The 72,089-nt window shown below is 39.4% G+C and overlaps 1 protein-coding gene across 1 annotated transcript; it reads left to right on the top strand.

Moving 5' to 3' along the window:
* Window positions 1–14,819: 14,819 nt before the first annotated feature.
* LOC134538999 (transcription factor SOX-21) lies at window positions 14,820–67,225 on the top strand. The gene is made up of 4 exons (XM_063380662.1): window positions 14,820–14,940; window positions 32,585–32,779; window positions 59,100–59,239; window positions 66,686–67,225. The coding sequence occupies exons 1-4, from the start codon at window positions 14,847–14,849 to the stop codon at window positions 67,223–67,225; spliced, it is 969 nt and encodes a 322-aa protein (XP_063236732.1). The 5' UTR covers window positions 14,820–14,846.
* The last annotated feature ends 4,864 nt before the right edge of the window (window positions 67,226–72,089 follow it).

Genomic DNA, 72,089 nt, shown 5'->3' with positions numbered 1-72,089 from the left:
TTCTCCGTCATATTATATTATGGTTATTACTAGAGACCTGCAAAATTCGCGGATTCATTTCGTGATAGGCTAGAATCAAAATACGTTTGCCTTTTTACTACATCAGTGATTGGGCCACAGTTTATCTGAATGACACTCGGCCAATGAATAACCTTCAACAAAAGAAGTATCGAATCACGAGCGGCCCAGTTAACATGTGACGTGAGTCAATACCAATGAGCAAAAGTAATTTTCCCGCGTGCATCGAGGATCATGGAGTCTATCCTACAGGTCCTTGAAATCGCTAATTTTTTCGGTCTCTAGTTATCACTCAAATCTCATACGAGTAGTTGTCCACAGCCTTGGCTTAGAGGCGGTACCGCGCTAGAAGCACCAATGAGCGTGGCCTTTATCATCCCTCCTCAATAACACAAAGGCACCTCTGACTAGGCGCGCCCCTTAAAAAATTTTAACAAATTCTAAGAAAGAAAAAAAAATCACATTAGATATAGTTGTACAGGCCAAATTTAGGAAAACGCAACCCATACGAACTGTTCTTATACCTCTGCTATAGCAGAGGACATAATTAAGGACCGGAAAAATTCGCGGATGCATTTCGTGATATGCTAGAATCCAAAAACTTTTGCCTTTTTACCGCATCAGTGGTTGGGCCACAGTTTATCTGAATGATACTCGGCCAGTGAAAAACCTTTAACAAAAGAAGTATCGAATCATTAGCGTCCCAGTTAAATAGGTGTCACGAGTCAGTAAGCCAATGAGCAAATGTTATTTCCCCGCGTTCATATAGAATCGTGGAGTCTATCCTAGTGGTCATTGAAACCGCGAATTTTTCCAGTCCCTATCTATAATATCAAATAGGTTAAGGCGGGCTTTTTAAAAGCAGCAATTAAAAAAAATTGATTTATTTGTCCAATTTCACTTCGAATTAACAATTTATTGACACCGATTTGATTTCAGTTTATTTCTATAACTAATTGTTCGTGTTTATATTTTAAACAAATTAATTAAATTAAAATTTGCAAAAACTGTAAATAATATTTGAAAATTAAAAAGTATGCAATTTATCGTCAATGTTTTCTTATGACGTTATCACGTAAAATTATCGTCCGTATACCGACTTTACAGACAAACACCCACCCCCCCTTTTTTTTCTTTGGAGCTCGGTCCTGATCGGTTCAGCTACCGAGATAATTTAAAAAACAGTTTAATTCAGAAGATTTGTTAGGTATATCTTCCCAGGAGCGCCTCTTTGACTGCATGCGGTTTCCAGTTTTTTTTTTTTTTTTTTTTTGCGAACGCAAACGCAAAACGGGACGATTTGCGGAACGATGCCGTTCCTCGACTCCGAGCGAGCAGAGGAGGAACAAACACTGTCGGTCCACGTCTGTTCTCGCGAGTGGAAATAAAAAAAAAAAATTAACGCGAATGAAAGTCGAGTTGCATGCCTTGTTTCGAGAGTTCTATGCCGCTCTGCCTTGGAGCATTCACGAATATACAGCTAAATAAAAAATCCCCTGAAAGAACGGGGTTTTTGACGGAAGAAGGAAAAAAAAAGGGTTGGGGGGGGGGGGGGGGGAGGGGAACAGAAATTCCGCCTGCTAAGCTTTTGAAACGTCGCTTGGAGACCTGTTATGCGCGGGCGAAGCTCTGCCTCCCCTTTTAACAGGATTATTCAGACAGAAAATGAAGTAGCGAGACGCGAGGAAAACCCCTGCTCAGGATAAATATGCAAAATGGTTTCTTTGATGCCGAACGTAATGTTATTAAAACACCACTCGCTCGCACAAAAACGCTTAACCCCCCCCCCCCCCCCCCCAATTTTTTTTGGCTACGCACTGACGAGTGTAGCTCTCAAGATTGTTAAAAAAAAAATCGAGAGAAAAGCGCATTTCACCTGAATACAGTTAAGAATACATACCGTTCTTTTTTTCCCCCCCTTTTTGGAGCCTGCAAGTAAACGTTTTGGAGTTATAGTACTCAAACCTCATGGCTAACAGCGTGAGTCAGTAGTCAGCAGGTTCTTCATTAAAGACTTGAAAACCCATTTGCTGAATTTCAGCTTCCAGAACGGATGAATGCATATAAGCATAACATGCCACAAAGAAAAATTAAGTGTCCTCTAGCCATAATTTTTCATTTATATTTGTTCGTCAGATTTTAAAAGAAAAATTATATTAAATAACGTCAAATTAACGCACTTAAAATAATTTTCTGCTATGTACCACATAATTACCTACTTTTGTGGTTACTTTTGTGGTCATTATACAGTAAAATTAGCTGGGCGTTTATTTTAGATCAGAGTATAACTGAATATTCTATTGACAAGTTGTGTCTGACTGGTGACTTAAAGGATTGAAGGGTATGCCTACTTTAATTTACCGATAACCAGATAACAGTTAGTTTTCGCGAACAAATATTAACACTCACTGTATTGCAATATGATTCTCACTTATAATAAGCAAGAGAATTCATTGCCTAATTTGGCCTGGTAATTCTGGATGCATTTTATTTCACACTTAATCGCTCTGATTCGTGTTTTTGTAGTAGTAAGGAACGAAAATAAATTTATTCAATCACGAAACAGACGATGCTATAGTGTTTTAACACATCGCTAGTCTCTAAATATTTTTGTGTAAAATAAATGTTGCTACTGATAGATTAAAGCAGAGGGAAACACAACTGAGTAAACTTCTGGCAAACGAAATAAACTAATGCAGTTTCTGGGATTGTGGGCTTGGGCCGCATCGAATGCGAAAGTTCGATTGATGTTTCTGTCGACGCAGCAGTAGCCATCATCAGGTTAACATACTACTGGGTCTTAGATGTCCTCTTGCCTCTATATAATAGTAGGGACCGGAAAAATCCGCGATTTCAATGACCTGCAGGATAGACTTCATTATCTCCTACGCACTCAGGGAAAATTACATCTGCTCATTGGCTACTGACTCGTGACACCTGTTAACTGGGATGCTCGTGATACGGTACTTATTTTGTTGAAGGTTTTTCACCGGCCCAGAGTCCTTCAGAAAAAACTGTGGCCCAATCACTGAACCAGTAAAAAAGGCAAACTTATTTGGAACCCAGCCTATAGGTCTCTATAGGTATGTGAGGTGTGATCATACGGCTATAGCGACGCGCACTAATCCCGATGTTGATTGCATGATTGGAAGCATTTATGGAAGATTTTTCGAGACAACCTTCAGCTGCCTCCATCTCGAAAGGAACCAAATCGGCAACAGTTTTGATAAACGGTGCTATGCGCGAGGCTAGAAACTGGTTTCAGCGCATTCTAGCGTACCTTTCGCAATTATCGATACAATTGTTACGGTAGAAAATACTAGAGATAGCAGCACCATCGCACAAAAATATGTTGGCCTTTCTCATTTCTCATGTTAAAATAAAGTTACAATTATTTCTTGTAATGGCCATTAAAGTGTACGAAATTCATTCCAGGATAGTTTGCTCTTATAAAGTTTAATTTGGTCCACCAACACGTGGTACGTCCGCCGAAAATCACAAAAATGTCTACATATGAGTAGAGACATGAAAAATTCGCGTTTCAATTGCCTGTAGGATATACTCCATGATCCTCTATGCACGCGGGAAAATTACATCTGCTCATTGGCTACTGACTCGTGACACCGGTTGATTGGGACGCTAGTGATTCGATACTTCTTTTGTTAAAGGTTTTTCATTGGCCGAATTTCATTCAGAAAAACTGTGGCCCAATCACTGATGCTGATGCAGTAAAAAGGCACACGTATTTTGATTCCAGCCCATCGCAAAATGAATCCGCGAATTTTTCAGGTCTCTACATATGATTTAATGGCGTCAGACACGGGGACTGTCATCTGGACGAAATCAACGAAAAGTAAGATCTGCGCGTAAATACGTTCCCTAAAAATAAGGGACTAGCCGTGTCCTATGGTGCACTGAGGAAAAAAAATGTTAGGGTGCGGGTGTAGCAAATTCAAAACCTTAAACCTTCTTTTTTTTGTGTCTTATGTCCTACAAACTACTGTCTACGTCATGATTTATTCGTAGACACCGGAACAATTCGCGATTTCAATGAGCTGTAGGATATACTCCATGATCTTTTTATGCACTCGGGAAATTTACATCTGCTCATTGGCTACTGACTCGTGACACCTGTTAACTGGGCCGCTAGTGCTTCGATACTTCTTTTGTTAAAGGTTTTTCATTGGCCGAATGTCATTCAGAAAAACTGTGGCCCAATCACTGATGCTGATGCAGTAAAAAGGAAAACGTTTTTTGGATTCTAGACTATCACGAAATTAATACACGAATTTTTCAGGTCTCTATTTTTTACGCAACAAATCGCAGATCTTAAAAAATACGAATCGACCACTTCGAGTGCAGTCCAAAGTCATTGCGACCAGCGTGGCGGAAGAACATCGAACGGCAATATTCGGAGCCGGGCTTCATAAAGTGTTAATTTAAACGCTAACCAACCACGTGCGCGTGTGTGTGCGTGTGTGTGTGTGTCACGTGAGGCACGGGCACAGAGCCCGTAAATAACTGACTCTCCTTTCCCCCACCACCACGTCAAGTTACTTCCCCCACCACCGCTATACTATTCTGCGGCATAATCCCAGTATTTATGGACCGCAGGGTCGCGTGTTGTGGAGGCTATATTTCCACCGACCTCTCCGAAGAATGAAGTGTTTTTTTTTTTTTTTACTTCTGTGGACGGCAAAAGAGAGGGAGGAGGGGTATCACGGTGACGGAGGGAGGGAGGGAAGGGGAAAAAAAGAGAAGAGGACTCGTGATACTCTCCACGATCTACGCTCCACGATCTACGCTCCGTGATAATCTGCGCGAAAGAGCGACATCAGAGAGCGTGCGGGCAATTTCGGGACCTCATAGACACGAGCACGACATCATAAAGTACCTAATTTCGGCCTGTTACGTAAATTTTTTATGAGAGTGGAAATTTCACGGCGATGTTTTACCCCCTTTTTCTATGCTCATGCGAATGATAAATATATTTTCTCATGCATTTACGTTGTCTTGCCCAATTCGTTTAGGAAAAATTTAAATAAATATTTACCATATTTGTATGGAAATCTACCCGTACAAAGCACACGTTAATAAGTTCAATTTAATCTTTAGAAACATTACCGAAAAAATTAGTTACAGGAAATGATAGTTAATGTTACCAAGCAAGCAAAATTAAAATGTATGCAATAATATTAAAATTAATATTAGTTGCACTATAGGCTATATATTTAGACACTAGTTGCGAAACAAATACCAACTTGTCCAGGATTGTGATTTTTTTTTACTACACTAGAGGTTCTACATCTCTCTATGCTATAGGTAGAGACCTGAAAAATTCGCGGATTCATTTCGTGATAGGCTAGAATCAAAATACGTTTGCCTTTTTACTGCATCATTGATTGGGCCACAGATTATCTGAATGACACTCGGCCAATGAAAAACTTTCAACAAAAGAAGTATCGAATCACGAGCGTCCCAGTTAACAGGTGTCACGAGTCAGTAGCCAATGAGCAACTGTAATTTTCCCGCGTGCATAGAGGTTCATGGAGTCTCTCCTATAGGTAATTGATATCGCGAATTTTCCCGGTCTCTAGCTATAGGTGTCTACTTCAAATATTATTGCGTAATTATAATTACCACCAAATATATTTGATTGGAGCCAAAAGAAAAAAAGCTTTTAAAATTACAGGAAAACATTCTGAACATTACAAATTAGTGATTTATATCCTATGTACTGGTAATCTACCTATACAATTTTTTTTGTAAGATACAAAATTTGTTTGCTAACTTTGGCTTGGAAAGCATTTAATTTTGTTTGGCAGCTAGTGAAAAAAAAAACAAAAAAACATTTCAATAAACGTTTTTTTTAATTTTTAATTTCCTAGATTATAATAAAAAAGGTAAAATATATAAAGTATATATCGGCTGATGCAATATGTTTTTTTACAAGGAGAGTATACAGTTTTAATTTATAAGGAGAGTATAACCTAAGTGCAGGATAGAATGACACGTAGTGTGACTCAGTACACTGATGATTAGAGACCGGAAAAATTCGCGATTTCAATGACCTGTAGGATAGACTCCATGATCCTCTATGCACGCGGGGAAGTTACATTTGCTCATTGGTTACTAACTCGTGACACCTTTTTACTGGAACGCTAGTGATTCGATACTTCTTTTGTTAAAGGTTTTTCATTGGCCGAGTAACATTCAGATAAACTGTGGCCCAATCACTGATGCCGTATAAAGGCAAACGTTTTTGGATTCTAGACTATCACGAAATGAATCCGCGAATTTTTCCGGTCTCTACTGATGATACACTGATGACTTCAACCAGTGTGGTAGTGAAACAATAAATTATTTTTGTAGGCTACCTACTGATTTAAGTTTACATTTTTTACAAGCATGTATGCTATATCAATTTATGTTTACAAATTCAGGCGTACGTTGTAAAGGTTATGTAATTTTATAAAAAAATTCTTTGTAAACAAGATGCCAAAATATTTTCTTATAATCTCACGATTGAAACAGTACTGTGCATTCATGTGTAACACAGTCTTCCAAATATAGTTAACACGACTGTCGAGCCTAGCTCCACCGAGGAGTGTGAACTGCGGAACTCGACCGATATTGAGTCACTTGAGAATAAACATTTTTAAGTGCCAATGAACTAATTTAATGAAATAATTTTGCTACAGCGACAAAATCTGTGTTGGTTGTAGAACTTCGTTCAATTAAACACTGTACAGAACCTCAGCATTCAATCTTAAATACTTTCCCAATTATTTACAATTAAAAAAATCTTGTTTGCCTCCACATATCAGAGACGTATTCTACCATCCGGAAGCGCTTCACACCACAAGTCTTACATATGCCTATGTTTTCAACTTATTTTTGTCCCGTCGAACATTCGAGTTCAGACTCACTCTGTATATGGTGATGCTCTCCGTTTGTTTGTAATCGGGGGTTTACGTATGCCGGATGACGGTCGTGGAAATAACTGCGGCCCGATGATTATTATTAGAGTCCCGGAAATTTCGCGGATTCCTCTGGCCTCGGGATAGAATTCAAAGTTATAGGTGTGCTCGACCCATGTTTACTTTCCCATTGGTTGATTTATTAGCGAGAACATTTTTATTCTTGTTATTTGGCACTGCCCGATTCGCTTACTTCTCTCCTGGCTGGACATCGTTGGCTCACGGTCGTAGAGGGGCGTGTCCAAGTAACTGCGGGTCCAATCATGAACACAGTGCGACAGTGTGGAGGTTTGCATTCTAGCTTGCGACTAAATGAACAGAGACCCGGAAAATTCGCGGTTTCAATGACCTCCAGGATAGACTCCAATATCCTCTACACACTCGGGCAAATGCCAACTGTTCATTGGCTGCTGACTTGTCGACTGGGTGGCCTGTGATTCGACACTTCTATGAGTGAGGGTCTCTAATTGGCCCAGCAGTCCTCCAGATTAACAGTGGACCAATGACAGAAGCAACACTAAGGTATAATTATTTGAATTTTAGCATAACACGAAATGAACCCGCGAATTTTCACGGGTCTCTATAAATGAATACGCGAAAAATTCCGTGGCTCTAATTATCATTTGTATTGTTTCCTGACCTCGTGTCACGTGACGCTTCACTGAAGCTCCGCCGTCGCGGGCCGGAGAGTCTGTCTGGAGTGTCTCGGCCGTCGACTCGAACGCGACATTGTCCGCGGCCCAACTAGCCACGTCCGCCACTCGTCCGGCGAGGCAGGGGATTTCACGCCGATGGCCACGGACCATTTCCTCCGCGACGTCTTCCCAGCGGGAGCCATTGGGGGAAGGGGGGGGGGGGGGGGTGTGTTTCCGTCGAATCACGAGATGGGATTTCTCAAAGCGTCGGCATGGCCCCAAACAAGGGTGGGGGCTGGGTGGACCCTCCAGGCCCGGGCCCAGTCGTTTTATTTTTAAATGTTTAACTAATAAAGTATTTTACAAACTAGAAAAACCTATTAGTAGAGACCTGAAAAATTCGCGGATTCATTTTGCGACAGGCTGGAATCAAAATACGTATGTGCCTTTTTTACTGCATCGGTGATTGGGCCACAGTTTATCTGAATGACACTCGGCCAATGAAAAACCTTCAACAAAAGAAGTATCGAATCACGAGCGTCCCAGTCAACAGGTGTCGCGAGTCAGTAGGTAGCCAATGAGCAACTGTAATTTTACCGATTGCATAGAGGATCACGGAGTATATCCTACAGGTCCTTGAAATCGCGAATTCTTCTGGTCTCTATATATTATACATTTAGCTTATTTTGGACTTGTAACCATAATTATACCATTAGATATTCTAAAAAGAGTATAGGTAAGAAATAACCATGCAATAATAATGTTGCACGTGACTGTAAAATAAGGGGCGGGGGGGTTGGCGTCTTCGATCCTGGGTCCAGGGCTCGTAATCGAATTGTGGGGGTCATGAGCGTCGGAGATTTTCCGTCCGTCGCGCGCCGGACTGAGTTTCCAGAGTCCAGCTCCGTGCCGGGCGGAGAACAGGCGGCGCCTGATTGGCCGCTGACAAACACGACTGCAGGAGGAGGGAGAGGGGAGGAAGTAGTGAGAGTGGCCAGTAAGGGCCTCCACACGTCCGTGCCGATTGAACACGCATCATGACGATAATTATTGTAATGTTGACGAATGATAACAATGATGATGTTGATGAATGACAATAATGATGATGATATTGATTAATGATCACAAATTTGATAGTAATAATGGTTACAATGTTGATGCTTAATATGTTTATAATGTTGATGAATGATAATAGTGATGATAATGGCGTTGATGTTTATGATGATGTTGCTGATATTAGGCTAAATATCTAGCTTATGATGATGTTGCTGATATTAGGCTAAATGTCTGTATATTCAATGATTATATTTATTGGTATAAATTCCTGATGAACCTTATACATTTTTTATAATCTATATAAACTCCGACACCGTTTGACCAGAACGGGATAACTCAAATATATCCGAAAAGAAAATATCGATATCCTAGAAAACCATAAGGCAAGACGTGAGAGACGCCCCATAGCTCTTGAAGATGTTCAAAACTAAACTGTTATTGGTCCGTTTGTTCGCTAGCCGCCGCGAAGCTCCAATAAGTGGACGGGTCTCACCAAGGAGAAGGATTGTAAGTTGCCAAACCTTACTACATGACCGTGTGACTCACACTCATTGTTTGTATGTCTACTATCTATGATTTTCTGTTATAAAAATTAATTTACCCATGGCGATAGGTTGAACGGTAGAGAAGTTGATGCTCTGCAGTGTCATCTAGTGGATAGTTAGGCCTACAAAAAATGGATACCATAAGAACCCTCTTCATGAAACTCTTCGATGTGTCAAATTTTAAATATGACCAGTCAAACGGTGTCGGAGTATATAAATCTCATCTCATATATAGGTATACACGCATAAAGCTCTAAAACCGTTATGAGTCTTCTCTTAAGCAGTGTTTATCTTGAAGCAAGTTACAGTTTCAGCACGCGAAGCATTTTATCAAAATTATAATTAACTACGTATACTAATAATAACAAATTTATTTAGGCTTTCAGTTTTTTTTTCTTATACGCATGCATTCTAAATGGTCCCGATTAATAAAATAACTGCATAGACGAGGCCAATGCGAATCTGTGTTTCGTGATTGGTCGAGTTTCATTCAAGTGCATGAACTCTTGTCTGCACACAACCAATCAGTAGAGACCGGAAAAATTCGCGGATTCATTTCGTGATAGACTAGAATCCAAAAACGTTTGCCTCTTTACTGCATCAGTGATTGGGCCACAGTTTATCTGAATGACACTTGGCCAATGAGAAACCTTTAATAACAAAATAAGTATCGAATCACTAGCGTCCCAGTTAACAGGTTACACGAGTCAGTAGCCAATGAGCAGATGTTATTTTCCCGCGTGCTTAGAGGATCATGGAGTCTATCCTACAGGTCATTGAAATCGCGAATTTTTCCATTCTCTACCAATCAGCAATTTTTGTGCGGAAGCAAACACGTTCTGAATGGCCCGGCCAAAAAAAAAGGCCATAGATTCATCTTGCATAAGAAACCGCTGGCGTGAGCGGCGTAATGACCTTTCAGATAAAAATTATGTTTTTTTCTCACGAAAGATAATACACGGGCCTACAAAATTTAAGGGTTGCTACGTACCTGAACTTCGTGGTGGAAAAGTTTTTTTTTAAATATATAATCAACTTCAGTTGAAAAATAATTTTCCATGCCAGCCAGCTTCGTTTGTAATGATTATCCTCAGGGGGGAAAAAAAAAGCAGGCAGAAGGGGGAAGGGGGGTGATTAATGGATCGTGTAATTCCAAAGTTGCGCCAATCAGTTATATTTTGTACACGGGGAGTTGGTTGTTCCCGTTAGTCACAAAGCCGCGGAGATGCTCCTCCAGATAATCGTAATTTATCGCCGCCATTATTTTATTTTATTTTTTGGTAGAAGTTCCAGGTTGTGGCTTCCACGGGAGAAGGGGTTGGGGGTGGTGTGGGGAAGGGGAGGGAGAGGGTTTGTCCACCCGACGACATCCCTAGGGGGCGGTCCCTGGGGCCTCCGTGTCCAAGGGCACTCGATAAGGGGCGGTTCGCTCGGCCGACGACCCATGACGTGCCGACGATCAACAACAATTCCCCTCCCCCGGCCGAGGGCAAACAGCACCCGGACACGCGCGCTGTAGGTGCACCTAACCCCTCACAAGGATACGCGAGTGGATCAAACTACCACACTGGGAGAAAGGTTTGTTCGCCTCAACAACATATGGCGAAATAAATTATATTTTTGTTAATTCAAACAAATTATTTTGTAGTAGGGAAAGATTCTGTTGACCCAACAAAATGATTTTGCCAACTCAAATGTATATTTGGTTAGGTGTAACAAATTATTTTTTGTTAAGATTACTTACCGAGTTTGGTTAAACTAACAAAATAATTTGTTCCATCAAGTAAATATTTGTTTCGCCATACGCTAAACAGATATTTGTTAATTCAAACAAATATTTTGTAGTAGGAAAGATTCTGTTGACCCAACAAAATGATTTTGTCAACTCAAATGTATATTTTTGGTTAGGTGTGACAAATTATTTTTTGTTACTTGCCGAGTTTGGTTATACTAACAAAATAATTTGTTCCACCGAGTAAATATTTGTTTCGCCATACATAAACAGATATTTGTTTGATTCAAACAAACCTTTTTCTCAGTGCAAGAAAAAAAGCAGTGCTCCTAGAATACCCTAACGGGTTCAGATCTAGGAGACGGAGGCAGTGAGGCTAAGCCGGGCTTCTTTTGCCCGGAATAGCTTGTAGGGGTTCAAAACTTTCAAAAGGATCGCTCATTCAAACGGGTCAGTGTGAATTTTTGCACCCTTATTTAAATTAAATTTGCAAAAACTTAAAATAATATTTGAAAATTAAAAAGTATGCAATTTTCAATAAATGGTTTATTATGACGTTGTCACGTAAAATTATCGTCCGTAAACCGACTTTACAGACAAAACCCCCCCCCCCCCTCCTTTTTTTTTACGGATTTTCTATTTGTCTGTAAAATGATTAAGTAAGGAATACGGTAGGCCTATAGAAGGGACCCCCTCCACTTGAAACACGAAGACTGTGGTTGTTTCTACAGCGGGCAGAGGAGACTCTTGCGTGTAGAGTGTTGACACAAGGCGACGGTAAACCCCTCCCCACCCCTCTCTCCAAAGAGACACACAGCCTGCCAGCTCTCCGTACAAAAGACCAGGTGCTGCCCTCCTTGAGTAAACAACCAAGCTGTAGAAGGCGCGTTCCTATACAGTCCCCACCAGAAGCTTGACACCGTTAGCTGGTTTAACACGAAATATCTCGGACAAATAAAGACAGGTTTTCGTCGTGGATAAAAAAAAAAGAAGTCAGTCATGGGGACTGTCGACAGAAGTGAAAACTTAAAATTTAGTTTTTCAATGTGTGATATGAAATAATTAAAAAGTCAAATGTACGCAAGAAAATGATTTTGGTGTTATGTCACTAGCATTTCGGTGACGCGAACCCATAAGTTTGGCCCCTACCAATAATAACTTTAAAACTAGAAGAAATTAAGTTTTTTTTTCATTGAAAGAATAAAAAATTATCAACTTAAATCTACAAATAATCAACATTGTCTCTAATAAATCAATAACCTGACGTTTGAAGAAATTCACATCGTAAATAAATAAACAAAAGAAAACACATAACCTCAACTTAACTACCTACTAAAAAATATCTAATACTCGCAATATGTACCACACAATAACGTTAAATAGTCCTTGGGAAATAAAGATAAAATTAAAAACTTGTATCTTTAAAAATAGAATAAATTAAGTTTTATCCTTGAAATATATATAATAAAATTAAAACGTCACGTGACCATGTCGATGACGACTTACATGAATGTACTCCCTATCCAAACCTTCCTATTATACATAAAATATATAGGTACCTTAAATACCTATATATAATATAGAAGATTTCACTTTAAAAAAAACTCTGCATTGTAACCGGATGAAACTTATTTCCCTTCAGATAATGGCCTGTGCAATGTTGATTAGACGCCCTAAAAGTTGGCTGGAAGTGTAATGTTTGCATTGTGGAAAAAGGCTTCAAATGACTACTTTCCCCGCAATGTTTTGAGCGTAACAGTATGGCGATGGCGAGGTAAAAGAAGTGGCTTCGCCTACATCACAGCATGCCGTGATCTGAAAATTTCTAACTCCAAGCGGCTTCTTCCTTGAAATTAGCGGACAAATATTGGCCGGGTCATTCAGGACGTATTTTCTTCCTCATTTATCGCACCGATAAACGACAATCTTCGGCTGCAGGTGTATCACGAAAAAAAAAAATGTTGTACATAAACATACACGATTGGTAGTCTAAAGTGTTACCCAAGGCTGGTGTTCACATTTGAAGCTGGAGTTGACCATTATTTTTATTTCAAATGACTGAGAACGCATTGACGATGAAACACTGAGCGACTGGGTAAAGTTTCAGTGAACAAATCACTTGCAACCAACGCAAAACTTGTAGTCGTCGTAATACAATTTTTCTTCGAAAAAAATATTATAATTAAATATACGTCTGAAGAAGTAATTAAATGAAATATTACCCCCGAAAGTATTTTAATTAAATCATACAGATCTTTCTCATAAACCAACAGTAGTTAAGCCAGAATTACAATAGTCCATCGCCTCCAATGCAATCTTATTCGCAGCCATGTTTTTTTTTTATGTTCTAAATGAGTTCACGATTGTTTCAAGTACAACCATAACTATAGTTCTATTAATACTTTGTATACTGCACATATGCTGGCTTATATGCATGGAATAAGTGGAAAACTTCGTAATATACAGAAAGTATTCCATAAGACATAGTTTTAGCATCAAACCCGTTTCACAGTCAAGTTGCTGCAAGTGCAGTGAGAGGCTTCTTAATTCCAAGGCGCCCCCCTCCCCTCTACCATGCGTTGTGTTAAACTATTGTACAGTTTTTGGCGTATTTTCTGGTGGGGTGTGAAATATATTCTGAGGTCTAGTATAGTTATTGTTAGAGCCCGGAAAAATTCGCGATTTCAATGACCTGTAGGATAGGTATACTCCACGATCCTCTATGCACGCGGGAAAATTACATTTGCTCATTGGCTTACTGACTCGTGACACCTGTTAACTGGGACGCTAGTGATTATATATTATACCTACTTCTTTATTTGTTAAAGATTTTTTTCATTGCTCGAGTATCATTCAGATAAAACTGTGGCCAAATCACCGATGTGGTAAAAAGGCAAACGTATTTGGATTCCAGACCATCACGAAATGAATCCGCGAATTTTTCCGGTCTCTAGTTATTGTTTTACACGGGTGCATTTCATTATCAGTTTTGTGGAGGAGAGTATTACGGGGTGGTTGTCTGTAAAGTCGGTTTACGGACGATAATTGTACGTGATAACGTCATAAGAAAACATTGATGAAAAATTGCATACTTTTAAATTTTCATATATTAGTTACAGTTTTTTCAAATTTAGTTTAAATAATTTGTTTAAATATATAATCACGAACAATTAGTTAAAAAGCCCGCCTTCACCTGTTTGATATTATAGAAGATTTTCTCGGACGGTGGTTGGCCGGTTCTTGCACGCTCGGCTCAGGCGGAACGTGAACAATGAGTCATGCTTTTTTTCGTGCATGCAGCCGGCGTTCATCGATTTATAAGTAGAGACAGGAAAAATTTGTGGATTCATTTCGCGATACGCTAGAATCAAAATACGTTTGCCTTTTTACCGCATCAGTGATTGGGCCACAGTTTATCTGAATGATAGGTACTCGGCCAATGAAAAACTTTCAACAAAAGAAGTATCGAACCACGAGCATCCCAGTTAACAGGTGTCACGAGTCAGTAAGCCAATGAGCAGGTGTAATTTTCTCGCGTGCATAGAGGACCGTGGAGTATATCCTACAGGTCATTGAAATCGCGAATTTTTCCGGTCTCTAGTTATCACGTAAAAATCAATAGTTAAATAAAAAAAAGGTTGAGTGTGCAGAGAAGCGGGTGCGGGAGTCTGGGTGGAGAACTACAGCCCGGGGGGTGGTGACGTCATTGCGCAGGTCGACCGGCGCCATGTGCGAGGGCGGCTTCGGGCACCACGCCGACGGCCTGGCGCGGCTGTCGTCGCTGGGGGGCGGCGTGTCCGTGGGGGCGGCGCCGCCCCAGCCCGCCGCCCCCGCCGCCGCCGCCGGCAGGAAGCTGCAGGACGACCACATCAAGCGGCCCATGAACGCCTTCATGGTGTGGTCGCGGCTGCAGCGGCGCAAGATCGCGCAGGAGAACCCCAAGATGCACAACTCGGAGATCTCCAAGCGGCTGGGTGAGCGACCCCTATAGTTAAGAGTCCCGGAAATTTCGCGGATTCCTCTGGCCTCAGGATAGAATTCAAAGTTATAGGTGTGCTCGACACATGTTTACTTTCCCATTGCTAGATTTCTTAGCGAGAGAACATTTTTATCCTTGTTATTTGGCACTTCCTGATTCGCTTACTTCTCTCCTAGCTGGACATCGTTGGCTCACGGTCGTGGAGGGGCGTGTCCAGATAACTGCGGGTCCAATCATGAACACAGTGCGACAGTGTGGAGGTTTGCATTCTAGTTTGCGACTAAATGAACCCGCGAAATTTCCGTGGCTCTACCTATAGTCCTCCTTCTAGAGGCCCTCGCCTGCACGGGAAGCCTTCTTTTCACAGACGTGAGAGCCAAACGCCCGATCCGTTAGAGACCGGAAAAATTCGCGATTTCGATTACCTGTAGGACAGACTCCATGATCCTCTACGCACGCCGGAAAATTACACCTGATCATTGGCTACTGACTCGCGACACTTGTTAACTGGGACGCTCGTGATTCGATACTTCTTTTGTTATTAAAGGTTTTTCCATTGGCGGAGTATCATTCAGATAAACTGTGGACCAATCACTGATGCAGTAAAAAGGCAAACGTATTTTGGATTCTAGACTATCACGAAATGAATCCGCGAATTTTTCCGGTCTCTACCGATCGTTAGGGACACCTGTACTTCGCGAATACATTTCGTGTCAAGGTATCTCAAAAAAAATGTAGCTTTTCTCCTGTGGTTATTGGCTGAGGTCGGTGAGAGGTGTCATCCCGCTCTTGACGGGGCCAATGAGAATGTGGTCACCGTACTGCTGCACCCTCACAATTTGCCATGACTAGAGACCCGTGAATTTCGCGGATTAATTTCTTGTTATGATAAAATTCAAATAATTATACCTTAGTGCTGCTTCTGCCATTGGTTCTCTGTTAATCTGGAGGACTGAGGGCCAATTAGAGACCCATCACTCGTAGAAGTGTCGAATCAATGGCCCACACAAGCGAGACGACTCGCAAGTCAGCAGCCATTAAACAGTTGGCATTTGTCCGAGTGTGTAGAAGATATTGGAGTCTATCCTGAAGGTCATTGAACCCGCGAATTTTTCCGGTCTCTACCGATCGTGCATCTTCGGGTTTTTTTTTTTTTTTGGTTCATTGTAAATAAATATGGCGGTGTTGATAAAAGGATACTAATGGTCAATTAGGTTAGGTTAGCTACATTATAAATACTTTTAAACATTATGGACGGTTGATTTGGTTAGGATAGCTACATTAAAGATACAGGAAAAAAAAACACGAACTTCAGGGAACTTCGGGTTTTTGGCTCTCTCGTCTGTGAAATGAAGGCTTTCCTTGCCTACACGGGCACACACTCGGGTGTGCAGAGCTTCAGGGGGAAAAACAACGCGATTTGAAAACTTCTCAGGATATCCGAGTGGCGTCTGCTTCCTAAGAAAAGCATTCAGGAGTTCGCTGAGGGCCGATAACTATATTTTGGTTTCCTGATTAAGTTTTTAAACTGTATTTTTTGAAGAGTTAAAATGGTTAAAATACGTGTTTTCGGAGTAATTTTTAGGTGTGAAACATCCAGTACAGATTCTTGAAAGCACTTAATGGACTTGCATTACAACCTTTATCTTAATTTCTTCACAATATAATGTTATGGTCGCCGCTCAATGCACGACGAGAAGACTGCGCGCCAGTCCAGAGGAGACACCGCGCTAGAAGCACCAGCGAGCGTCGCGCTTATCATCCCGCCTCACTAACACAGATACTCCCCTGACGAGGCGGGCCCCTTAAGGGGTTTAGGCCTCACCCTCTTGCAATATACTTAATAAAACTCTAACACTACCTGACAAATAACGCACAACTTAAACCCTTGTATCTATAAGCACTAAATTTTGCACAGGAGTTACTTATATAACGTATAGGCCTATGAACACTACTAAAGGATTTTTTTTAATATACCTTCCCTAAAAGGGTTAAATAGAGGATGAAAGTTAATATGAAGCGAAACAACACTGAATGACTCATTCATCACGAATTCTCATATAATATAAAACTTACAGACTTGGAATTTGGGACGTTTGATCCGTAGACACTGGCTAAGAAAGTATTTTACAAAACCAGCTTCCAAGGTGGGATGTTAAGAAGTTAAATATAAAAATCTCCAGTTTTTTTTAAGTATATGTCCTAAATATTTGAAATTCAACAGTTATGTTCCTCATATTACAAAGCCATCAACTGAGAACGTGGTTTTCCTAAAAATCAGCTCTCAAGAAAGGTTTTGGGGGCGTTAAAATTAAAAATTTCACGTATTTCAACAAAAAGATCTACAAAAAATTTTAGGGCATTAAAGCCATCAACTGAGAACGAGTTTTTCCGAAAATCAGCACCCAATGATGATTAAGTCCGGGTAAGTCAGCTGGTTTTTAAAATTTTGATACCGCTTGTAATAAAGCTAAATATTTTGTTTTGACATGGCATAGGACTTAATACTGGCTACTCATTGAAGTCAACACATGTGAACTGGTGTGATTATTATGACAGCGGTAGTCGCTCGCGTGAAATAATAAGTTCTTTCTTCGCGGCGCCTACAGACTACAGACTGTTAGTAAATGTATGGTTGCAACAATGTGTAGAAGGTCGGGGATATATTATTTATGCATTTAAATGCCAAAAATTGTGATAAATAGTTCAAACTAAAAATTATAGCAAAAATATGTAAAAATCCCAAGATGGTGGGTTATAATCCTCCTTAAACGCCAGATATTTGCCCTTGAAAAAGTTCGACTTTTGTCCTTGGACGCTCGTAGCACTCGTAGTTTGTATCGTTGTGACTGCGATTACCACTCAGCTTTTTTACACCTCTGCCCGATTTATTTTTGTCTCTAAATACCTTCCCTTCTTACAGCGAACGACAAACGCTGCTACGTCACCACAAAAGCAGGCAAAAAAAATTTAAAAACAATTGCACGGGTTTTTAACTAAAATGATTATTTTTATGTGTTTTAAAAAATTATAAAAGCTAAGATAAGTAATTCATTTGTTTTAATTCATCTCCTTTTTTTTTGCTTAAGGGGTTCGCCTCGTCACGGGTGTATGTGTGTTAGTGAGGCGGGATGATAAGTGCGACGCTCGCTGGTATTTTATAGCGCGGTATAGCTTCTAAGTGCAAGACTGAACTGGCGCGCAGTCTTCTTGTCGTCACTGGATAACTGTGAAATTTGAGCGGTGACCGCAACATCATATTGCGGAGAAATGAAGATAAAGGTGTAATGCAGGTCTCTCAAGTGCTTTCAAGAATCTGTACCGGTTGTTTTACGTCTAGAAATTACTCTGATAACACGCGTTTTAGCCATTTTCACTCTTCTAAAAATACAGTTTAAAAACTTAATACAAAGTCAAAAGTACTTTCCGGCCCTCAGCGAACTCTTAAATGCTTTTCGTAAGCAGACCCCACTCGGATATCTCGAGTAGTTTTGGAATCGCGTTGTTTTTCCTGAAGCTCTGCGCACCGTGTGTGTGCCCGGGTAGGCGGGGGCCTTAAGTGAGAGGTGTCATCTAGTCCTCTCATCTTATTGTACGAATGATTAGATATTAATTTTATGTATTTTTACTTATATCGTGGTTTAAATTACAATCCTTTATATTAACGAAATTCGAGTTTTAAAGCGTTTAGCACTCATGAAGTATATTCGTTGGTTTATAACATATTTTTTTTATATGTAGGTATATTTTACCGTGCATGCAGGAAGCAAGGCTTATGTATGACCTTTCATATTTTAAAACATTGTTCTTTTTCTGAAAATAAGCTCCTGTCAGTTTTATTAAAAAGTTTTTTTTATATTCAAATTTACATTTATACGGTTACTTTTAGCTCTATGTATACAAGTGTAACTTTGATATTGCATTTCTGCTTTGCAGGCAGTTTATACTTAAAATGCATACCTAAATACACATTTAATTTTAAAGTAAACACTACTTTATAGGTATATATACAAAAAAACATTTACTTTTATTGTAATTTACTCAATTTATGTCGTACATGTCACACAACATCTAAGTTAGATGGCTTATACTCTTACACAATTTATGCTAATTTAAATTATTTAATTGCGGTAAAGATGTGGAAGAAAATAAATACGTACTTGCAAACGTATGCATAGGCAGAAAATACTATCACCAGGCACACCAGCCAAATATGTTGGTTCATACCGCCAGCTGGTTACACATTGCCGTGCAACAGCGCATCATGCCACAGCAGCGGCCATGTTGTGACGAAACGTTTTGGCGGGCGTTTGAATCAGGGCCGGATTTAGGGGAGGGCAACCGGGGCGAAAGCCCCGGGGCCTCCACAAACGGAGGGCCCCCACAAATCCTTTGATATTCTTTTTCCGCTGTTTTACCTTTACCTACAGTACTTTGTACATACATGATTATATTATTGTTAAATATTAACAGAAATATTCATTAACACTAAAATTTAATTTCATATAATTCTTGTCTCCGATTATATTTATGTATGTTTTTTTTTTAATACTAAGAGAATCTACTTGATTTCACAATAAATTATTTATTGGAAAACTCGACTGAAAAAACTTGTTCATTTTATTTGGAAAATAATTTGGGGCCAGGGGGCCTCCGCTCCTCTGTTGCCCCGAGGCCTCCAGATCTCTAAATCCGACCCTGGTTTGAATTCCGCTATTTTCAAACGGACGTACAATTTCCTCAAATCGCCTATAAATTCAAATTTTTTTTTTAGCACCTCTTAAGTTTTTCTTGCAGTTACTATACGTTTTATGACCAGGGTTTCATGGCACTGCGAAAATCCAGAAAACAGGAAAGGCTCAGGGAATTGAAAAGGTGTTTTAAAAATCAGTTTGTAACAGTGGAATCGAAGAAATATTTGCAACGATTATCACATTAATTGCTTAGGCTTCGTGTGGCTTGCACTAATAATTGAAGTAAATCGTTTGGTACTTTTGCTAAACCACATAAAATAAGTATTATTTATTTAATACAGTAGGATGTGTTGTCTTTGTTATCTAACCTAAATGAACGTGTGCAGCCAGTAGGGTTCTCGGGAGGGGTTTGGGGAAGGAGCGGGTGGTCTCTGGACAAAGGGCGTAACGGGAGTTCACTCTGTCTCCCCAGCCGAGTCCTGGTCTAACAGCCCTTAGCGCAGTCTTAGTTGCTTAACTTTTATACTTATTAATAAAAATGTATATGTTCATTCGTTCAAAATCTTAAATCTCTGAAAGTTCTTCACCGATAGCTTTTGAAATTTTATTACAATGTTGCATTCGAATACGCGCATGTTTTTATAGACCTACGGCACACCTGTGACAGATAAAAATCAAGATAATATACAGATAGTTACATACATATATTTTTAATATTTTTATTGCTATAGTGACATAAATAGAGATATATAAATGTAGGTATTAAGAGAGAAATAGAGGGCGATATAGATGTATAGATATAGAATGATATATAGATAGAGATATATAGAATTAGAGATAGGGATAGAGAGATATACTTTGTGTATGTGTACCTACTTCAAACAAATCACCAAAAAAAATTAATTGAGGCATTGTAACTTATAGCTATTTAATATCTAGTAAAAAATATTGTAGTTCACTTTTAGTAATATAAATTAATAATTCCTATAAATGGCATTTTATGAGTACATGTATTTTGAATGTAATTTAATAGTGAATTACTTTTGTATTATTTTTTTTAGTATTAGTACTTTTCAATGTTTTGTGTATGATTGCTTGAAAATCCGCATCTATACACTTCATATTTGATTTTTTTATTATTATTATTAGTATTATTATATTTACTTTTGTTCGTATTTTTGTTTTAAACTTGTATAGCGCCAGCTTGTTTTGGACTATATCTGTTGGCTGGATCTTAATAAATGTATAAATAAATTTAAAAAAACATCAGTAATTTTTCATACTTTGCAGTTTCTTGATCTCTTAAAACTGGCATAAATGCAATAATAAATTCATGTGATCCTAATAATCCGTTACTAAATTTTATTAACATAATTAAACTTCAGGGATGCAAACAAGTGTGTATTCTTCTGGAGCGCCATCACGGCTAAACGACATCAATAATGAATCGTTTCAAAAATTGATCGAACGAGTACCTACTTTCATTCTTCTTCTTTCAGACTGCTGTTTGTTATACGTAATGTTTATGGAAAAGACATAAACTCAAACTGTATGTTGCGAAGGAAGACATTTCACAATCAATTCTGCATGGTAAATACCTTTGTTCGTTGAAACGTTTTTTTTCCCTCCTGATAATAATATGTTTATTTATATTTATTTTTTTTTTTTGTAATAATGAGTACATCGATGAGACAGGAACAAACATTGGGTGAGACAAGGAAAAGAGAGATAAACTCACAGGTAATTTGGTTGAAGAATGAAAGTGATGACTGTTAACTGGAAAACACTACCAATGCGAATACGTTCGTTAGGCACCATTGAAACTACCGTATTTTGAACACAACAGTTTGATGTTGCGAAATTATGGAAAAAGTGTACAAAAACGATGTTAAGGGCCACGCTCACTGGTACTTCTCAGCGCGGAGTCGTCTCTAAGCGCAAGGCAGTGAACTGGCGCGCAGTCTTCTTTTCGTGCATAGGGCAACTGTGAGATTTGAGTTGTAACCATAACATTAGACGGCGGAGAAATAAAGATAGAGGTGTAATGCAAAGGACCTCGGATGCTTTCAAGAATCTTTAAAGGGTGGTTTCGTGCCTAAAATTTATTCTGAAAATCTCGCGATTTAAGCCATTTTCACTCTCCAAAAAGAAAGGGGGTTGTCTGTAAAGTCAGTTTACGGAAGATAATTTTACGTGATAACGTCATAAGAAAACATTTTCAAATATTATTTACAGTTTTTTTTTTGCAAATTTAATTTAAATAATTTGTTTAAATATATAATCAAGAACAATAAGTTAAAAAGCCCGCCTTAACCTGTTTGATATTATCGAAGATTTTCCTCACACGGTGGTTGGCCGGTTCTTGCACGCTCGGCTCAGGCGGAACGTGACAATTTTTTCGTGCGTGCAGCCGGCGTTCATCGATTTATAAGAATGTTATCACGTCAAAAATACAGTTTTAAAAAAAAATACTAGATGCGGAAACGGACACCGCTCTGATATCCTGAGCAGTTTTAAAATAGTGTTGTTTCTTCTGAAGATCTGCACACCGTGTGTGTGTGTAGATGTGTGGGGCTGGGGAGGCGGGGCCCTTACGGAAATATCCTGGCGCGTAAACACTTACACGAAACACAACTGCTTCTTACAATGGCATTGTGACGACCGTCCGTCCAGACACGCCAGCACTCAAGACACGCGCACGTCATTCACAATTATCGAACTCCGGACGGCAGCTTCTGTTGCGGACGCTTCCAGACACAAGCACAACGGGAGGGGGTTGTTTGTTGTTAACTTCCAGGTCGATGATTCTCGCTCTTCGCGCTCCGGGTCGATGGTTCTCGCTTCACGCTTGTGATGACAAGGCGGGTGGTAAGGGTGGGATTTCCCTGGCGTGAGCTCGACGTACATACCTAATTGACATGCGAATCTATTGCTTGTGTGCGCTCGGTGACAAAAGCGCTTCACACACACACGCCAGCGTTGTTTATTTTCAAATTTTCTCGCCGTCGCTATTATTTGAAAGACCATTACAGTAAATAAATCAAGATATTTCTTAGTGGTAAAAATGTCCCCCCAAAATCTTCGTTATTATATTGACAGGCATGAAAATTTTACAGTTCACAAATTAAAAAATCTCTTTAAAATAAGATCAGTGTGCCAACAATAAAATTTTGCGTAAGTAGGCCTACACAGAAAAAAATTTCTGAACTTTTACAAAAGATTCTTTTTGAAAAAAAAAAAAAAGACTTTGAGATAGTTTGTAATTCTACAATAAAGGATACTGTAACTTCGTACAAACCATGACTATGGTTATTTTCGCATATATGAAATACACACTAATATCAAAATTTTATTATAATAACTAACGTGTTATATTTTGCATATTTGGGCGCATCGACGAAATTAAAGGGAACACGAAACCCTCGCAGCATCACCCTAGGGTCATGACCGAGGTGTTCATTTAATTTTAGAATTAGACGTCAGGCGATAATAAATTACGGCCAACCGCGTCTGTTTTATTTTTTTCTTCGTGGAACTTGGCCTTGGACTAATGACGGATGAAAAGCGCGAAAATAAAATAAAAAAAAATTAAAAAAAACCGCGGCTATCACATTATAGTGTCCGGTTTCTAAGTACTTGTCGTCAGACTCCTATTTTCACGGCCGACATTCTTCTATGGTCACACCGCCGTCTCTTGAATAGTCCGCGGCATAGGCGATTCCAGCGGTCATTGTCCGGGACAATTCCTCTGTAGCCCCTCGTTCCAGCGCTGCCGTCCGGAACACGCAAGAGCAGCCAACCTTGCAACGCGGGGAAATAAAAAAAAGAAATTTATAAAAAAATATATATATTTTGTCCCGCGTTGTAAAACTTTGAGGGGGGGAAATAAATTTCTCGGTTAATTTCTCAGTCCACGGAGGACCAAAACAGACGAAGGAAAAAAGAAAAGAAAAGAAGCAAAGAGGACAGGTAGTGACATCTATTGTCACTGAGTTATTGAAGTTTTCAAGTTCATCGCCCGGGTTGCAGTAGATTACTAGGGGCAGGCATTTTTCGCGAAAAAAATCTGAACGTATATTAGACTGAAACAAGGTACACCTGCACCAGGGGTTTCTTCCTTGTGATTGGCGGCCGTCTGCGAGAGAAGTCGTTGCCTTGCTTGACCGAGACCACTCAGGACGCGTTTGCTGCCGCACTGAATTATTATGATTGGTGTTATAACACTTGACACGTAGACGAAAGAAAATTCACCCAATCACGGAACACAGACGATGTTACAGTGATTTAACTTTCAGCTAGTCTCTGAATCTTTTCGCGAAATATGCATGCCTCTATAGATTACTGAAAAGTAGCTTGGCTTCTAGGTTGTAGCCGTGTCCTTGGCGAATAATTCGTCAAGGACACGGCTACAACCCGGAAGCCAAGCCACTTCAGACAATGGCCGTGAAAGCCTGCTGACATTATTAACTTAACTTACTATTATATCAACCGATCGTGTGGTCCACAGAGCAGGTGGGCTGACTGGTTAGCAGGCCAACGGACAGCTTCACTGTCAGAATTTACAGAAACAAATTGGTTGTCTGTAAAGTCGGTTTACGGACGATAGTTTAACGTGACGACGTCATAACAAAACATTGATGAAATGATTGCATACTTTTATGAATAAAATTGAATAATTTTTATTGAATTATCACTATTTTCTATGGATACAAAGAAGGAGTGAAATTAAATCTACAATTTAATTGATAAATTTACTTTTATTTGCACTCATTAATTCATATATGTTTATTACTTTAACGAACAGATTATTTTAACTTTAACTTTTATACATGTTTGCTATTTAACTTCTTCCAATCTGTGTTATTCTGTTAAGGATAGGAAGATGATAGGAAAAGTAGGAAACGAATGGGAGTGTTTCAAGTTTAATGTGCCTCGAAAAAGTCAAATCGATGGTTGTTCCAATCGAGTGGAAGAGAGATAGATGCGGCGCAAGCGTACAATGAGCGTAACGGGACGCAGCGTAACGGAACAATGTGTGTAACGGGACACTTTTTCGTGCGTGAAGCCGGCGTTCGTCGATTAATTAGACGTTGTCACGTCAAAAATTTAGTACTTTTCAACGATAAATTTAACTCAAATGATCTCAAGTAACTGAATCTTCGTAGAAACTACACCGAGTGTTGGCTTCCCCTTTGTACATTTCGTTCTAAGCGAAGGTAAACACACACATGGACACAAGAAGAATGTTCTTGCTGTAAACGTAAACAGTTTTTAAATGTTTTGCTATAACACCAATAATATTCTATTGGATTCGTGTTCAAAGAAAGTGAACTCGGTGTCCCTAAATTTACGAAGATCCCTGAATAATAATTTGTAACCACAGTTCTTCGTAAATTAAAAGGTAAAAAAAATATTTAACAGTGTGTGACTTACTTGAAATTAATTTTTATTCATAAATTACTTATTTAATACATTGTTCAGACCAATATGGGTGATTTTTTTCAAATTGTAAAGAAATGATTACGTTTTGTTTATAAGCTATAATTAGAGACCGTGAAATTCGCGTATTAATTTCGTGATAGCCTAGAATCCAAAAACGTTTGCCTTTTTACTGCATCAGTGATTGGGCCACAGTTTATATGAATGATACTCTGCCAATGAAAAACCTTTAACAAAAGAAGTATCGTACCATGAGCATCCCAGTTAACAGGTGTCACGAGTCAGTAGCCAATGAACAGGTGTAATTTTCTCGCGTGCATAGAGAATCAAAGAGTCTATCCTACTTATAGGTCATTGAAATCACGAATTTTTCCGGTCTCTACCGGTGACCTTTACTATCTTGTAAGGTTTTTAAGTATATTTATTTATTTATTTATCTGCTTCCATTAAATGTTATTAACATACGTTTGAAAATATTTTTAACAAATGAAAATATTTTAATAAATATCAGTGTGAATCAAATGTAATTAAAAATTTATTAAGTGCTTAACATTAATGATTGTCAATATTATATATCTGTAGAAGATACATTTTCTCCAGTATTTAAGATATTTGGTCTGTAGGCAGTAATAAATGTGGAAAAGTTTTTGACGGACGTGCGGATGATTCTGAATCGCTCAGCTCGTTTCAGGATGGACGAATGGCTGACGTACGGACGCGACGTATCAAGTGATAAGTCGCTTGGGCCAAATAATGCAATGGCTTCTCTTGCAGACGGCCGCCAATCACAGGGAAGAAACAGCTGGCGTGAGCATACCACATTGCTGTCTAATAGGCTTTTGGGATAATTTTTCGCGGAATATGCTTACAATTACTAATTCATTGAACTACAAGTTAAACTCCCAACACGTCTGAGTTTCTGCGACTTGTTCAGTTTGGGCCATGTTAGTTTCGACTCGCCCCGCAAGGTAATTTCAACCAGTAACAAATCAACAGCGACTAACGGTTGCATAACGTTCGGTTCATTCAAGGAAAACACTGTATCATCTCGATGACAGCAGCTGATTAGCAAACGGCGTCTAAATGTTACATAAACCTGAAAATTGCCTGGTCTCTATAAATAAATTTGTGATGTTAAAACCTACATGTTTAGTTTTACACTCTGATTAGATGTAGTAGCTGGTTTCTGAACCAAATAAGTACTTAATATCTATCGTAGCTAGAGATGGTAATGCTTAGAGACCGGGAAAATTCTCAAACTAATTTTGCCACAGGCTAAAATTCAAATACGTAAGTATACATTTCAGCTCCTTTTGCTATCGGATCACTGTTCATGTGGACGACATTGGTCCAATGCGAAATCTCAACCATAGAAGTATCGAATGACGAGGAAACCAGATGAGATTACTCACCAGTCAGCAGCCAATGAACTGGCGTTGTTTTCCAGGGAATACTGATCTGTAAAGTCTATCCTGAAGGTAATAGAAAACGCGAATTTTTCATGTCCTTAGTTATGTTCTTTATGACTACAGACCGGAATAATTCCCGTATTAATTTCTTGGAATGCATAGATTTAAATAATTATACATTTGCTCTGCTCCTAATGATGGTTTACTGATATTCTGAAAGCACTTTTGGTCAGTTAGAGACGATCAACCACACAGAAGTATCGCATCATTAGTTAGACTACCAATTTGTAGAGACCGGAAAAATTCGCGATATCGATGACCTGTAGGATATACTCCATGATCCTCTATGCTCGCGGGAAAATTACATCTGCGCATTGGTTACTGGTGCGGTAATACCTTGTTGCAGTATACATACTATGCGTTCAGAATTATTTTTCGCGGAAAATGCCTGCCCCTAAGCATAGGGCCTAAGGGGTTTTTGAATGTTAGCTTGGCTCGAGATGTCTCTGTCCACGACGCTGCAGTGTTTAGACGCACGGCTTGTACGTGCCGGTAACAGAGTCCGAAGGGGACGCACCACAACGCCGAAATACACTAACGCCGAAAAATGTCATCGCAGGACTGCCACAAAGGTTAGGTTGGGTTAGACTAGGTTAGGTTAGACTAGGTTAGGTTAGACTAGGTTTGGTTAGACTAGGTTAGGTGAGGCTAGGTTAGGTTAGGCTAGGTTATATTACGCTAGGTTAGGTTAGGTTAGGTAAGGTTAGGTTTGATTGTGGTATTTCGGCGTAAGGCACATTCAAGAAACACACGCGAATTCATTCAGTTTGTTATTTCGGCGTTGTGGTACACAGCAGGTTTCTATAAGTCGGCGTCGTGGTCAATTTTGATATTCGGCGTTGTGGTATTTCGACGTTGTGGTGACGACCCGAAGTCCGAAACACCGCGCGGACGAGACAGCGCGGCGGTGCTCCCGCGCTCGAGCTGACACTCCTTCGAGCAGTGCTCTATTCATGCATCCGAGCCACGAGCCAGGATGAGCTCGTTATTGGAAGGAAATTAAACGGACGAGTTTTCAGCGAGGACGGAAGTATACCAGGGCGGAGGGGGGAAGAGAGAGACAGGAGGGGGGGGGGGGGGTAGGGAGGAATCGTGTACCCGAGCAGCTAAAACACTGTAAAGCTTGAAAAGAGGCGGCTTTCCAACCATCCAGGAACCAAGGAAACCACCCCCCATCCTTTTATAATATCTATGTTTAGCGGTCTCGGGAGGAGAGATGGTGCCAAAACCCACCCCCTTTCCCCCCCTATCCCCGGCACTACTATTCTCTTGTACTCGTATTCCCTTTCGCATGCTGCTTCCTTCTGCACTCCTTCCAGGGCGTGGTAATTAATTCTTATCTCGCTCCGCCAGGCCGCGAACAATCCACGCGGCCGACTTCGGGGGCGACACGAGTTCTCGCGTCTTGGAGGGAAGATCCCGCCCTTGTTCCCGAGCCCCGCCCCCTGCTCCACCCCCTCCTGCTCTCCCCCTCCTCTTCGCGCTGCACCCCGGCGAACCCTTGTTCCACTCTCGTTGTTCAGTTATTTCTCGTTCGTCTAGTTTCTGATGTGCAGACATGTCAGCTCGCGATGTGCGCCATTTCGGCTGGAGCAATTAATTAATTTATTTATTTATTTATTTCCTTATTTTAAGTGGCGAGGTTAAGGTGTACCGCCTTGTCTCACACTTAAACAACATACATAGTGACTGGAAAAATTCGCGATTTCAATGACATGTAGGATATACTCCACGATCCTCTACGCACGCGGGAAAATTACATTTGCTCATTGGCTACTGACTCGCGACAGATGTTAACTGGGATGCTAGTGATTCGATACTTATTCTGTTAAAGGTTTTTCATTGGCCGAGTGTCATTCAGATAAACTGTAGCCCAATCACTGATGCAGTAAAAAGGCAAACGTTTTTGGATTCTAGACTATCACGAAATGAATCCGCGAATATTTCAGGTCTCTTAAACATACATCTTTACTAACTAGGTACATGCAAAGTTAACCTGATAAATGTTATAGCCTGCACATACCAAACATTGTTAAAAATACATTTAAATAAAAACTGAATTAACAAAGTACAAATATGAAAATAATAAAAACAATTAGCAAATAAGATACACATGAGCTACCTCAAGCATAATATAGGCTATTATAGGCATATTATAAAAAGACATTATTTTTAAATCCATCTAAAGCTAAAGATATAAGATTTAAAGATATTTAATAACCTAAATATTTATGTAAAAACTAACGAAGACACAAACAATTTAAATAAACATACCAATATATTTTCTTACAATAAATCATCATAAATCAAATTTCGTGAATGAGCGGAAGTCGAATGAAGGGGAAATGTATTTTCAGCTACATTTATTGACGCGAATCACGTGTAGTTTCCGCGCCCACCACTAGAATTCGCTGCCGCAGAAGCTATGTCGACTACAGTGGGGTGTTTGTATGTATCACCAATCCCTGTGTGCCTACCGGAATAGACTTTGGACTATTATGTAGTGTAGGTATGTTGTTAGTGTGATAAACACAGTAATAAGTAGAGACCGATATCAATTACCTATAGGAGAGACTCCATGAACCTCTATGCACGCGGGAAAATTACACCTGTTCATTGGCTACTGACTCGTGACACATGTTAACTGGGCCGCTCGTGATTCGATACTTCTTTTGTTGAAAGTTTTTCATTGGCCGAGTGTCATTCAGATAAACTGTGGCCCAATCAATGATGCAGTAAAAAGGCAAACGTATTTTGATTCTAGCCTATCACGAAATGAATCCGCGAATTTTTCAGGTCTCTACGTATTATTAACTTTATAATACTCAGTATTAAACATACAAAGATCGGACACAACTTTAACTAATTCTACATATTTTAATACACTGTTGTTGTAAGGGTGTATTATGGTGGTGTGCCATTACTATGCGGTATCTATTTAAATTTAATATTACATAATTATTATTTATTTATATAATATATACATATATTGAGTTTGATTGCGGGTCTGTCAAATATGTAAATAGTAAAGGTGTTTGGTATATATTACTGTTTTGGAATGCCCAATACACAAATCATATACCTAATATAATGAACCAAACACATGTTTTAAATTATATTTTGTAGGTATACTAGCAGGAAGTTATGTGGGGTCCAGCTTTTATCAAAAGTTCAAATCTAATCGAATATTATTGTTTATGATAATTATTAAGAAACCAAATTTGAACTAGAAATATTCTCGTATATCAATGTTGCCTCGACTTTAGTTCGGTAGATTCAGATACTCGTAGAGTACAAGACTCCTGGTTTTAGCACAAGTTATGGTAAGGAAAAAAAATATTGGGTATTGGTGATTATTTCCATAGCGTCAATTTCTGTGGCCATCAAATATATTCAGTCAAACCAATATTGGAAATAGTGAAGATAATCAGCTCACCTCAGTTCTAGTTTTATGCAACTCAATTTACTCATAGTAAGCATTATATTCTTCACAAATATTATTGCAATCATTTATTTCCATCTTGAAGTCTTAATTCAGTATTAAATATTCTTATTGCCATGATTCAAAAACCTTTTCAACAATCCAAATCATACTGGTCAGGCAATTTTTCTATGGCCTCAGGTCATAGTTACCATAAAGCTTAAAATAATGAGAAACATTTATAACTAACTATATACTAAACAAAATGGTAATATTAAAACAGTTAACATGTGCATTGAGAAAAGAATATGAAATTACATAGACAACTATGTGAATTAAAGTTAAAATAATAGTCTTTGCAGTCTGTTTGTATTACTGCTGCTATGAAATGGTCCCAAAGCTTTATAACTAGGTATCACAATGTCATTGAATTAACTTATTTCAGTCTTTAACACATGTTTACATAGTTTTATACATATAAAATTATTTGTATATTATTTTTGTTTATTCTGAGAGGTCATTACCCGCTCATTGTATTGAATAGAATTAAAAGTATCAAAAATAATATTATATATTCTTGATATTTAGAATATATTGATTAAGAATTTATTGATTCCCCAAATAAGAAATTATCCTGGTGCTCTGTACTTCAAAAGTACAAATGTGGGTTAAAACTGTTCATGAATCATTTTAAATAACTTTAGGTGTTTGATATCAGTTCTTAATATTCGGGTTCAAGCAAAAAGAAAAAAATTAAATGTCCAGTCAGTTAGAGGCAGAGGTCTCTTTGTACGTGTTTGCTAAATTACCAAAGTAATTTTTTTACAGTGTGACTAGTTAAATTTACCCGATTCAAAAATTGTTGGCCGCATTGGTATTACAAATATTTTTTTCTCTAAAAAGTATAGCATGATGGATTTTATATTTATTTGTTATCAATAGTATGGCCATTTATGATTTCGATTAAAAAAATATTTATTCACAGTTTCTAATAATTTGGTGCAGGATTGGGATTAAACAACTTTGGAAAAATTGTCTACGACTCTGAAACTACGACTGTAGTGTAAAATAGCTAGAAAGCAATGCAGTAACGAACCTCGCGCTTCGCCAATGTGCATTGGCCAGTATTGTTCTACTACAATATTTTGACCTCACATCCTCCCTTCTGGGAGCCTTCCTTTGACGTTACACGAAATTATTTGGTTTCAACATTACAAAAATTGCCTGCAGGGATTACAAACACTTTTGTCCCAATGTAGCTGTTTCTCTGTATTTTCCCCACATACCTAGACCAGGTAATATTCATTGATTAATTTGGTATCAGACTGTAAATCTCAGTTATATGTAGAGACCGGAAAAATTCGCATTTTTCATTTCGTGATAGGCTAGAATCCTTTTTGCTGCATCATTGATTGGGCCACAGTTTATCTGAATGATACTCGGCCAATGAAAAACCTTAAACACAAGAAGTATCGAATCACTAGCGTCCCAGTTAACAGGTGTCACGAGTCAGTAGCCAATGAGCAAATGTAAATTTCCCGCGTGCATAGAGGATAATGGAGTATATCCTACAGGTCATTGAAATCACGAATTCTTCCGGTCTCTAGTTATATGTATACTATAGGTACTTCACCCACATATGCTTTCCAATAGGCTGATTCATTTCTGCTTAACTTCCACTTATCTGGAGGTGGTGGATGTGATTCGGTCTCTTTACTGCTAGCTGGTAGTTGACTGGCCCACAGTCGTAGAGGGGAGTGTCCAACCATCAAAGCAATGCAAAGGTTAACAAGTTTGCAGTCTATCTTGCAACAAAAATAATCTGTGAAATTTCTTAGTTAATACCCATTAACTTTTACTTAAAAAGAAAAAAAAACATTTCTTGGAAACATTTCCTGAGTTGACGATTTTTTTTTTCACGAAATGAATTGACGAATTGTTTTCAATTCTATACTGGTGAGATAAACTGTTAGACTAACGTTTATAGTAAGATAATTTGTAACCAGAGTTCTTCGTTGATTGAAGGTGAAAAGTATTTGATTGTGTGGAGGTGTTTGTGTGGGGGTGTTGTGTGGGGGTGTGTGGTGGGGGGTGTTGTGTAGGGGGTTATGTATAGGAGGTGTTGTGTGGGTGGTGTTGTGTGATTAGTTGTGTGGGGGGTGTTGTGTGGGATAGTGTTGTGTGGGGGGATGTTTTGTGGGGGTGTTGTGTGGGGTGTTGTGTGGGGGGTGTTGAGTGGGGGGTGTTGTGTGGGGGTGTTTGGTGGGGGGTGTTATTTAGGGGGTTATGTATAGGAGGTGTTGTGTGGGTGGTGTTGTGTGAGTAGTTGTGTGGGGGGTGTTGTGTGGAATAGTGTTGTGTGGAATAGTGTTGTGTGGGGGGGTGTTTTGTGGGGGTGTTGTGTGGGGGGTGTTTTGTGGGGGTGTTGTGTGGGGGTGTTGTGTGGGGGTGTTTTGTGAGTAGTTGTGTGGGGGGTGTTGTGTGAGGGTGTTGTGTGAGGGTGTTGTGTGTGGGGGTGTTGTGTGTAGGTGTTGTGTGAGGGGTGTTGTGTGGGGGTGTTGTTTGGGGGTGTTAGAGGAGCGACGGGACTGAGTGCCTGGTTGTTCTTCCCGCCAGGCGCCGAGTGGAAGCTGCTGACGGAGGACGAGAAGCGGCCCTTCATCGACGAGGCCAAGCGGCTGCGCGCCATGCACATGAAGGAGCACCCCGACTACAAGTACCGGCCGCGCAGGAAGCCCAAGACCTTGCGCAAGGAGGGCTACCCCTACTCCATACCCTACCCCTCAGTGCCCATGGACGCCCTCAGAGCAGGTGCGTACACGCCGCAGTGCAGCTTCAAGAATTCAGAGCTATGAATTTAGAGCAAAGACCGGAAAAAATTCGCGTATTCTTTTCGTGATAGCCTAGAATCCAAAAAAAACTTTTTGTGTTTTACTACATCAGTGATTTGGCCACAGTTTATATGATTGATACTCGGCCAATGAAAAACATTCAACAAAAGAAGTATCGAATCACTAGCGTCCCAGTTAACAGTTGTCACGAGTCAGTAGCCAATGAGCAGATGTAATTTTCCCGAGTGCATAGAGGATCATGGAGTATAGCCTACATACAGGTCATTGAAATCGCGAATTTTTCCGGTGTCTAATGATAATGTTCTCGCTAAGAAATCAACCAATGGGTAAAGCGAACATTGGTTGAGCAAACATACGACTTTGAATTCTACCCTAAGGCTAAATGAATTCGCGAAATTTCCGGGGTCTCTATCCATAGAGACAGACACGGTAAACACGACCTCTCTTTTCTGGCTCTAGAAGCCGACTGACAAGTCACAACTTGTTCGAACTGGACACCGACTATCTCAACGGAACAGGCTGTCGGGCTTATTACTTCAAATAGATGTAGGTCGTCTCTCTCTCAGTAGGGATACTGCCTTGGAGTTCAGTATCACGACGGTCTCGTTTTATAGTTAGCAGTCGCTGCTGTTGCAAAAAAAAAATTCATCCGCCGTATTTTCCGTACGTTTTTTCGGTCCAACATTCTCTTGCAGACAAAAGAGGACGCGCGTTCTGATTGGTGGTTGGCTTCAGTCTCCGTGTGCGCTCGGATCTGACGACGTGCGTGCGTGAACCCGGCTTTAGAAGTCCCCTCTTGCCACGTCAGGCTAGGCCATGAATCACACGCCGAATATGGCATGCACGTACATGTATACGTATACGAAGAAGGGCGTGGCTTAGAGCTCGTGTATAGCGTGTCAAAACACCATCAAGCTTTATTTCTGTGCCACAAACGTATCAGCTTTGACATCTGTTGCCATGTCACTTTCTTCGCTTATGGTACCACTGAAAGGGGGAAAAAATATATATCTCGTGCGTGTATAATTATAAAAGCTCAGTTAAGAATATCATAATGGGGAGGTTATATAGAAGTTTTTCAAAATGTGTCTTCAATTTATTAGATTAAGTTGTTTATACTTATTTTGTATGGTAACAATGGTTTTGCGTTATGAATAGATTCAATTGCGAATGATTCTCGTTATACTAAGTAAATGTAACGAAATATTTAGAAGAGAATGGAAAATGAAATGAGCAAAAAAACTGAGGTTTTGAAATACAAAAAAAATAAATCTTTATTGATAAATAAAGACTTTTTAAATACGGCAAAAACTAGTAATTCTAATAAAATTATTTTGTTCTAACAATTACGTCGCAATTCCATACACATATTCACGATCAAGCCACTTTTGGCCCTGTAACATGACGGTTTTGGATTTGCAGATTTTGTAGTTAACATGGTTACGTGATCATACTGTGCATTCAACATAGGTATGAAATATTTCTAAATTATCTTTCTTCGTTTTAACTAACTAAAAAAACTCATAAAATTTCTAAAACATATTACGAGTTAGGGACTTTGTTCAAGCCGTTATAATAATACCATGTCTGCGTTACTGAATTATTATTTTTAATGAACTTATTCAGAATGTATAAATGGGCTTTGAAAAAAAATTATAAAATGCAGATAGCAAATATACTTGCTTTTAAATATTTATTTCACTAATATTTCAATGAAAATATATAAGTTTTGATTATTATATATTATTATTACCATTCCTGCGTTTAAGACATTTTGAGTAATGTACTTATAAAAAATTAATCTAAACTCATATGCAGTCTCTTTTTAAAAAAAATCGTCTCTTATATTAATAGCATCGGAATGTTTGTATGTTACATGAATTACTCCGAATTAAAACCAACGAAATCACCTACTAAACAAAACTGAATAGCCGCTTATAACAAGGTTGTAAACCTAATTTTTACGAAAGCTAGTTTTTGAATGGGAAAATTTTAACTATATATTACCATCTCAAATGCTTGTTAGATAAATCGTAAAGTCGGTACACATTTCCCATTGTAGTTATGGCACTGGAAGTGCTCAAGTTGCAAATTATGTAAACATAATAAATACATTTATCCTGAAATGTGTGGGTCGAAACAATTTTGTGGCCAGCTATTAGTAGAGACCGGAAAAATTCGCGATTTCAATGACCTGTAGGATATACTCCATGATCCTCTATGCACGCGGGAAAATTACGTCTGCTCATTGGCTACTGACTCGTGTCACCTGGGACACTAGTGATTTGATACTTCCTTTGTTGAAAGTTTATCATTGGCTGAGTGTCATTCAGATAAACTGTGGCCCAATCACTGATGCGGTAAAAAGGCAAACGTATTTGGATTCTAGCCTATCGCGAAATGAATCCGCGAATTTTTCCGGTCTCTACTCATAGGTGTTAGCCAAACACGTTGATTTTTGTTTTCTTCAGCTACTCTTGTGTAAACGCAAATAAATATATGTCGTGTAGAAAGAGACACGTGAAGTAGCGTGCTCGTTCCGCGATGTGCAACTGTTTCTAGCCTTGCGCAGGGCGCCGTTTATTAAAGCTGCTGCCGATCTGTTCCCGTGCTGGGATTCGGGTTGGACACGTAATGGCATACGACCCGCAAGTTAGGTTACTGTTGTGCCCCAACAAGGCAGTGCTTATTCGTTACCTAACCTGAACGTCTTGGAAGGGTCGTTACCACAACGCCGAAATACAACGCCGAACGTACAATAACGCCGAATGCCAAATTGACCGTAACGCCGACAGCTAGAAAACTGCTGTGTACCACAACGCCGAAATACAGTAACGCCAAAAATGTTGCTGCGGGTAGGAGGGGGGGGCCACAGGAGCAAAATGAAAATCAACTGAATGAATTTGTGTGTGTTTCTTAAATGTATCTTAACGCCGAAATACCACAACCTAACCTAACCTAGGCTAGCCTAACCCAGCCTAACCTAACCTAACCTTACCTAACCTAACCTTTATGGCAGTCCTGCAATTACATTTTTCGGCGTTAATGTATTTCGGCGTTGTGGTACACAGCAGTTTTCTAGCTGTCGGCGTTGTAGTCAATTTGGCATTCGGCGTTATGGTTTTCGGCGTTATTGTAAGTTCGGCGTTGTGGTGCGTCCCCGTCTTGGAATATCGCCCATAGTACTATAATACAATAAGAACGTAAATATGTTCATCCTTCTTTTTTGGAAAAAAAAACATGCAGTTAATCATAGAACTCAGGGAACATTGTATACATTTTTTTATTATATTGAGTTCAAAATAGTTTGAATTAAAATAGTTTATTATCAAATTTCTATATTTTCATTCAATATTTGTATGTTTGTTTATTCGAGTATCGCGCAAAAAACTATTGGACCAATCTTGATGAAATTTGTCTGTGTTTAAAAGCATATAACTATTTAGACTTAAAAATTGGTATACACTTTATTTCGCTACGATGACGAAAGCCTAAGATATGAAAATAAAATCACTTTTTTTAAAAGAAACATATGCAAACAATTTAATGTGAGCACCAATTTTTTGCCTACATCCACATCTACCAATACTACTAGATATTTACAACATACAATAAACTTGTTTATTCATCAAGTCACAGTGATTAACTATTTCACAACTGATAATAACTTTTTAATTACATGATGTGATAATTATTAACGAATTTAAAAAAAATTACCTTGCTAATATTCACACGGGGACACACGCCAACTAGTCTTAAATAAGTATTTTGTTCGTCATCGTTTTGCAGACGAGACAGGCCGTGAGGTCGGAGTTAGTTCCGAGATCGACACACGGTGGAGGAATACACTACCTTAAAAGCCCCTTAAATCTAAATTTAGAGTTGTTAAAATAAAAAAAACACACACACATATATATATATATATTGCCTTACAGTTGTAAAGTGTAAGATGTGTAAGATGTACTTTTTTTTACAAAATGAAACTGGCCCGATCACAAAGGTGATGCATAGAGACCGGAAAAATTCGCGATTTCAATGACCTGTAGGATAGACTACATGATCCTCTATGCACGCGGGAAAATTACATTTGGTCATTGGCTGATTGACTCTTTGTCACCTGTTAATTGGGACGCTAGTGATTCGATACTTCATTTTTTTTGAAAGTTTATCATTGGCCGAGTGTCATTCAGATTAAACTGTGGCTCCAATCACTGATGCTGCGGTAAAAAGGCAAACGTACGTATTTTGATCCTGGCCTATCGCGAAATGAATCCGCGAATTTTTCCGGACTCTAGCTAATGCATGATATATATATAATTTTTTTTTTTCATATTTTAGTTTTAGGTGTGATATTTAGGAGGGAAACCACCCCTCCTCCCTTCCCCCTAACATATAAACACCATCCCCCCCCCCTTGTAGGACCTGCACCGATGGCTCGCAGATAGCAGCACAGTCATGTCTTCCTGCGCGGGAGGAGAGAGCAGGACACAGGTGGACGGAGAAGAAGGATAAAGGACGAGCGGTTGGGGGGGATGGGGGGCAAAGGACCTCTTCTCCATAGCACCTGGCCGCGCAGGGCACCCACAAAAGACACAGATCCTCCCCATTCCCCCTCCCCCCTTTTTCCTTTTTCCCTCTCTCACTCGTCGGCATTCTTTACACGTGTTTCCCCCGCATTCCTCAGCTGGCAGATATGAAGGGGGTGTGTAACGCATTCTTGTTACCGCGCGCGTGAGGGGGTCGACAGCGGTGTGTGTGTGGAGGGGGACAGGGGCCAAGTATCCCCCCTCCCTCCACCACCTGGGGCGGCGTGTTTATCGGCCGGGCGTGCCTCGCGAGAGCCCGCTTCACGAGGCGGCGTGCTCATCCGCCGAGGGTCTAGCCTCAACGCGAGGTTACGAGACAGAAGAAATAGGAAATTAGTAGAGACCTGAAAAATCCGCGGATTCATTTTGCGATAGGCTGGAATCAAAATACGTGCGTGCCCTTTTTACTGCATCAGTGATTGGGCCACAGTTTTTTTTTCTGAATGACACTCAGCCAATGATAAACCTTCAAGGAAAAAGAAGTATCGAATCACTAGCGTCCCAGTTCACAGGTGTCACGAGTCAGTAGCCAATGAGCAGATGTAATTTTCCCGCGTGCGTAGAGGATCATGGACTATATCCTACAGGTCATTGAAATCGCGAAATTTCCGGTCTCTAGAAATTAGAGCGTTCAAGTATGTGAGTTGTTACGAGTGAATAATAACAATGTGTGCAAGTAGATGCACCTCCAGAAATTACGGACTTTTCAACTAAGTTTCATAACTCGAATAAACGAATAAATAACCGAATCCTCTTAGGAGCTAAGCCGGATTTATACTTTCCCTCCGCATATTTAATTCCAGAACAAAGGCAAACACACAAGTGTAGACTTAACCTGTTTCTTAATGTTTGTTTTTTTTCCAAAATACCACGAATATTTTGGATTCATGTTGAATTGTAAGTGAACTCATTGTCCATAACCAAACAAAGGTCAACACACAAGTGTAGACTTTAACCTGTTTCTTAATGTTTGGCCAACATTACCAAAGAATTTTTTTTTTTTTTTTGGATTCATGTTCAATTGTAGGTGAACTTTAGTGTCCATAAATTTAGGAAGATAGCCGTAAATTAACGAGGATCCCTAGAAAATTTGTAACCGGCGTTATTCGCAAATTGAAGGTGAACATTTTTAACAGTGTATCCGAGTGTTTGTGAGTGAGCACGTGCAGGTGTGCTATAATGTAAACATAATGCCATCGAGCGTTGCTGCTGCCGTTTGTGTTTTCGGCAAGTAACGTGACAACTAAAATATGATACATAATTTCGCCTTTTATAAATTAGGTATATTCACATGAGGAGCACACTGGAAGTTCATAACTGTATTAGATATGGCTAGGAAAAAACAACAAATATCTTAAGGCTGCATGAATATCTACTTAATTCGTTACTAGACAATGCCTGGCATGCGATGCTAATACGCCTCTTTTAATTTTTTTTTTGTAATTTGTTTTTAAGTTGGTACACATACATAATGCATGCCTCTATCTCTCTCTATACATGTTCCTCTATAAAGCTCATTATATTTCTATATACATGAATATCTCCCTCTATATCTCTCCGTGTCTCTGTATATTTATATCTCTCTATAAAGATGTATATATCTATATTCATATTTCTCCATATAGCTCTATATATGCATCTATGTTTCTATCTATATCTCAATATATCCCTATATATACTATACATTTCTCTATAAAGCCATATATTTCACTCGCCATATCGTTATATATCTGTATATCTCCTCTCTACCTCCCTATACCTCTCTCCATATCTATCTCTTTTTGTCTATATCTTCTATATATATATATATATATATATATTTGTCTTTACAAAACAGAAGACGAACACACAAACATTTATTTATAAATATATTGGACCTAACTATGTTTTATCTATATTTTTACTTATCACAGGTGTGTCATAGGTATATAAAAACACGCGCGTATTCGAATGCAACGTTGTTTCAAAATTTCAAATCAATCGGTGAAGAATTTCGGAGATTTAAGATTTTCAATTTACGAATAGTTAAATTTTTATTAAGATAGATTAATCTCCCCTCCCCCTTCACCAACCATCGAGCGTCCCGCTCCTGATAGTTACATTTTTAGTTACATTCTGAGGAGTCATTACCTATGGCCTAACCTACTGGCTGTTTATAATTGAAACACAAAACACTAGGTTTGACACACAGAATATTACGTAAGCCTACGTACCTAATGTGGTTTATGCTTTACCATTACTTCCTTTTTAAGGAGAGGGGAAAATAACATTTTTTTTCATTAACTTCGAAATAATAGCACGTTTTAGATAGTCACTGATTTCTACACACGTTAAAATGAAATTCTTCGACATCTCTTTTTCGTTTCACAATATCAAACATTTCTTATTCAGACATATTTACAGATATGCTACGTTGTCAGACCAATAAAACGTTTCTATGCGACCAAATCGTAGGATAAAATTGTTTATTCCGATAAGCTCTGCCTTGCAATTTTACAAGTGATAATGTACGCAAGTGAGCAAAAGTGAGTAAAAAAGGGGCTTGTCTGTAAAGTCGGTTTCCGGACGATAATTTTACGTGATCACGCCATAAAAAAACATTGATGAAAAATTGCATACCTTTTAGTTTTAAAATACTATTTACAATTTTTGCAAAATTTAATTTAAAATAATTTGTTTAAATATATAATCACGAACAATTAGTTAAAAATATTACAGAAGATTTTCTCGCACGGTGGTTGGCCAGTTCTTGCATGCTCGGCTCAGGTGGAACGTGACAGTGAGTCATGCTTTTTTCGAGCGTGCAGACGGCGTTCATCGATTTATGAGACGTCATCACGTCAAAAAAAGTGCAAATAATTGGTTTTACAGCGCACACCATCAAGTAGTCTACGACATTATCTTTGAAAGATCTGTGCAATGGGAGTGCATGACTTGATGTAATCTTTTGTACATGCGCCATTGCTAAAACACATGTATGTCTGTAGAAGAAAACTACAAAAAAACACAAAACACAAAAACACAAATTAAGCAAAAAAAATTGCTGTTGTCAACAGGATATAAACACCACATAATATTCCATAACAGGAATATGGTAAAAAAACACAAAGAAAAACAAAGAAAAATGGACTAACAGAACGAAAAAAAAAAACCACAAACGATGACAGCACAAAAATATTGAACCCGAAAAAAAATTCACCACAACAGTTAAAACGAGACAAAAACACAGCAAAACGAAAAGACGAAACAAAACCCAATAGTTTACCAAAAAACAGACGAGAACGAAAAACCCCCCACAAATGAGGACAGCACAAAAAATATTGAACCAAAAAAAAAAATTCAGCACAACAGTTGAAACGAGAAAAAAAAAACACGACAAAACGGAAAGACGAAACAAATGCAATAGTTTTCTAAAACAGACATAGGCTACATGTGCTTTTAGCAATGTGCGCATGTCCAAAAGCTTACACATCAAGTGGTGCGCGACCTCGAGACTGCGTGGCGGCCGTCTGACACACTGCCCCCCGGGGCAGCGTGCCTTATGGGCAGGCCCGGGGGTGGTTTTTCACGGGCCGCTCGTCTCCTGTAGGAGACCACCCCACGGCCGGCCGAGCGCGCTGGACCATCCTTCTTCATCTTGAAGCTCTCTTGACACCTCCTCGGCAAGAGGGTCCCACGGTAGCCGTGTAGAAGGCGTGATCGCCCTCCAGAGAGTGCTGCGGGTAGCGCGGTCCACAGAGGCTGTGGTGTGGGCGGGTGTGTTCTTCCCCCACCCCCCTTCCGCTTCGGATTCTTTCGTTTCGTGTTTCTGCAACGACTTCTTCGGCAGTTCATTACTCAGTTGTTTTTTTTTTTTTTTTTTTTTCGGCGAACGTCTTTTGCAAACAGATTCTTGCTGCAAGAAAAATATTGTAACACGTTTTTGCCCATCATGAGCAAACAGTTACCTACTGAGGCTCTTACCAGTTGTCCTGCCTTTATATACTCTTGCCTGAGGCGAATGTGCGCTTCCTACACCCAGCAATCATTAATAGAGACGCTGGGCTACAAATTAAGCAAAAATATGGAACCCACTCTTTTAGAAATCCTCAAAAACATAGCTCCACAGATAACATCAGACAAATCGCCCCCTGATTGGCAAAACAACCCAGCCAACCAGAAGAAAGGAAGGCTCTTGATTGGCCCACAGCAGCAGCCAATCAGGAAGCACCTTCCCCTCAGGCAAGAGTATATAAAAGCAGGTCAACTGGTAATAACCTCAGTAGGTAACTGCTTCCTGATGATGGTGACTGCAATGTCGACCGAAACGTTGGTGAATTATTTGCCAAGGACACGGCTACAACCCGGAAGCCAAGCTACTTCAGAACATGGCCGTGAAAGCGTGCGAACATTATTACAATTTTGCACAATTTTATATGTTTATTGATGTTTCGTTGAAAAAAAATTTTTTATTCGTGGAGAAAATAATCGAAATTTCAAAAAATTCACATAATTTAATAGTATTATGCTTATTAATGTGCGTGGTTAATACTGTAAAGCTGATTTTGTGAATTTAAATATAGCGAGTGTAACTAAAGTTATTTAAAAAAAGCAGTCAACGAACCTTTAGTAACCACAATGGCTACTTAGGAGCATTTCTACAATTTGAACTAATATTATCAGATTATTGTCCTTATTTAATTCCATTATGGTGAATGTCGTTGCTTGTTGACCGTAATTCGAGTATCTACGACCAAGGTTCCAGCCCACACCATTGCACTGGGGTTTTGTAATGGTATCTGCAAGAAGCCACGCTAGCGACACCTACTAGCGAAATACAGAACCTTACGTCATGTCATACAAAGTGCAATAATTTATTTGTGTTTTTTTTTTATTTTATGAATGATAGAAACCCATAGAGAGCAGTGTAATTTTACAGACAAAGAAGTTGTTTTTTTTTTTTTTTAACTTGTTACAAATAGCTACATGCATTGAATAGTAACGTAGACAATGTATGTGTAAATTTACATTCAAATTAGTGCAATTACTCATACAAGTGGTGTAAAACTATGCGTGATTTTGTTACTGGTGAATTTTTAAGTTACGTGTCAGTGATGTGTAAAATTATGCCTTCTTTGTTGTTGTTATTCTACAACAAAACCTTTTCATTATCCATATAAATGTATGTTAAAATACAATTCCACACGTGCGGTAGTTTAACTGTAAGAAAAACATATGTTTAAGTATTTGTTCTTTGTCGTAAATAAGGTGGTAATACAGTTAGGCGAGCTCTCGCTACATGTTTCACGCCCGTTCACCTCCCTCACATTGCAATCCGGAATAGTAAGGGACAGGAAATTTTCGCGAAAAAAATCTGAACTCCTACTAGACTGCAACAAGGTATACCCACACCAGCGGGTTCTTCCTTGTGATTGGCGGCCGTCTGCGAGAGAAGTCGTTGCCTTGTTTGCACGAGCCACTCAGGACGCGTTTGCTTCCACACTGAATTAGTGTGACTGGTTGTTGTAACAATCGACATGCACCTCAAAGTAACTCACCCAATCACGAAACGCACAGACGATGCTACAGTGTTTTAACTTCAAGCTACACTCTCGGGATTTTTTCGCGAAATTTTCATGGCCCTAGGAATAGTGTAGTCCCGTGCCTGATGATGGCAGCAGAGGTCAGTTCCCGAAACGTCGCAACCGTTGTTATTGGAAACCTTCTTTATCCGTCAGTGCTATCCTGCATTTAATCTTCCTCGTCGTTACTAGCCCACTGTGTTAGTTTGTGCTGTTACATTATTTTTCATGACTAAGTTCCTTTAATGGAATTCTTGTGCTGTCTGATATTTTGTCCGTGCTGTCGTCGTCGTTGTTGTTGTCCATAATACTTGTTTAGTTTCATCGTTGGTTCCGTTTGTACGCCATCAGCTGAATCAGTCTTGTTTTCTATGAATTTTTTTTTATCTTCATATATTTTATTTTCGGAATTTTCCATGACAAACAGTGCAAAACTGCAATGGCTAGAGACCGGAAAAATTCGCGGATTCATTTCGTGCTAGTCTATAATCCTAAAACGTTTGCCTTTTAACCGCATCAGTGATTGGGCTACAGTTCATCTGAATGGTACTCGGCCAATGAAAAACCTTCAAAAAAAGATGCATAGAATCACTGGCGTCCCAATTAACAGGTGTCACGAGTCAGTAAGCCAATGAGAAGATGTAATTTTCCCGCGTGCATAGAGGATCATGGAGTACATCCTACAGGTCATTGAAATCGCGAATTTTTCCGGTCTCTAGCAATGGCGTATGTCCAAAAAAAAAAACTGCATCGAATCAAAATTCCCCAAATTGCATGAGTCACTTAAAGAACGTTATAGTGTAGTGCCGAGCTATCTCGGAATCGAACGTACGTATCTGGACCGACCGAGCCGAAGAAGGCGAGTTGTTTCCATTGTCCGATTGTGGAACGCCGGGGACCACGCCCCGCCCGTAAGGCCCATTGTTCTCGACGGGACCCTTCAGAGCTCGACGTTAAGTGCACCGTCCGGGGTCGGGTGTTTCTCCGAGGCCACGTCGCGCCCGGACGTCCGAACGCGCACCTCGGTAACGACGCAGCTCTTCGACATCATCATAGAAGCTTTGAATACCTATATATACTGTATAGAAGTCGCGAGTGGATAAGATTTACTCTACGTTTTTCAGGAGCGTACGATGAGCAGCTTGGGAACTTCACCGCTGCCGTAACCGCCCTGCATCGTCTTAGTTGTCATTTACACGTTAGAGGGCAGCTCTGTCGCCCGCTGTCATTCCCCCGCACCCCCCCATCTATCATTCACTGCAGCTCAAGTTCGTTCCACGGGAGGGGGAAGGGGTGTTTGAAGAGTTCGACACTCGTCCGCCAGGGACCACCACAAGTCGATGCCCTAGAGATGTTGGCGATTGCGGCGGTGAATTAACCAACTACCTCAAAACCGTATTAGAAATTTTAACCTGGGCTGGCGACTTCTATACAGTATGTATATTCAAAGGCTGAACGTTCCTCCTTCGTTTCTTTGCGCGGCGTGACACTTGCTCTTGCTCCACCGGCTGCCTAAAAACACACTTTGCTAACTTGAAGCTTGTTTCCAGTAAACACCACAAAGTTGCAGGTGCAAGCGAAGTACGTGGCGTGAGGCACAAGGCACAAGGCACAAGGCACAAGGCACAAGGCACAAGGCACCGCGCAAGGAATATGCCTCAGACCCAGAACCAGAAGGCTCAGAAATAGTTTCAATAAAGATAAAAAAATAGCATATAAGTTAAATAATACTTAAATTGTTTAAAATAAAAATACAACATAAAACAATACATGACCATTATAAAATAAAGAAGAAAGGTGGTTATATATATGGTTTCACAAAAAAAAAACCTTAACAGGAAAATTATTTTGAAGTTGTTTCACGGTTATTATTTTAATAAGTGAATTTTCGTGCAAAGAAGCAAATTAAATTTTGTAAAATATTTGAATAAGTATTTATATACGAAATTTATATACCTAAGAATACTTATAACCCTGACATTTATGTCAAAATACATTAAACACATTTTGTCTGTCCTTAATTTTCAAATCTTTCCGGGGATACCAGACTCTCTCTTCTCCCCCTTCCACTGGTAGAAGGGGCGCCGTAATATTGTTGCTTACACTATAAAAATGTCTAGGGCCGGCCTTAAGGGGATGTTAGGTTATTTTTAATTTGTTTTGCATTAGGTTATGTTAAGTTTTCCGAGAACTCCGCTTCTAAAATTTTACACTATCCAAACTGTGAGATCGACAGAAATATACATATAATTGATTTAATTTTAGTGCCGATAAAATCAGGACTAAAAAATAGAAAGAAATTCTAAATTTTGTTTAGTTCAATCCCAAAAAAAACGTTGAAGTCCAAATATACTTTAAATACTTCAACAGATGTATCCATTTCTCGATACTACAGTATGAATAGATGAAAACTCAGCTTACTAAGTACTTTTATTTCTGTTCTTAACATTATTTTATTTCACGCTTTCGAGCAAAAAAAAAAAAAGCATTCCAAATGAGTTCATAGATGAACAACTCACACTCCACCGAGACGGAGTGCAAGAAAACATGAGTAGTTGTATCTGGAGCTGGTGCCCTTCCAAACTCATCATCGATGAAAACCAAGGGAACGCAAGTGTCATTCAGACATCAACTGAACTCTTCTTACATGCTGCATTATATTGGGCATTTCATTCAACAAAGCATGCTTACTGGTAGCTTTGTTGGCACTATTTAAATAATGTACCTAATGAAGGGTGTCCTCCACAACCTGAGAAGTGGGGAAAAATCACGAAATGTCAGGGAATTTTCTTGAAATCCTTTGAAAGTCACAAAAATTTCGTACTTACAGTAATTTTAGGAGTAAAGGTAATGCTTCAGTCTGCCAACAACGAGACTGTGAAATCATTTTTTTTTCTTCCAGATGGTTTGAATGTTCACAGTATTAACCACCATAAAATGGTGTGTACAATGTTCTGTCGAATATAATAAGAAATTAAGAAAGTGTAGAGAAATAAAAGCCAGTTAAAGAATTGGTGGACGCTCGATTTTATTTTATATTTCTTCCGTAGAGTTAAAGAAAAAGGTAAATAACTTAAAGAAATTAACAAGGGATGGTCAGGGATTTTTTTTATTTTTTTTTTTACAGATTTTTGTGGACTCTGCTTGTAATGGTTACGTCCTCCACTCCTTTATCTCGGCGAGGATTTCCTCGGATTCTGTGGATCCATAGCCTCGTACCTTCGTCGCCGGGAAGATCGACTCTGGTCTTTGTTTTCTTTTATCTTTGGCGCAAATGGGTTTCGGGAGGGCGGTGACCGCTCCACCATGACGGACCAACCACGCTCCACCACTTGCCCGCTCTTCGACCGCCCTGGGCCAATGGCCGGCAAGAAACCGAAACCCACTTTGGGGGAGGGCATCGAAAGGGAAGAAGAAATTAAAAACCAATGCCTCTCCGGGCACCGCCACAAAACACGCGCGTCTGGGGGAATAATTACGGTTTCAATTTCAAGGAGGCGGCATCGTCCAAGTTTTTTTTTATGGGGGGGGGGGAAGCGGAAGGTTGAGGAATGGAAAAAAACAAAATTACTTGACCAAAGCTTTCTCGGTTTAATTTAGTTTTCGACGGTAGGAGCGAGGACCGAGGAAAATTCGAGACTGCTGCGTCTCCGGAGAGAGAGGATTGAAAGGGAAGGAAAAAAAAAATTATTTTGATGTGATCGATTCTTTCGGTACCTACTCGCCAGTGATGTGTAGGTATACGTCTAACCTCTGTAACGACCAAAATTCACGTGTTCTCGTGTTGCAAATAATTTTTATAATATGCGTTACTTGCGTTATTGGGCGTCTTGCGTAGTTTACAAATATGGCCTTAGGAGAAAAAAAAAACCACGTGGCAGTGCGTCGCGCTATTCAGTGCCGAGCGTGATGGATATTCGCTTTTCAAGTAGGGTAGACCGGGGGGAATCGGGTCACGGGGTAAACCGGGTCATCGTAACAATATCTGCTGTCTTGTGGCGAAAGAATGAACTGGAGTCTACGGAACCTACCAAAGAGTGCTGCTATCTGTCTATACAACCGTCCACTACAAGGCGAACATCGTCTGTAACAACATTCTGGTAGTCTGTGCGACATGAACCCGAACCTGTGTAGTCCTGAAGTGGAAAATTCTTAACAATGTAAGTTTTATTTTGTTTCAAATAAGCCTTTACGTTCGCATTTCGAAATAGTATTGTAGTTTAAGTAATGGAGTACGAAAATATGTACCCAATTAACATTCTTCTGCATTACTGAAGCTCTATATGTTTGACAGAATTTATAATATTTTTCTTTTTTTTAAAGTGCGAAATGGGGTAACTCGGGTCGCTGCCGTTGGGGTAAAACGAGTCACTGCATACAGTGGGGAAATCGGGTCGCTTCATATATTTGCTATATATTGTGAAGCACTTTATTCTTCTTTCTCAATTTTTAAGTTAAGACCTATTCTAAATAAGTGGAAAAAATGAATTTAAGGCACATGACTTCAACTTTAGTTAAAATTTGTAAGTACTTATAATAATATTGAAGTTAAGGACATGTTAAAATAATGAAAATATTATCCATGTAAATATAGAATTACGAGTTCACTGCCAAATATGTAAGTGGAAGGAGCACCACAGAAGAAGTGAGATGCCTGTTACCAACACCGGAAAATTTAACACCAAAGGGAATAGGTGAACGAAAAACTGTTGCTTCTCTAAGGCTACTGTCAAAAGAGAATCGCACATTGTTGGAATCCGGGAAATTGAAAAGCAAGAAGCAGGTGTTAAATTAAGTTCAAAGCAAAGCAAAATTGAACCTCTGAAGACGAAGAAGCGAACAAAAACTAAAAACACATCCGAGTTGGAAATTTTGGAAGAAGGCCAGGATGATGAGGAAGATGTTCTCTGCAACATGTGCAAAATTGCATACAAAGACATCAGAAGCTGCACTGCTGGAGACTGGATTCAGTGCCAGTCTTGCAAAATGTGGTACCATGAGCGCTGTGTCAATGCTTTTCAGTGTAAACAGTTTGTATGCGGAATGTGTCTGTCAAAACAGTAAAGAAAATCTGTTGATCCGATTTGCCCCACTTGTGATCCGATTTACCCCACTTCTGTCCAAATCGGGTCAAAACATTTCATTTTCCTTTTATCAAGTTTAATGTCAATTCGTAAGGAAGATTGGCTAATGTTTGTATGTAAATATGTACATAAATGTATGACTGATATTACTGTAGATTATTTTATGGTAAATTAATATTGGTTTTATACTTATTCAGGAATTTCGAAAAATTGACCCGATTTCCCCCGGTCTACCCTACGTACTTCCTCTACCCGCCGCTAGAGTTCGCTGCCTGAATCGTAAAGATGATTGCCACACCATCGCGCGCAGATTGCAGCACGAAACAGAAAGGGCTCCGATGTAAGCGGAACAAGACTTGAAAAAAAAAAAAACTAAACTCCCAGATTTGGACGTGATTTTCAACAAGGAATTTTATCAAACTACTACCATCTTGTTTAATTTCACTAAACAGTTAATACTATAAAGCTTCTGCACACGTTAGGACCATAAATTAAAACATAGTATTAAAGAATATATGTACCACCAGAAAAATATTATTTTTAATAACTATGAGAATTCATAAACTTAATAATATTTTATTTTAGGATAAAAAGTAAGTAGCTATATAGGCCTACATAGTATGACACAAACAATCCAATGGCCTCAGCTATGCATTTAATGGCATTTAAAAAAATAAAATGCATTCATATATATTTGCTTAAAGAACAATTGTTAAAATCCAAAAAGCTTTTATTAAAAAATTAAAAAATAAGAATTTTCCAGTGATGTGGTTATAACCACGTCAGAAATTGTCTTTTGAGCTTAAAAACCGCGCGTTATAACAATGCACTATCGGAAAAATTGTGCTTTAAGAAGGAGACTATGTATTATAAGAAGTGTAATACCAGTTTTCTTAATTATTTTCCAACTTGGAACTACTTTTTACTACGACTATTTTAGTTCACCAAATATATGTATTCCAAGGTAGTTTCGCTATCATACACTTACATTTGACACACCAATACGTTTGGCATGTACCCACCCGAATGTTTACGAAAGTCACTACGTCTGGATGAATGTTTGCTACACGTGCGTCCGCCATCTTTGAGTCACGGTTCAGTTCATCGACTTACGTTACATTTTCACGAAATCACTCTTCCTGTCAAATTCCGTTTACCGAGAGTCCAAGCTGTACGCACGTGTGTGTGTATATATATAAATATAAATATATATATATATATATATATATATAAATATATATATATATATATATATATATATATATATATATATTCAATCCAGCGTCAACGTTTCGGACACACGACTGCGCAAACCCCATTCTCACGTCTCGCTGGCACGGTCAGTTTTTCGTGTCGAAAAACCAAAATATTGTGTTATGGCCAGTTTCAGTTCTGCTCCTCGATCCGCGATCCGATGATCCGACATTCGCTCAAGAACGATCTGACGATCATCCCTCTGAACGTCGCGCCAACAGAACGATCGATCGATCGTCGCTCGCGCGGGCCGAAGTTTCGAACGCTTCCAAATCGGCGACGACCGGTGGGCAACAGAGTCGAGGAAGGGGGTGAGAAGAAGCCTTTCCATTGGTGGGCTGGAACGATATGAGGTCGCTGCAATCGATCGTTTGCACGGCAAGAAAAGTAGTTGATGCTGTTGCCGCAAGATAGCAGCTCGTGCCACTGCTTACTCGACTGATGATTTTTAATATCTACTGGAAACACATACTAGTATTTAAAATACATTACAAAACGAAGCAGTCTGGAATATGAATTGTTTTTTATTAAAAAAAAACAACCTCTTTTTAATATGGAAAGTAATTATGACAAAATAAGAAGTATTGTTAAGGAATTTAACTAAAATAACGTGCATTTTAAACATTAAATATGGGAGTGTTTCTTATGAGACGAGGTTGCAACACTATAATAAGAAGAATTTTTGATACCTGTATTATATATGTATATGTAGAGACATGAAAAATTCGCGGATTCATTGCGTGATGGTCTAGAATCCAAAAACGTTTGCCCTTTTACTGCATAAGTGATTGGGCCACAGTTTATCTGAATGATACTCGGCCAATGAAAAATCTTCAACAGAAGAAATATCCAATCATTAGCGTCCTAGTTAACAGGTGTTACGAGTCAGTAGCCAATGAGCAAATGTATTTTTCCCGTGTGCATAGAGGATCATGGAGTATATCCTACAGGTCATTGAAATCGCGAATTTTTCATGTCTATTATGTATTTATGATATTTCGTCTGATTCAATTAACCTGTAAATAGTCCATAGTGTCGGTTCACATCGAAGTTCCAAGTGATCTCCCGCTCAGCGCTCCCAACACAATGGTGCAACAGAAAATGTATCAAACCAGTTAATGACACGAGTTCACGCCTGAAGTATGACGGTGAAACTGGCCATTACACATGATATAGAGCTGTAGCAAACCGTATGTATTCGTTACTGAGTAACGGGTGCGCCATCTAGTAACGAGTAACGAAACGTTACACACGAATGCATTTCGTTACTCGCATCTTTCGTATGTTTTACGCATGCGCGCGCTTATTCGTTACAAAGAACGATGTTTGTTTATTAATAAAAGTATAATTTGGAAATTCGTCGTCCAAGTTTTTTACTGTTTATTAAAGGTATTGTGTGTGTAGACAAAGTTTTAGATTCGAACAGAAACAACGTAAGAAAGTATTTTTTACAAATTATAAATATGTATGTTTTTGTTTTTTATTATCGCGTATTTTCACGTTTTATGTTCTTATATTAAAAGATTTATTATAATAAAGCCGCTCTGAGATTTAATTGTTTCTTGGTTAACAAAAGCTGTTAATTATCAAATATTTTTAATTGTTTATATTCGATTTATTTTATTTACGCGACGTCATACTGTACGCGTACGAAATACGACTCGATTCGTTGCTGTTACATAACATAGCATGTGCCATGTTATGCGGTATCAGAAGTAACGAGTAACGATACGAAAGTAACGAGTACTGATTGTTATAGTAACGAATACATACGGGTACACATTTTTTCGTTACTTTTACACCTCTACACATGAAGTGAGGCTTCCAGCATGGAATCGCGATGATCGGTCGCGTCCATCCATTTCCCCCTCCCCCCCCCCCCCACATCCCGGGACCGTCCATCACGTGACTTCAAGCCAATCAGAAGTCCCGGAAAATTCCATTCCGTCCGTCCATCAAAAGCTTCCCAAAGCGTTAATATTCTCGACGTTCAATTTCAAAATTCAAAAAATGAGTAGTTACACCTTTCCTCTCGGAGTGACGTAAGCAGAGTATATGAAATAATCCCTGCAGAAATAATAATCTATCTTTTCTTAACGCACACTTTGAAATACACACGGTGTCCTATGTTTGTTTTAACTCTGACCAGTGCTACTGAACGAGTGTTTTATGTCCCAACTGCAAGTACTAGTGTAAAGGAGCAAGGATTAAGATACTATCAATATAAAGATTTACAAAATGATTAATCATATTTATGCTCACTGCTTTAAAAAAATATTATTAAACGATATCATAGTATAAATTAGGACAATATGGCCAAAATGTTTGCAACGTAACTACTACCAGCAAATTTTATTACTTTAAATTGTTTTGAAGTTGGTGTACTTGTTTAACTGCTTCCAAATCATGTTTTCAACTTGCATTTGAAAACGTTTTAAAATTTTGATATTTGTACTAAAAATTTATCGAGACACCTAAATGTTATTAATAACGTATGGTTACCTCGAAAATATATAAATACATACTGATTCTATAACGGAAAAAAAATTAGTTTAATAATTTATGAGTGCTTAGCTTACACGATTGTCGAACTTACCAGGAGGAATTTTATACAAAACTTAAGCATTCTAGTTGGTAGCATCCAGGCGGTAAAAGTATCGGGACGGACGGACGGATGGATGACAAACAGGTGACGGATCAATGAAAGTCCACTTTTAGTGACACCAAAGTGTTGGTTGCTATTAATAATCTTGTTGAGCCTACAAAATCATTTTGCTGTCGTCGCGAAATATTTGGTCATGAAATACAACGCAAAAATAAATAAATACATATTTAAGGACATCCAAAGAAATTTTCGTTCAACAACTTACTAACTTAATTTTTTTTTTTATATTTTTTTTAAATGTGAGATGAAAGTTGTCATGAGTGTCCTAAAGTCCCGTCTCGAGTGAGGAAAACACTATGGACTTTTTTTTCATAAAACCACACGAATACAATAGTTGAAGATATGATGACTGAATTCCCCCCCCCCCCCCCAACCAAGTAAGTTCATTGGTTTATCCTTTACTTTATTTTTAACTACGAAAACACCTCAATTTGAATATGGTTAAAGTTAACTTGGAAATTACTTCTTTAAGATAATAACAGATCAACCAAACCATGTCCAAAACTGGTATGGTCACGGCGTTGGATTTTCTTCAGTCCAGAATACGGTCAGTCGAAGAGTTAGCCAGTGCGAGTCACGCTCAAACCATCACGACCGTGAACCAACGATTCTAAACCACATAGAATACTCAGTGGCGGATACATAAATTTATTTCGGGAGAACATTAAAAAAAACAATTGTTAATAAAAATACACATAGGTACAACAACTGGACAGTTACTTTATTTAGCAAGCTCAACATGCATCACTCTACTGCCTTTGTGTATCGTGATTCCAGGTGTAGCAACATCAAAAATAACATTCTGCCTTCACCGAGATCTCGAAAACTTTAATAACTTCATGTTGGGGGGGGGGGGGGGTGTTTGTTGTATCTCCTAATTTTTCCCCTTAAGTTTGTCGCAGATAATAAATCCCAACCAACTGATTTTATATGAAATTCAACATATGAATATATCAAATGTATTATTGATTTAACTTTTTTTCCGTGGATGATTACAGGAGAGATAGCTAAAATGTATTCAAGAAAAAATTTTTCTTTACCGTTGGTGTTCTTGTTTGAACCCGTACGGTGTGTTGGCGAACCTGCGGACAGTTACTCGCAGGGCGACAACCGCACGCGCCGAACGAGCTACTACGACCGCGAAGTGCGACGGAGGCGGAAAACGAGCCATGATCGTAAAAGAGAGTGTTTTAAAGTTAGTAAACGCGGCCTGGCGTGAAGGCCTGGGCCAGGAATAATTTACGAGACGGCCAGTTTGTTTCGAGGGGGTTTTCTGTCGCCCGGGCGCAGTAAACAAACGGCTCATTGTGGGACGGGACAAAAGGATTTTTGTGCGGCTGCGTAGGTAATAACGAAAGGAAAGGAGGAAAGTCACGAAAGTTGGTCTGGTTTTAACGTCAAACCGACTTGACATATTGTCCACCCCCCTTCATAAAAACCGCACGTTCTTCAGTTGCATAATCATACACTCGAAAATACACAGAGGTCGTTGCTGGAGTTACTATGTTTACTATAAGAGCAAATAAATTTAGAATATTATCTTTAAAAGATTTTTGCAATGGGAGTGCATTACTATATGTTAGATTTTGGACATACGTCATTGCTAAGCACATGTATGTCTGTAGAAGTAAACTACAAAAAAAACCAAAAGAGAAAAACACAAATTAAGCAAAAAATTGCTGTTGTCAACAGGATATAAATACCACATAATATTCCATAACAGGAATATGGTCAACAACCCAAGAAAAAACAAAGAAAACTGGACTAAGAGAACGGGAAAAAAAACCACAAATGATGACAGCACAAAAATATTGAACCCAAAAAAATTCAGCACAACAGTTGAAACGAGACAAAAACACGACAAAACGCGAAAAGACGAAACAAACACAATAGTTTTCCAAAACAGAAACAAGCGACGTTTCGGGAACTGCTATCTGCTCCTGTCCTCAGGCAGAGACGCACATGGTACGAAAACACAGGTACAGACATACATGTGCTTAGCAATGGCGTATGTCCAAAAGCTAACATCAAGTTAAATTTAGAATATCCTTCTTTTATTCTAATCTAGTTACGAGTCAATTTTATTTCTTTCTCTTCAACTCTGACATTAATTTGCATGTATTTATCACTTATTTCTTACTAACTTGTCAATTGTTTGCGTGAAAACTAACTTTGATTCCTATTTATTCGGTTTTTTTAACGATTTGTTTACCCCGAGCCGCAGGCTTTTGTTTGAGTCGATTGTCGCACGGAATTAAATACCAGAATGAACCCGACATTGATTTCGCACTTGCTTACACCGTGCACTGAACTGCATTGTAGATGGTCCGAAACTAGCCGAAGCGCATCAAATGTACCATATTTTCTCTTTGATCTATTAATCCACAATGCCTAATTCCGTACGCACGAAAGTGCATCGTAAATGTTCCGAAACTACCCGCAGCGCATCAAATGCACTGACTTTGAGAAAATTTTTAGGAAATAAAAATTAGCTAACCTAACCTGGGTTGGGTTTCGTTCGGTTCGGTTCGGTTATTACCATAATTAGATTTTAAAAAGAGGAAAGATTTTTTAAATAATTTTCCCCCTTAAAAAAAATAATTTTTGTATATTTATCACGTTGGACGTTATTTTAAAGATTTCTACGTCAAATTTCGTGTCCCAGGTGTCGTATTAAAAGTTTATTTAAAACGTGAACTATAAGCATGGCAATCCAGTCAAGTTGGATCCCGCAATCCCGCAAGATCCAGCATCATTAAGGATCCGCACTTGGATCCGCAAAGTCGTGAATTTGTCGACAAATCACTCAAAATCCAGTCAAATTTGCCGGCCTTTCAATCACTGAGTGCGATGTTGCCACTCCGTCCCTTTGCATATCGCATGTATGCACGCCCAGCGAATAGTTGTACAGATATTATATGGCAAAAGAAGAGAAAGGGAAAACAATTGAGTTTAATTCTAGATTGCCTCACTCGTAAATTTTAGATAGATTTTACAGTCTTAAAGCGTGCAATGAGAAAACTCTCATCGACACAGCGTTTGAAATAAAATTTACGGATGAAAATATGTTAAAAAATCACAGAACTAACTGACAGTTTGCAGCTTTTTAAATTAGGCGTCGAAGTATTATGTAGAAGAAACTCTACTCCAATAACTGCAAACACAACTTTACGATTTATTATTAGAGAAGTTGAAGAATCAAGACAAAATTTTAAGCGCTAGCCTATCCTAGTCGCTTCGTGTAGGAGTTAACGCAAGACGCACTGTAGTAACAAGGATGTTGGTTTACTTACAGAATTAAAAAAACAAAAAAAGAAAAAAAAAGTGTGATCAAGATTTGAAGACACCTTATAAAACTTTTTTTTTCTTTTCATTTCTTGGCGTATCTTATTCTTTTTCGGTTTCGTAAACGTATGATAAGGTGTCTTCAAATCTTGATCATATATATAAGTATGTATTCTAAATTCTGTAAGCAAACCAACATGCCTGTTTACTTCAGTGCGGCTTTCGTTAACTCTTACAAGAAGCGACTCGGATAGGTTAGCGCTTGAAATTGTGTCTTGATTCTTCAACTTCTCTAAAAATAATCGTAAAGTTGTGTTCGCAGTTATTGGAGTAGAGTTTCTTGTACATAATTATTCGACGCCTAATTTTAAATAACTGCAAACGGTCAGTTGGTTCTTTGATTTTTGTAACCTTTTTTCATCCGTAAAATTTATTGGAAAACAACAGCGAATAAACAGGGGGAGGCATTTTTCGCGAATAAATCTGAACGACTATTAAACTGCAACAAAGGTATACCCGCACCTGTGGGTTTTTTCCTTGTGATTGGCGGACGTCTGCGAGAGAAATCGTTGCCTCATTTGACCCGAGCCACCCAGGACGCGTTTACTTCCGCACTGACTCACTGTGATTGGTGTTGTAATAATCGATATGTACCTGGGAGAAACTCTCCCTCCCTCTCTCTCTCTCTCTCTCTCTCTCTCTCTCTCTCTCTCTCTCTCTCACGAAACACAGACGATGCTACAGTGTTTTAACTTTCATTTAGTCTCGAAATCTTTTCGCGAAATTTGCATGCCCCTACGAATAAATTGTATAGAGATTCGAGAAAAATTTTCATAGGAATTATATATATATACACCTATATATACACATATATATACGTATACTGAAAACTATTATCAAATCCCGTACATCTTTTTTGACGTGACAACATCTAATAAATAGATGAACGCCGGCTGCACGCACGAAAAAGGGCGACTCATTGTCCCGTTAATTGTACGCTTGCGCCGCATCTATCTCTCTTCCACTCGATTGGAACAACCATCCATTTGACTTTTTCGAGGCACATTAAACTTGAAACACTCCCATTCGTTTCCTACTTTTCCTATCATCGTCCTATCCTTAACAGAATAACACAGATTGGAAGAAGTTAAATAGCAAACATGTATAATAGTTATAGTTAAAATAATCTCTTAGTTAAAGTAATAAACATATTTGAATTAATGAGTTCCAATAAAAGTAGATTTATCAATTAAATTGTAGATTTCATTCCACTCCTTCTTTGTATCCATACAAAATAGTGTTAATTCAATAAAAATGATTCAATTTTATTCATAAAAGTATGCAATCATTTCATCAATGTTTCGTTACGACGTTGTCACGTTAAACTATCGTCCGTAAACCGATTTTACAGACAACCAATTTTTTTTTTTTGCAATATATTCTGTAACTCTTTACTCTCGGCGCTGCAAGGAACAGCAGAAGCCTGATGTTTGACTACCGCCCGCCTGATGACTTAGCGAGTGTTCGCGAACCAAGCAGTTGCTACATCATCAGGCACACGGCGACGACTGGTGAAGGACGCTTCAGCAGTGAGACTCGACTGGAAACACAAACGTGCCCAAGGATAAAAAAAAAGGGGGGGGGGGGGCGTTTGTCTGTAAAGTCGGTTTACGGACGATAATTTTACGTGATCACACTAAAAAAAAAAAAAAATTGTTCTTTTACAAGGGAAATTCTTGGAAACCCTGTTGCAAATGATATTTCTTGCAAAACTACAAGGCAAGAGCCTTGCAAAATCGCACATGCTACAAACCTCTGCCTTGTAGTTTTACAAGTAATATCCTTGGCATCAGGGTTCCCAAGTATTTTCCTTGTAAAATATACAAAAATTTCTTTCATAACGTCATAAGAAAACATTGATGAAAAATTGCATACCTTTTTAATTTTCAAATATTATTTACAGTTTTTTGCAAATTTAATTTAAATGATTTCTTTAAATATATTCACGAACAATTAGTTATACAAATAAACTGAAATCAAATCAATGTCAGTAAATTGTTATTTTGAAATTACGAAATTGGACAAACGAATCAAAATTTTTTAAGAATCTGCTCTTAAAAAGCCCGCCTTAACCTGTTTGATATTGTAGAAGTTTTTTCTCGCACGGTGGTTGGCCAGTTCTTGCATGCTCGGCTCAGGCGGAACGTTGACAATGAGTCATGTTTTTTCGTGCGTGCAGCCGGCGTTCATCGATTTATAAGACGTTATTACGTCAAAAAAAAATTAAGCTTTATTTCATTTGGTCGCAACTCGTCAAACGCGCATAGGTTTTGGCATGTGGAGTGGGAATTTGTTCTTAGGTTTAAGTCACCCTGGTAAACAAATTGCTTAAGGATGTTCGCAGGCTCTTTCACGGCCGTTGTCTGAAGCAGCTTGGCTTCTGGGTCGTAGCCGTGTCTTTTGGCGAATAATTCACCGACGTTTTTGTCGACACTGCAGTCGCCATCATCAGGGAGCAGTTACCTACAGTAGGTACTAATTAATTCACCTACCTGCGTCGGTGAATTATTCGCCAAGGAAATACGGCTACAACCCAGAAGCCAAGCTACTTCAAGCAAGCGCGGCTCCAGAAGGAGGGGCGGTGGGGGGCGATAGCCCCCTCCCGATAACAATTTTATTGATTAGTGTATATTTATTTTTACTTATACTTTTAATTTCATGCGTTAAAATTTTATCTCATCAAAAGTTGCACGGAGCTACTTAGGTTCTGTATTTGAAACCTGTAATTTGTAAATATCTAATATTCCAAGGCCAATATCTGACCACTTTCATTTTTTTTTTGCAACTACGACCTTTCTTTGTGCGATAGCCCCTCCCGAAAAGTCATCCTGAAGCCGCCATTGACTTCAAGTTGCTTAAGGCCCTGTTACGCTGTCAAATTTTTTGTCCAACCAGTAGCGGATCCAGAGGGGGGGGGGGGGGGGCTAAGGGGCTCAAGTCCCCTCCAAAAGCATCTGGGTCCACTATTGTTTTAGTGTTTGCCTTGATAAAGCCTAGCCTCAGCTGGGTCAAGCCCCTCCAAAAACAAAAATCCTGGATCCGCCACTGCGCTCCAACCATATATTTTACAATAGACTCGGATGTCAATCGGTGCATGTTTTCGGAGGCCCGAAGGCCAAACGCACCCTCCTTCCGTCCCTCCCAAATGTGCGCCCTTTAAGGGTAGATTGGGAGTCTGCTTGCAGATCTGTATAGTCCAGAGCTCCGCCTTCTGAAGCTACCAGATCCAGAACACATGTCCCCTCCACCTAGGGTTGCCAGACACTGATAATAAAAAAGGAGGACATTCAGCTCGCAAAAGGAGGACATTTCACTAAAAAGGAGGACAACATATTTTCTTAAAAAAGCCATGAAATAATTACAATGGAGTACGATATTTTACAATGTTTTGGCATTTAATACAGTTTCAGTATAAAGAATCAAAAAAACTACGCATATACAGCATATTAAAAACACGTGCTTCTGTCAAGCTGTCATAGAACTACTTACTAGTGGGGTGACTCTGCGGACAGCGCATTACCGCGCACCGCGCGCTTTACTCAGAGTGTAACTGCAGGAATTATCTCACTTTATAAAAAAAGCCGGACATTTTGGAGCATTAAGGAAAATCCGGCCGGACGCAAAAAAAAATACATAAAAAGGAGGACATGTACTCCTTCTGCCGGACGTCTGGTAACCCTACCTCCACCACTACAGCACCCGCTGGGCTAGAAGAGTGGCTTCACAGCTTCACTTCAATCGGCGCAGCGCAGTGGTGTTTGACGGGAGCGGTGTTGTTGTGCAGGCATGGCGGCCAGCCAGATGGGCCAGGTGGGGTCGTACTACAGTCCCGCCGCCGCCTACGGTTCCCTCAGCGCGGCGAGCATGGCGGCGGCTGCGGCGGCGGCGCAGCAGTCCATCTCCGGCCTCTCCGCCCCCGCTCAGGTCAGTGCCGGTGCGCCGCCCCCACAAAAAAAAAGGTATTTTTTTGCCAAATTATGGTACGTTCCCCCAAATTATGGTACACAAACGTCTAAGTATGGTACGCCGGTGTACGACCATGGTATGCCGATGAGAAAATAATGTCACCCCCCAAAAGCCTAACGATTAGAGACCTGAAAAATTCTCGGATTCATTTCGCGATAGGCTGGAATCCAAAATACGTTTGCCTTTTTAACTGCATCACAGTGATTGGGCCACAATTTATCTGAAATGACACTCGGCCAATGAAAAACTTTCAACAAAAGATGTAGGTATCGAATCACGAGCGTCCCAGTTAACATGTGTCACGAGTCAGTAAACCAATGAGCAAATGTAATTTTCCGGCGTGCATAGAGGATCGTGGAGTCTATCCTACAGGTCATTGAAATCGCGAATTTTTCCGGTCTCTACTAATGATGGTATGCTGGTGCATAATTACGGTACGCCAATTAAAAAAAGACTGTATATTTATTCATTATTATTTACTAACGTCTTTATTGGTTCCGAAGTTAATACGACACGCCTTTTCTTACACTCGACCACATTTTCCACTTTCACATCATACATTGAAATTTTACAAAAATAACCATAACATAAAACATAGTAGATGATAAAATAGGTGTTATGATAGAAAGCAGAAAATTATGCTTTAACTAAATGTTCAATGATAAAGAAGTAATCATTACAAAATTTAACCAAAATGCTAATTTACAGGTAACCAAAAAAAAATTAAGCATAGACATACAGGTGATGGAAAGTAATTAACATTTTTTTTTAAAAAATCCGACGTTGTCAAAACAAGTTACTCACACATTAACACACACTGATTCAAGCAGTAGGTAGGCAAGATGCGAAATGATCAGGTATGTAGTTGCAGCTGTGTTGCCTTGTAGTAGGCCTAAGTATGAGCCTGTAGTTTGGTAAAGCGAAAGTAATGACCCGGGTGAGGTGGGTGGATTCGGGAGAATGGGGGGGGGGGGGAATCCTTTTTTTTTTTTTAAATTTTACTGTGTATTGGTTTGAAGAGTAGACGTTTCGGGCGACTGACTACATACAAATGTCGTGCGTCAATACCATTTAATCCGCGGGCGTTGTTCTTTAGCTAGGAAGCTGCCTCAGCGTGCATATTATATTTTTATTTTGTAAATAATAATCAGTCGGCGTGAGTGCTGGTGAAGGGGTTTGGAAGGAAGGGGGAGGGGGAGGGGGTCGCGACGAAGTTTCGCAAGGCACGCCGCCGGAAGTGCGTTCGACGGCGGTGGGCGAGGCGAGGCGAACCCCCACCCCCCAACAGCAGGAGACCGACGCATTCCGAACAACCCTTGTCATTGCGGGGGTGACGGTGCAGGTTCGTGCAGCCCCCCCCCCTACCCCCCCGCCCTCTGTGGCGGTCTTCCTGGCGTGGACAATGGGGGCCTCCAGCGCTTCCCTCTGGTTATTCGCCATTGTAGGCCACCCTTGCGGGCGAACCAACCCCCCCTGCTGGAGGGGTGGAGAGAGAAGATCGAAGACCCAACCCCCCCTCCCCCTCTTGCACGCGCGTCGATAACCAAGCCCCTGAAGCTCAGGTGCGCGAGTGCTACCACCTCCCCGGGTGCAGGTTCCGCGGAATGTCTGCCCGACGATGATTCCGTCAACGGCGCAAAGCGAGATCATAAACTACGGCGAAATACTATTTTTTTTTTTTACAGCAGCAACTGCTGAATGTACATCCAAGGGCGTAGGTGGGGGAAGGGTTATTTGGGGGGGGGGGGGGGGTGTAATATGGCGACTCCTGAGGGTAAAGCGTTATGTGTTCTGTAATTTACTAAGAATTAATTGGTAATTTTAGTTCAACGTGTGTTTCTTTTAAAGTCCATACCGGTTACAGTAGCTGCATGATTTAAAGCCAGATGACTGTTGGATTGGTCGTAATGGGGTTGAGACGACAGAGGTCTTTTTTCGCTGACCTACACTTTCACCTAACATGATGACCTGTTTAGGGGTTCTAACCTCCCCCCCCCCCCAATTATCCCTTTTTTTTCTTATCTGAAAGCAGGTTAGCTAAAAAGCCTGGGTGTCTTACTGCTATCACCGGCCACTGCACTGGAGGGGAAGAGTAAGCGAGCCCTACCGATATTCTCCTTCCCTTCCCCTACCCCTGTCGCGAGCAGAAGCTATGTATAAGGTTGTGACGCCGTGACGGGTAACAAGTTTTCAAATATCTTACACCTATTGTATTTAACCAGCGCGGTAATTATAAGCAGGTGGTGACTGGGTAATTCTTCAAGATAAAGCCAATTGTTTCCAGGAATAGGCCAGTTCTGCCGAAAACCGACCATTTTTATTCTTTTTTTATTTTTCGTATTGTCGAGCTTCGAGCATGATTTATTATTTTGAGTGGACGTGGACAAGGCACTTGGATTGATTAAAATATCTTTAGTTAATTTCTTACTTCATCACTCAAACAATTTTTTTATTAAACAATTAATAATATTTTTACCATTACAATATTTAAAGTTAAGTACCAAAAACTGCTCAAATAGCACTATTTTACACCTTAAAATCCTAATTTTTTCCGGGGGAGGACCCCCGGACCACCAGCTTTAATAGCGGGGGGGGGGGGGGGGCATGCTTCTTAACCCCCCCCCCCCCCCCACACACACACACAAATCCTGGCTACGCTACTGGGTACATCTATCAGGAGTAATAAGCCCGATAGCGTGTTCCGTTGAGATAGTTCGGTGTTCAGTTTGAACAAGTAAGTTGTGACTTTTGTCAGTCGACTTCCAGAGCCGGAAGAGTCGAGGTCGCGTTTTGCCGTGTATTGTCGCGCGTCGTAGATAGAAAGATGCGTAAATTTTAGCGGATTCGTCCAGCCTCAGGGTAGAATCCAAAAGTCACTTAGGTGTGCTCAACCAATGTTTGGGGCTCCCATCAGTATTATTGGGTTCGTATTCTTACCTGGGCATTTATGCTTTGTGTTGTCCTTGAGTACCTGCATAGGTTCCCTGAATATCTTTCCAGTATTAAATGCGCAAATATAAAATTACTAGCTGCCCGACCCGGCTTCGCACGGCTATACTAATGGAAAAAAATTAAGCCACATCTCCCATTTACGGTAATGGTAAATAAACAAAAATTCAGTGAAAATTTATTACATTGCTGTATAATGTACCGAAGAGAAAATGAATAGCACCGATGGTTTCCCGACTCGTGCACGCAACGTACAACTGATGTACCCGTACTTCGCTACGGCAGTCTACAGGCAGATCACTCTTGCGCCGCTCATTATACATGCCCCTCCTTGTGGGTACGCTACTGCCGCGCGATGCCCGTTGCCATGGAGACGCAGAAGGAATGAACAATGCAAAATCCTGTTCTCATGCAGACAAAGTACCCACGGTTGCCTGGTTTTAACCACCCATGGGATCTAATTTTCGGAAAATGTCATCCTGCGTAACATAAGGAACATTACTGTGAAGTTTCAAGTCTGTAAAATATATATACTTGAATAAAAGGGAAATAAAAAAAACAAATTAAACACAGAGAGAGGAAAAAAACAATAGTTTTGGTTTGCGATTTAAAGTGATAAAAAGTATTTAAATACTAATTGAACTCTTATGAGGGTACTGATTGCTTCGTTGTTAATATCACACGGGTGGCTTTAACTTGTATGGGAAAATTAAGAATGATAAGGCATCTAGTGCGTGGCAACAATGTTAATAGGCAATAGGAAATAAACTTCTATGCGCCTGCGGCATTGTCAACACACACTCCGTACGTGTACTGCATGTTGTATCTAACACCCTCCAACGCATTTGATTATAAATTGGACTTTTAGTAAGGATCCCTAATGTAATTGATAATATAATATAGCCTATAGCCTTCCTCGATAAATGTACTATCCAACACTGAAAGAATTTTTCAAATCGGGCCAGTGGTTCCTGAGATTAGCGCGTTCAAACAAACAAACAAACAAACTCTTCAGCTTTATAATATTAGTATAGATGTGCCAATATTTGTAATATATTCTCAGCAGTATCTCGAAAAACATATTTAGTAAATGCAAAATATAACCATGTCCATGTGTGGTAGGAAGTTACAATACCTTTTTGGAGTATTACAGACTATTTCTTCGCAACTGGTTTTCAGAAAATCTTTTTGTGAAAGTACAGAAGTTTTTTTTTTTTCTGTGTGACGACTTTTTGCCATACTTGCGTGCTTTTATTGCTTTGGTTGCGTGTTGCGTTTATTGAGTAGTTGCGTTCCTTTTGCGGCCTGAGTATGAATCCCAAAACACACATTCAGACGACGCGTGAAATGTTCATTGACTTTCTAAAGGTCTGCCACCCCCCACTTTCAATGCGTGTCGCTCGCTAACTACCTGGACTCCCAACATCTCAACAAAGTAGTATGTAGTTAGTTGTTGGTCGGTTCTGTTCAGCTGTCGAGGGCAAGGGACGAACTGGCCAAAGTCCTGATGGACGACGGCGGTTGCGGAACTGTGTTCCCGAAGGGAAAGCCCAAGTCAGCCACGCGCGCCCGACGAAGGCTGCCTTTGGAGTCGAGAACTTGACACCTGCTGGCGAAAATAATAGCACCCCCGGGGAACACATCCCAACCCCCGAAGGGACAAATTAACTCAAGTTCCTGGTCGGTTCGCCAAGTTTCGCAATCGACGCCGGCGTTTCTACCCGACAAACGACCTCATTAGCTTCGGGCACAAAAGGGAAAGATCGACTCCGTCGACGCCTTCGAGAGAGTGAGTGAGGGAGGGAGGTAGTGAGGGAGGGAGGGAGGTACTTGCGAGACTTGGCAGGTGTTGGACGCGTTGTGGGACTTCACGGAAGAATTCCGGCGCGGCCGCCGAAGTTGTCACACACAGCACGCCCTGCGCCCAGCGGTCAGCAACTGGGCACCAGTGGACGAAGGACCTTAGTCTAGGGTAGGAACTTCTCACGAGGGAGTGGCTTCCTGGAAACAGGCTAACAAGGCGTTTCGGGGGCCAAAGATCGTGCATGCGTTGACCGAAGTTTCGAAGCCCTAGCTGCGGTCCACGCTTGGAACTCGGACCAAATATCCGACTGGGAACGTCTCTCGCGTTGGAAGCGAGCTCTGTTCGGTGTCGGCGGCCTCCTACGTTGTTTGAAACGACCCCAGTTTAATTAGAAGTCCTTTTGCGGTACGATGGCCCTCTAGACCGAAATTTTGAGAAAAATAAACCGTTGTTCCAGTAAAACGTTTCTGCTACACATTTTCTAATGACAAAATCTTTTGGGTCACAAACTAATTTGGCGTGGCTAATAATTAAATTCTGTATATGATATGTCTTTTATTAATTAGTTTTACCAAGATTTCAACATTCTATAAAATTTTAATTACAATTTTGAGAATAACTTTTCAGTGGTTTTGGTGTTGGAATAAGACAATGATAAATCAAACTTCTATTAGCACAGTTTCCTTTTCCTACCTCCCCCTTTATCCACCCCCTCCTCAAAGAGATCGATTACACCTTGTATTATTCAGCATAAAAAATATTTTAGTACCTTAACAACAGTAATCTACAGCGAGCGCTGACATAATAAAATAAATAGTGGACTAGTCTCTACATGACTTATGAGTTTGTGAAAGTCCCATGTGGCATCGTGCCGAGCAGGAGGAATATAAGGTATATCCGCTTGCTATTAAATTGCGTACCTTCGCCCTTAGAGATGGCCCACGAGGATATTTGCACTTCAGCAATTAATTTGGAAATCGATCAGTGACCTTTTTTTTTAAAACCTTTTCATCGAACAGAATAAAAAGGAGTTGTATCGCTTTATATTTCGTAGCTGATGCGTAGAGTTTCCTATAAAACACATTAAAAATGGTTAAATACCTATTAAATTAATTTTTTTAACTAGGTCAAACGCCAATTTAGAAAATTAAACCCATGCACCCTATGAAGCATGATTACTCCAAGTAAACCTGCACATAATTTGATACTGCACCAAATATACTTTTTTAAAGAGTGTAAAATACAAACAATTTTTGGATGGCTAGGCTATATCTGTAGCTCATTTTTTTTGGTACTGTAATACTTTTTTTTTTTAGGATTTTAGATAGAAGGTTTTAAAACTACTGAATTTAAGACATACCATTAATTTGAAAGAATATATAATTCCTAAACGTTTTTCCAAAGACACTGAACCAAAACAATGACATCAGTATTATTTTAGTTGAAACTTCACATTGTGTCTTTTAATTATCATAGGATATTTGTACCAACGATCCTTTACTGCATGAAACCGTTTACCTTTGGAACACACAACTTTGAATTATATCCATATTTTTGTATAGACAAATTATTCAACATTATAACTCCTAAGTTATTTCTAGACACTATGTATTAATGAGAGTTTTGTAATAACAGGGTTATTATTAATGAGGTTGACTGTGACTATTTCATAGTTCATTCATTGACATTTTTGGAATGTGCAGGGTGAAAGACATATCTAGAAATCCTGCGGAATATTATGAGTAGAGACATTATTTTATGAAGTTTAGTCCAATTTAGTTTTTAAAATACAGGATCTCGTTTAATATTGTTTTATTTTTATAAAATGTGTGTAGCCTATATACCTACTGTATAGCTGGTTTTTAACGTTTGAATAATATGTGTCAAACTGGTCTAAAACAGATACATTCAGAACAATATAAGTAAATTAGCGAGCATTTTTAGTTTGAAAGCGTTTCAATAAGAGATGCACAATATGAGATTATTAATATAATTTTTCTGATCCTTGAAAATGGGTAGAATAATTCGTCCGAAAAATAACGACAGACCTTGGGTTACAAAAATATTACAAGATTACTTATTTTATGATTTGAATAAAGTTTTAGTTACATTCTACTTAAGTCCAATAATTTAACTTGCATTTAGGTGCTACTTGTGCAGTGTTGTGATATGCTTTTATTATCTTTGAAAGATTTGTGCAATGGGAGTGCATGACTTGATGTAAGCTTTTGGACGTACGCCATCGCTAAAGCACATGTATGTCTGTAGAAGAAAACTACAAAAAAAAAAAAGACAAAAACACAAATTAAGCAAAAAAATTTGCTGTTGTCAACAGGATATAAACACCACATAATATTCCATAACAGGAATATGGTCAACAAAACAAAGAAAAACAAAGAAAAATGGACTAAAAGAACGGGGGGAAAAAACCTCAAGAATGATGACAGCACAAAAAATATTGGACCCAAAAAAAAGAACATACATACATAAATGTGCTTTGTCAATGGCGTATGTCCAAAAGCTTACATCAAGGATATGCTTTCAGGTGTAGTTTGAGGGGTCTTTTTTTATATCAGAATTCACCGTGCGACGAGACGGGCCAGTGTGAAGAGAGTGTTGCCTGAGTGTCGGCGCGCCCCGGTTGTGCGCAGGTGGTGAGCCCCATGGACGCGATGAAGTACTCCATGGAGGCGGACAAGTACCGCCCGCCCTACATGCCGCCGTCCAGCCTCGCCATGTCCGTGTACGGCGACCACAAGTACCTGGAGGCCAAGGGCTACGCGGAGCGCGGCTACCTCGACCCTGCGTCGGCGCTCACCAAGGCCTACTTCGAGTCCTCCAAGATGTACATGGACAGCTCGCGCGCCTACGAGGACCACCAGCGGCAGTACGGCGGCGGGGGCGGTGCCGGGGGCGGGCGCACGCCCACCGCCTCCCCGGACAAGCCCTCGGACGGACCCGCCGCCGCCGGGGGCGGCTCGTCCTCCTCCTCGTCGCCCGGAGGCGGCGGCGGCCTGGCCTACTACCCGTCGCAGCAGGCGCCGGTCCCGGGGCTAATCCCCATGGCGCAGTACGCCGCCGCAGGCCACTACCACCCCCACCAGGCGGCGGCGGGGGCGGGGGCGGCGGGGCCGGGGGCGGCGCCCGGGGGCGGCGGGGAGTTCCGCCGCCCGCTCACCGTCATCTTCTGACCGGACTCTCTCGTGTAGGGTGCGACCTAAGGTGGCCCCCCGCCCCGGCCAGGTTTAACGTGCCATTTACAAAAAAAAAGCCGCTCACAGCATTTAAAAGAGGCCGTTGCACTTGTCTGTACAGGTTTCGTTCCCATGATTTCGTCTGTGCTACATTGAAAAAATATATATATACCTATATTTCTGTACTTTCACAATGATGGTTCTTGGAAACTCAGTTTCGACGGTGTCACTTGTAAAAAAAAAAAATACGCAAGGCAGAGTTCTTTGTACCAAGGATTTTTCCTTGTAAAAAGTACACTTTTATTTTACAGTGAAACGTTAAACTGTTAGGACGGTGAAAAAAATGTTGACAACAGCAGGTGTTTCCACGGACGTTTTTATGTGAGCAAAATTTTATGTAAGCCCTAAGTAAAATTCTAAACACGAATATAGGGAAGTGCAGGGAGACTTCATATTTAGTAATTCTCCTTAAAGTTACAGGGCCACCACTTAAAAGAGTCCTAAAGAAGCGCGTTATCCACGCGAAGATTGCACTCCAGTTCGGTGCCTGGCGCGTATAGGGGCTACGAGGCGTGTGATGTGGGAGCCAGCTTCGCCCTTAGCAACTCCGCTATTGTAGAGCTCGCGCGCCCATGACCCCTCAAACGTAGTGACTGCAAGCGCGCTGACTTCAGAAAAGAGAGTTTCGGTCGAAAGAACGCTTTATGAAATCCAGTGGTGGAGCCGAGGGGATTTATTGGGGATCTGAGGCCTACTCTTTTGTTTTATTTTTTTTTTTTCTGATCGCGATATACGTAGGCCTATTTACCCTTTCTATAGTGCACTGGATTATATTAAATTTTATGTTAAAACATTTTGGAAAACATTAGACACCTCCCTTTCCTTCTTAGTCCTCCACCACTTAACGAGCTTCTTTTCCCCTAATTATATAGAACTAATAACTAGGTACGTTTATTGGATTGGTTGAAAGTTTGCTTTTTTTCTCAGTAGCCAAATAGAAAGATAAAAATATTTGAAGATCAGTATAATTTGAAGTTTAAAGACAAAAGGTTATCCACAAGTAATTGACAGGACTCCGTATAGTAAAAACTCGTGGCGAAGGTTCTCCTAGGATGTGGCAAGTTTGCATAGTCATCTTTGGGTGAGTAATAGTTTTTTTTTGGGCTGGAGGGGAGAGAGAGAGAGAGAGAGAGAGAGAGAGAGAGAGAGAGAGAGATCTATATAGTGTGGAATCGTTGTGAGGATCAAGTGGTTGATCCAGAATCTTGTTAACCTTTTTCAGCAGAAAACGTAACATTATGCAGTGCAAAAAAAATTACGAATTTTTTTTTAACAACTTTAACTATTATTGTTAAAATTCATTGAAATGGTATTGAAAAATGACAAAACTGCTCCATTATGAATCAGTTTCGAGCAGTTTCCTAAGAAATACAATTAATTTCCTGTAGTTTACAAAAGCTTCTCTTTTTTTTTCTGTAGTGCATGAAATCCGAAAGGACAAAACTCTTTTGTACTCTGCTGCAATTAAAACGCGCCCTTAAAACCCTTGTTGTCACAGATCGATTAAAAAAAAAAAAAAAAAGAAAGATCGCACAACAGCTGCGGGCATGCGTTTGCCTTTGCCAAACCCAAGGATGAGAAGGGGGTGCGTGATGATTCCAAATCGCTATTTGCGCAAGAGCGGCACATCCTAATTTTGACCCATCTCTAGGGACAGGTGTAATTCGCGGGTCCTGTGACAATTGCATTTCAATTTTTGTTTCTGGAAATGGAACATAAATATTCATGTAAAACTACAGATGTGTTTTATATTTAAGCCTACATGAAAATAACTGTATCAATAAAATATTATATTCTCAGTAGTACTGGGTTCGGATTCTTACCCGAGAATTATTTTTGTGTGTGGTCCCAGTAACTCCCAATAAACCCGTCCTTGAATAGCTTTCTAGTATTGACTGCGCACTTAATAAGCATGATACAACAAAAAAAGACAATTTTTTTTTAGATTCGTATTTCTTTTCCATGGTTAATAAAAATTTGCATTAATGAAAAATCATTTAAAATATAAAATTATGCGCCAGAGTTCTTAGGCGATACTCAGTTTTATCTCGAAATAACATATTTCATATATGTAAAAATTACCGTAGCTATGTGTTGTACAAGTTACAATATCTTTCTTGTAGTACGTATTACAAACTATTTCTTAGCAAATGGTTTCCAAACGAATCGTTTGTAAAAGTACAGAATTGTTTTCCCCTGAGTATTTGTTTACAACTCTGATTGTGTTACTAATATACGTATTATGCTGCAGTGGCGTTTTTATTAAAAAAATCAGAGGAATTCAATTACTAAATTACACTGTTATGAATTAAAGTAAATTTATGGAATTTTTAACGAATAATTTTACTTAAATAAACTAAGAGTTCTTCATAATTTCAAGTAACTGAATCTTCGTAGAAACTAGGCTGTATTTTGACTTCCGAGTTGTATTTTTCGTTCTAAAAAAAAAACACATAAGCAGGGCCGGATTTAGGGGAGGGCAACCGGGGCGAAAGCCCCGGGGCCTCCACAAACGGAGGGCCCCACAAATCCTTTGATATTCTTTTTTCGCTGGTTTACCTTTACCTACAGTACTTTGTACATACATGATTATATTATTGTTAAATATTAACAGAAATATTCATTAGCACTAAAATTAAATTTCGTATAATTCTTGTCTCCGATTATATTTATGTATGTCTTTTTAAATACTAAGAGAATCTACTTGATTTCACAATAAATTATTTATTGGAAAACTCGACTGAAAAAAATTGTTCATGTTATTTGTAAAATAATTTGGGGCCAGGGGGCCTCCGCTCCTCTGTTGCCCCGAGGCCTCCAGACCTCTGAATCCGGCCCTGCACGTAAGTGAACCAAGATAGAGTTTCCTTGCTGTAGTTTTAACCAGTATTTAAATGTTTTGTTAATATACCAAGATTATTATTTTGGATTCATGTTCAAGTAAGTGAACTCAGTGTCCGAAAATTTGCGAAGATCCCTGGACAATTTGTAACCAGCGTTCTTCGTGAACTGAAGGTGAAAATGTTTAACAGTGTGGTGTTTTTTTTTTTTTTGTGGCTGAAATACAACACAAGGATTCGTAGATTGAAATGTGGTATTGTTGATTTAAAGATTTCAAATAAAATTGCGAGTCTTTGATGCCATTTTCAAAAATATTTAAAATTGTTTCGAGTATAATTCCTGGAGTGCCCAGCACATGATCGGTAAATAACAAGTGCCTGGAAGCTGAAGAGTTTTCACGGTATTTGATTTGTTGTTTTGTAAACGTAACAGAAATTATCATGTAAAATTAAAGATATTTGTCAATTTGTACATTACACGAAAGCAACTGTATCGCTAAAATGAAATGTTCTGTAGTAACTAATACATAGAGACCGGAAAAATTCGCAATTTCAATGACATGTAGGATATAATCCATGATCCTCTACGCACGCGAGAAAATTACATCTGCTCATTGGCTAATGACTCGCGACACCTGTTAACTGGGACGCTAGTGATGCGATACTTATTTTGTTAAAGGCTTTTCATTGGCCGAGTGTCATTCAGATAAACTGTGGCCCAATCACTGATGCAGTAAAAAGGCAAACTTTTTTGGATTCTAGACTATCACGAAATGAATCCGCGAATATTTCAGGTCTCTACTAATACTGTGTTCGTATTCTTGCCCGGACAGTTATGATTGTGTTGTTCCAGGACATAAATTAGTTAAACCGTTGCCTGAATTGCTCTCCGGTATCAACTGGGAATATTATAAAACACGTAAAACCAAATAAAGTTCAATTTTTAAATATTCATTCACTTTTCACGGTTTGAACAATTTTTTTTCCTCGTTTGAAACCTCAATCAAAATTTAAAATTATCTATCAGTTTTTTTTCGTAAGTGCGATAAAAAATACTAAGTATTGTTTCCAATAACGTATTTCATGTAATTTATTCAAAAATAATCATAGTAATGTGATGTACAAATTTACAATTTTTTTTTTTTTTTTTAGATTTACACACTATTTCCTGGAGACTGGTTTCCAAAGGAATATTTTGTTGAAGTACAAAAAAATTATTCTGTGTTCAAGTTCTCTCTGCACTAATTCGAACATCGACTTTTAAAAAACCACGAAGGATAGTTCGGCTGGAACGACGATACACATTATCAGTGAGTGAAAAAAACCTCTATTGTTTCATTCGTGTCTCGAGAGATAGTCGATATTGGGAATTTGTTATCTACATTTTCCAAAATAATATTTACATAAGAAAAGCATTTGTAACCCGAATGTGCTTAACCATAATAGAAAAATTAATACATTTATTGAGACTGTTAGGTAGTAATTGTTAGCAATACAACATGAGTAGTGATCCTTAAAAAAAATATAGGCCAACGTAGTTCAATCTTAGTAATTTCACAGGGTAAAATATTTAAATCACTGTAAACTTCGAGCTATCGGTTGGGCTATGTCTTACGTCTTGTAGAAGGCTACATTTTCCCACTCTTCTTTTACTTATAAATGTAATCCTAATTTTTCGTAGCCACTCAAAGGTTACTTTTGTTTTATTCCAAAACGAATAGCAATAATTCATGTAGTAAGTATATATTTAGGTTATTACCAATTTAAGAATTTTTCGTGGTCGATACATCATGACCTTACTTACTTCCTAACTTATATGCAAGAATTTTTTTGTATATTTACATAATTATTTTAAAACACGTAACCATGGCTCGGAAAAAGAAAAAAAAATATAAATTTTCCTTTGAATTTTTTTCTAAGAAATAGAAATTCATGTAAAACTGTAAGTACCTACTTCGTTA

This window comes from Bacillus rossius, chromosome 14, assembly GCF_032445375.1.
Source record: "Bacillus rossius redtenbacheri isolate Brsri chromosome 14, Brsri_v3, whole genome shotgun sequence".
In the NCBI taxonomy this organism is placed as follows: domain Eukaryota; kingdom Metazoa; phylum Arthropoda; class Insecta; order Phasmatodea; family Bacillidae; genus Bacillus; species Bacillus rossius.
Note: the sequence above shows the minus strand (reverse complement) of the source record. Positions and strands in the feature narration are given on the sequence as shown.

What these genes read in the sequence shown, in the direction of transcription:
- LOC134538999 (XM_063380662.1), top strand. Translation starts at nt 14,847, where the DNA reads ATGAACGCCTTCATGGTGTGGTCGCGGCTGCAGCGGCGCAAGATCGCG. An exon ending in GGAGATCTCCAAGCGGCTGG is followed by an intron (nt 14,941 to 32,584) that starts GTGAGCGACCCC and finishes TCTTCCCGCCAG; the next exon opens with GCGCCGAGTGGAAGCTGCTG. An exon ending in CATGGACGCCCTCAGAGCAG is followed by an intron (nt 32,780 to 59,099) that starts GTGCGTACACGC and finishes GTTGTTGTGCAG; the next exon opens with GCATGGCGGCCAGCCAGATG.